Source organism: Schistocerca nitens, chromosome 8 (genome assembly GCF_023898315.1).
Source record: "Schistocerca nitens isolate TAMUIC-IGC-003100 chromosome 8, iqSchNite1.1, whole genome shotgun sequence".
Lineage (NCBI taxonomy): Eukaryota > Metazoa > Arthropoda > Insecta > Orthoptera > Acrididae > Schistocerca > Schistocerca nitens.
Window position 1 is genome coordinate 120,494,926 of NC_064621.1, and position 72,089 is coordinate 120,567,014.

The 72,089-nt window shown below is 39.4% G+C and overlaps 3 protein-coding genes across 7 annotated transcripts; 1 reads left to right on the plus strand and 2 right to left on the minus strand.

Annotated features, from left to right (window-relative positions):
- The first annotated feature begins 9,039 nt into the window (after nt 1-9,039).
- Nucleotides 9,040-50,325, plus strand: LOC126198455 (uncharacterized). 3 transcript variants are annotated; one of them, XM_049934792.1, is made up of 3 exons: nt 9,040-9,302; nt 10,461-10,502; nt 50,129-50,325. In XM_049934792.1, exons 1-3 carry the CDS (start codon nt 9,089-9,091, stop codon nt 50,209-50,211), a joined length of 339 nt encoding a protein of 112 aa, XP_049790749.1. In that variant the 5' UTR covers nt 9,040-9,088; the 3' UTR covers nt 50,212-50,325. The 3 variants fall into 3 exon arrangements, with proteins under 3 accessions (XP_049790749.1, XP_049790748.1, XP_049790746.1); XM_049934791.1 differs by lacking the exon at nt 10,461-10,502 and having other exon boundaries at nt 50,087-50,325; XM_049934789.1 differs by lacking the exons at nt 9,040-9,302; nt 10,461-10,502 and adding an exon at nt 47,445-47,689 and having other exon boundaries at nt 50,087-50,325.
- On the minus strand, nt 21,288-37,149 carry LOC126198453 (uncharacterized). Of its 3 annotated transcripts, XM_049934787.1 has the most exons (3): nt 36,909-37,149; nt 35,255-35,342; nt 21,288-21,438 (listed from the first exon to the last, which is right to left on the minus strand). In XM_049934787.1, the coding sequence occupies exons 1-3, from the start codon at nt 37,120-37,122 to the stop codon at nt 21,402-21,404; spliced, it is 339 nt and encodes a 112-aa protein (XP_049790744.1). In that variant the 5' UTR covers nt 37,123-37,149; the 3' UTR covers nt 21,288-21,401. The 3 variants fall into 3 exon arrangements, with proteins under 3 accessions (XP_049790744.1, XP_049790742.1, XP_049790743.1); XM_049934785.1 differs by lacking the exons at nt 35,255-35,342; nt 36,909-37,149 and adding an exon at nt 22,688-22,949 and having other exon boundaries at nt 21,288-21,529; XM_049934786.1 differs by lacking the exon at nt 21,288-21,438 and having other exon boundaries at nt 35,104-35,342.
- Nucleotides 50,326-66,173: 15,848 nt separating the features above from the next.
- Nucleotides 66,174-69,053, minus strand: LOC126198456 (uncharacterized). Its single transcript, XM_049934793.1, has 2 exons — nt 68,810-69,053; nt 66,174-66,412 (listed from the first exon to the last, which is right to left on the minus strand). The coding sequence occupies exons 1-2, from the start codon at nt 69,021-69,023 to the stop codon at nt 66,288-66,290; spliced, it is 339 nt and encodes a 112-aa protein (XP_049790750.1). The 5' UTR covers nt 69,024-69,053; the 3' UTR covers nt 66,174-66,287.
- Between the last annotated feature and the right edge of the window lie 3,036 nt (nt 69,054-72,089).

Genomic DNA, 72,089 nt, shown 5'->3' on the forward strand with positions numbered 1-72,089 from the left:
GGTACACATAGATGTTTTGTAAAAGTTTAGTGATATGGTAGGATTAAAAAGTGTGAGCAATTTATCATGATCTTCACTGTAGGCATTGTATACACCATTTTGTGTGGCGAACTATCTTTCTGGATGATCCTGTCAATGCTTCAATGCTGCTTGTGGAGTGAACTGAAATATTAAGTGGAAATTGGCAAGTGAATATGCTATTAAAAGCATTTTGAAAAACTTTCCGTTGAGTATAGAACTTCTGACTGCATGTCATTCTTTATTCACCAGAGTTTAAAAATGTAGAAAGTATGATGGCATCACTAATTAGGTCACAGATAGCCAGAAGGGATAGTTAAGAACAGTGACAGTAAAGAGGTCCCAAATGAGCTGAAGAGTGCAAATAACATTTTAAGTATTCTGCATATGTTCTAATGTAACCACTGACGCAAATGTAATTCTGTATAGGTTTTTGATATTGTTGTAACACAGTATTGCATGTGTTAAGGCAGTATTTTAAATGTTGCATACATTCATTAATGTGAATGTCATTATCCTGGAGTTTTGGCACTGTTGGTCTTATAATTACTATAAATGTCATGAAAAATTTAGTGTTTATCAAGGATGTGATGATCGATTGCTACCACAATTCAAAATCGAAAATTTTTGTTTGATATGTAATTACTAATTGTGTCTTTATTTAACATTGTACTAGCAGCTTTTATAAATACTTTCATGAGAGATATGAGTACGAGATCATCACTGAGAGATAGTGTGATGTCACACATGAGACTGAGCCATACTTTGAGTGAAGTTGCTATCTTTACCAGCGAAATGGAGGGCACTCACTATAGACTTATGCTTACCATATCAATCAGTCATGATCTATGGCACTCCCACTGGACTAATACTGCAGACAGTCCAGACAGGGGGAGGAGATAGCTGTCAAAATGTTGACTGAAATATCAATATTAAGTGTGACTTCCAGTGGTTAGTGCACTGCAGATGTCCTATATTGCCACGACCCAAGAAGATATCATGTAGGACTCAAATGTAAGCCATTTTTCTCTCTGAGATCTCTACAATCATGTTTTCCTTGGCAGATGCAACGTAGTGGGTTTTGTACTCCATGGTTCCATTTGTCAACAATGAATAACTAGAGTTGAGGACACAGTTCACTCTAGAAACACCCTCTTAAGCCCATTCTAAGCCCCATCCATGCATCATTTGCCACACAAACAATACTGTAAACAATGTCATTAACTTCCACTCATTCGACAGCAGACTGATATTAAAAGTTCATTATATTAGGTTGTTTGGTGCTTAAGAACACATTCAGGAGGAGAGCAATAAAAAGTTCTGCTTCCCTAAAAATTAGTTTCATTTGTAGATATTTCAGTTTTTCCATCAAACTAGACTGTTATTTTTACTGTATTCATAATGTCTGTTTCAGTCAAAAGATCTTAAGTACTTTGTTTATGTCTGCATATGAGGTCAATGAGTACTTCTGAGTAACATATATATATATATATATATATATATATATATATATATATATATATATATATATATATGTGTGTGTGTGTGTGTGTGTGTGTGTGTGTGTGTGTGTGTGTGTGTGTGTGTGTGTGTGTGTGTGTGTGTGGAACTAACATGGTTAAAACGGTAGAGATGCCATATAATTTTTTATTCTTTTTAGGAAATGTTATTAAATAAGAGAACAGTTATGTAAAATAATGATGTTCTGATGATATGGACCCATAAACGTATACATTGCTATTAGAGTACCAGTCCATTATATGTTAGTGTAGCTACTTCATAATTATCATGTTTGTTTAGGTGCATGCGGCAGGTTAAGTTACCACTTCTGGAATGCTGAGCACCTTACAAAAGAGAATTCAAGATTTGCTGTAAATCCAAGGGGTGTTTGACGGAAGCCTTTTATTTAAAATGTCAATGCTCAATTTATTCATTCTTACATGAATTCTGGCTGTTCAAAAGCTTTCCTGTAAGAGCAATCGATTGCTTAATTCATTCCAGTGATGGCATGTCCATAAATGTATACTTTGCAGATACTATGTATTGACCAGTAACATAACTGCATGTGCAGTGTCACTTGTTTAAGGGCTTTGTTTTATAGTGGACGAAGTGTTGTCCTTAGTTTTTCGATCTTCTCATATCACTACTCTGCATGTTCTGTTCTGGACGACTAGTGTTGCACCTTGCTCATGGACTCTAGTACCTGAACTGACATTACATTCTGATAGCTGTTGGTGAAGGTCCAGGAAGCCTTTTGCAGCTTCGTATAATACTCTGTATAGAATGTTCCAGGTCCTTAAGTAGGCCTTCATTTGTTTTCAGACTTAACTTGCTTTGGGCAAAGAGCTATGTTTTGAGCCATGTCTGTGGTATAGTATTTGATTCTCATTCGTTTACCAGTACTGTCAGAGGTAATGGCTACATCACATTACTGCTTATTCAATTATTAACTGCCGCTATGTTTAGAAATTTTCTTTGTACAGGTTCTTACACATTCTGGCTTTGTCTACCACATGGACTACCAGATGGCATGTGTAATCCTTCATTTGTTATTGATTTTCAATTGAGTATTAGTAATAGGTAATTTAGTTAAAAGATGAGTCATTTTCCTTCCCAAGTCACTTTTGAAATAAATGCTAAATTTCTACTGTACACACGATTTGTTATTCACTCTGGAGTCTGTATTTAATTGGTACACGAAGTTTACTGTTAACTCTGCGTTCAACAGGATTATTAACTCATGTGAAGTAAAAGTGCAATCAGCAGAAGCTGTCCCAAACAGCAGTCAGCAGAAGATCGTTGAAATCTTCGCATACATCTCAGCAAGTAAGTAGTGTTGCTGAGACTCTGAGACAACTTGTTTTCGAGATTATATCTGACATAATGATTATATTTCATGGTCTTGGGCACACATCTCTTGACTGCAAGATTGAAGCTCACATTGTCATTGGCCTTGGTCTATATACATGTCACATGTAGTATACATTTGCCGAACTAAGCTACAAAACTTTGAGAAGTAACTGTGGCCCTAAATTCGTTCCAGTATTCATTCATGCCCCCCACTTGTTCCAGTTGCTAATTTTATTATTTTATACCACATATGTTTATAACAATGTGCTCAAATATCGTTATCAGTTACTCCTTGAGTCATGATTGTCTAGGCAAAGGGCACATTTTAAGGTCACTTCATTGAAATCACATACCCTTATGTATTGAGCTGAGCTAGGAAAAAGATTAAGAGGCATACAATCATCAAAGACTAAAATCAAAATTCTCATTCCGCCTCTATATTGGATATCCAACAGCTTGCTGCAGTCATGTCTGTAGTTTTCGAAATGTTATAATTATTAAAAACCATAATATGTACAATTACTACAATGATTTCTGTAATTGTATCTTCACAACCACTGACTCAGTAAGACACTGGTGTGTATACCCTAGCGCTCTATACTGTAGATCATGATTCCATAAGAAGAAATACAAACTCCCATTCACATCAGAGTGCAACATACATAGATAATGATATAATGCTGGTAGTATAATATCGGGCCGAATATATTGTTTACACCTGAAAACTGGAACACTTATAAGATTTTGGAACTTTGGAATCTTTTTTCCATTTTTAGTTATTACTTATAGAATCGCAATAACTCAGATATCAATCTAACAGTTTTCTAATTTGGAAGACCATGTTTTCTTTTGAGCAACACACACTATACATTTCTGAGCTAATCATTTAGTTGCCTGTCATTTAACCTTTCTTTGAAATCAGAAAGAAAATTACTGCAGTTACTCTTTCTCGTAGAACAATATGTCTGTGCCAACACACAAGTTTACAAAAATAGTTGAAAGTTTACTGAAATATGGTAAACGTTAATCATATGTTTCGAAGATTCTTAGTGACCATCAGTGAGATTTCATGATGTCGTCTTGCCACATTTTTTAAGCGCTTTGACATGTTTCAGGAGTGATATTTAGAGCGAGTTACAGAAACTGAGTTTTAGCATCAAAATGCCATAAGTCTTACAGCTTAAGATGTGTGCATACTACCGACCTCTACAAGGAGGTATGTTTAGCAATGATGGAGTTGAAGTTATCACAGGTACATAGCTTATGCCTGCCTGAGTTTCATCCCCATTATAAGAATACTGCGTGATTCATATTACTGTTTAGGAAACCAAAAGTGACGTAGATGATACTGAGATAAGTAATTTGACATGAGACACATATGGTCGCAAATTTCAGGAAATCCCCCAACCAAGTGGATGACAAATGTTGCACATGTGATGGTACCAGGGGATACATACTTTATTGCAATTGCTGTGGCTAGAGCAGACAATCCTACCCACACTGTAGTGGCACTTCTACACATTGCTCCGCAAGGTTATTCTGCGTTTATTCTTGCATTATACAGTGTGATACTGTAGTGTTCATGGTAGTGGCACTACAAGACTAAGGTGAATCTATCTACCATTAGGAAAACGTAGTACGCTAGCTGAGCAGTGTTTAGTACTGACCACTACCACTGCACCTGTGGGGAGGTACATAAACTGGTCATGTAACATGTGCAAAATTCGTCAACCACATTTAGGATATTTGCTGATGTTTCTGGCTCCATGTATGTTGTATTAAATTTCTTGTCTCAGATTCTTATACTCCGTTTTGACAGATTTTAAACATTAATGAAAATCACCCTGTATATATCAGATCTCTATAGTGTAAAATATCCACTTAAAGCTACACTTTGTATAGCTGGATATGCTAAAATGAGAAGTTATTGCTTAGAGTAGAGCTCTTGATCTTTGAAGCAGCAATTAGTCCAAAGGAAATCAGTTAGAAAAACAAGTTGTGTGTGATCCAATTCTTCAGTGTGTTATATACTTACAAAATTTAAGGTTAATATCTGTGTCAACTATAGATGGAAATTTTTGATAAGGCTATTAACATTTTCTGATGAGACAGGAGAGTACGCAGGTGTCAGAGGAACATCATATTTTTTGTTTATTGTTGAGCAGGTGCTCACGCCCGGGCTGGCCACATGAAACATGCACGTGCAGGCAGCCGACACATTGCGTCCAGAGCTGGAAGCAGACACCATGTCAGGTCAGGCGCCTCCCGCAGAGAAGCACACAGCAAGTAGTCGCTATTGGGGAGGTGGTCGCAATTGCGGCAAAACATATCTAGAAATTATACAGCACTCAGGAACATTATTGTCATTGCTGGATGATTTGGAACTTCTCCAAAACCTGAGAGTGAAATTAGAACGACAGTTTTAGACACTCTCCCTCCAGCCTCCGCGAACGACGGTTTTGGTGCAGTCCTCACGCGCTGCATGTGATAAAAGGGGCCAGTACGCTACTGACCTCTGCTCACAGCCGGCTCGAACGGAATCGAGAGATAGGCGTTTATCTGCTGAGATTCGGTTAGCAATACTTTTCCGTGGAGTGGATTGGGGGGCCTAGTATATGTTAACTCTGTAGAGTTAGTCGTAACGGTAATTGACGACTGCAGTTAGTTTTTCGAATTACAGTATACATTTGGCATTTGTGAAGAATGTTTGATTTCCGAGTTCACTTTTCGTTACTACTTCCCGGTATTCTATCTTGTTGAAAGTTGTCGCACTTGTATGTTCGTTAAGGGATATAAACTGCTTCTTTTATAAGCCTGTATCTTCATTTAACAGACAGATGCAACCTTTCACTAACCTGTGCTGTTGTGAGGTGGTTGACCTGTGTATTTCATGCAGAACTATTTACTTTAAGATGGTGTTACCCCTGTTAAAAACAGAAGTTAATAAGTAGTTATCCTTTACGCATATCGCTTCATTGCCTTTTATAAGGAAACTTGCATGATTGCATAGGGAGTTTAATTTCATTTTCTGATCACAGATAATTTAAATTTGCATTCTAGGGGTTTGCAAACTACAGCCAGAATCACGCACCTCACACTTCCTAAACTTGAAGTTGATTTATACACTCCTGGAAATGGAAAAAAGAACACATTGACACCGGTGTGTCAGACCCACCATACTTGCTCCGGACACTGCGAAAGGGCTGTACAAGCAATGATCACACGCACGGCACAGCGGACACACCAGGAACCGCAGTGTTGGCCGTCGAATGGCGCTAGCTGCGCAGCATTTGTGCACCGCCGCCGTCAGTGTCAGCCAGTTTGCCGTGGCATACGGAGCTCCATCGCAGTCTTTAACACTGGTAGCATGCCGCGACAGCGTGGACGTGAACCGTATGTGCAGTTGACGGACTTTGAGCGAGGGCGTATAGTGGGCATGCGGGAGGCCGGGTGGACGTACCGCCGAATTGCTCAACACGTGGGGCGTGAGGTCTCCACAGTACATCGATGTTGTCTCCAGTGGTCGGCGGAAGGTGCACGTGCCCGTCGACCTGGGACCGGACCGCAGCGACGCACGGATGCACGCCAAGACCGTAGGATCCTACGCAGTGCCGTAGGGGACCGCACCGCCACTTCCCAGCAAATTAGGGACACTGTTGCTCCTGGGGTATCGGCGAGGACCATTCGCAACCGTCTCCATGAAGCTGGGCTACGGTCCCGCACACCGTTAGGCCGTCTTCCGCTCACGCCCCAACATCGTGCAGCCCGCCTCCAGTGGTGTCGCGACAGGCGTGAATGGAGGGACGAATGGAGACGTGTCGTCTTCAGCGATGAGAGTCGCTTCTGCCTTGGTGCCAATGATGGTCGTATGCGTGTTTGGCGCCGTGCAGGTGAGCGCCACAATCAGGACTGCATACGACCGAGGCACACAGGGCCAACACCCGGCATCATAGTGTGGGGAGCGATCTCCTACACTGGCCGTACACCACTGGTGATCGTCGAGGGGACACTGAATAGTGCACGGTACATCCAAACCGTCATCGAACCCATCGTTCTACCATTCCTAGACCGGCAAGGGAACTTGCTGTTCCAACAGGACAATGCACGTCCGCGTGTATCCCGTGCCACCCAACGTGCTCTAGAAGGTGTAAGTCAACTACCCTGGCCAGCAAGATCTCCGGATCTGTCCCCCATTGAGCATGTTTGGGACTGGATGAAGCGTCGTCTCACGCGGTCTGCACGTCCAGCACGAACGCTGGTCCAACTGAGGCGCCAGGTGGAAATGGCATGGCAAGCCGTTCCACAGGACTACATCCAGCATCTCTACGATCGTCTCCATGGGAGAATAGCAGCCTGCATTGCTGCGAAAGGTGGATATACACTGTACTAGTGCCGACATTGTGCATGCTCTGTTGCCTGTGTCTATGTGCCTGTGGTTCTGTCAGTGTGATCATGTGATGTATCTGACCCCAGGAATGTGTCAATAAAGTTTCCCCTTCCTGGGACAATGAATTCACGGTGTTCTTATTTCAATTTCCAGGAGTGTATGTAGCCAAGGAAGATTCAGGCTACATGGAATGGCATTTATAGCATATTACTCAATGACAAACCAGGACTGATTGTTAATATGAATTTGCATCACACACTGCCTGTAACTACGGAGCTATGTAATACATTCCAGTACTAAATTAGTAAACTAATAAAGTAGAAGGTTAAGACGGAAAAGATTAAAGACTTATTTTATTTTATGAGAAAAATCAGGAATTCTAGATGTACCCTCGGAATGTACGAATTGTCCTTTCAGCCAAATGTCTACGATGAGCAATCATGTATTTTTAGAATGAGCACACTAGCCTCACGTCTCAAGTTGTCAATAGGCGTCAAGACCAATATATAAAAGAGCCGAAGGAGTAGTTGGATTTGTGTAGCGAAGATTGTCACTGCCATTTGTGGCGGTTAGATTGCCAGCAACGTGCCGATAGACACTCTACTGAAAGCTCATAAGAAGCAGTTCTGCTGTTATACCCTTGATAACAAGGTCGCCAATTGCAATATGCTAATCAAACACTGCAGTTAATGGCACAGATGTCTTTAGGAACGAACAGATTTACAAATGGAATAACTGACCTTCTGATCTGTCACCCACAGAGCATGTCTGGCAAGACGAAAGCTTCGAGACCGACACAGCCAGGATTTCATTCAAGAGATTCGTGAAAAATGCGTTTGGTGTCTGGTTACTTCCGAGCCACAGCGTATAAAATAAAGTCTCAGTGTCTGTATGGATCACACGTCTTACTGATGTTGATAATGAGCATTAGTTCAGCATGGAAACAATGTTTAATAATTAATACCCAATATGTGATGAACGACGCCTCAAAGTCAGATAAACATCGGAGTGGAGACACGTGATGTATCCCATCCTATTTGGGTCAGTTCATATACCAATAGCGTGATTAATAAAGAAAGAAAAATGGAAGACTATGACGCAAGTGATAACCGGCTAATGGTTCTCACTGTTGCTATTTTTGTGTGCATGGGAGAAACGATGAAAGAAATAAAAGAAAATCACTAATGTGGAAGGTAGCTGCTTGGCACCAAACGTCGATATTGGGGTTCACAGTCTACCTACCTGTAATAATCTACAGTAAGGAGAATTTGGAGAAACTCTTAAGAAGTGGATAGGTTTCATAAGAAAATTTATGCTTCATGTTAAACAAATCCAAAGCTTATTGTTAATTATTGGTGTTAATTATTGGTAAAACGAATTAACGATTTTCAACATAAGATAACAGAGTATGATGGGAAAACGTTGTACACTTTTATCTAAATCTGGACAATTTTTACGTAAGGCAACGAGAACAATGAACAGATTAACAGTAGATGAAAGTCTTATTCGTTTTTAAATTAGTCGTTATTCTAAGTCAGTGCTGTTATATGCACCTGACCATACGAAGGAGACAATTTCATAATTCAAGTTACTTACAATTGCTTACAGTCACATTAACCATCAAGGTTGCATACCAAGTCCCCCAAGATATTTCTGGCAGTAAGTTATGACGACGATATGGCTAATCGCGCTTTTGAAGTACGCACTAAGTAGCTGTCCTTGAATGCCACAATTTGGGAGATAAGTGTCCGACACGCCGTATAAGAGGAGGTCGGTGTGCTCACTAATGGCACTTGTATTGAGGCATCCAGCGTAGTAGAAACCACTGCAGCCATGAAGGCGTCCCTTGTCCTGCTGATCGCTGGAGTGTTACTCGTGGCGTACTGCACGCCGTTCGCTGTTGCAGACGATGAAGATGAAGCGGTGGATGAAGCAGCCGAGAACAGAGACGCTGATGACGACGACGCCGACGGCTCAGCAGACGCCGACGCCGACGACAGCGGTGATGAGGAGGGTCTGAGTGGAGAGAGCAGGCGGGCAGCCAAAGGTAAACAGCAGCTGAGGCGTGCAGGCAATGCATGGGCCTAATTGCCGTACCATTCACGGCATCAGGTTATGGTGTAGACTGCGAGTCTGTGTGTACTTTCTTGTAGGTTTAAGTCCCTAGTTGATAATCTATATTATTCTGATACTTTAAACACTTGAGATATTCGTCTATAGACGAGACAGGTGGTTCGAGGATTTTTGTTTGTAGTATTATACCATTAGTGCATACATTAAATATGCATGTTTTGTTTTGAGCAGCGCACACTGTTCATTTCTGAGCTAATCATTTATTTGTCTGTCATTTAACCTTTGTTTGAAATCAGAAAGAAAATTACTGCAGTTACTCTTTCTGGTAGAACAATATGTCTATGCCAACACACAAGTTTAGAAAAATAGTTGAAAGTTGACAGAAATATGGTTAAACGTTAATCATATGTCTCGAAGATTCTTAGTGACCGTCAGTGAGATTTTATGATGTCTTCTTACCACAGTTTTTTAAGCGCTTTGACATGTTTCAGGAGTGATATTTAGAGCGAGTTACAGAAACTGAGTTTTAGCATGAAAATGCCATAAGTCTTACAGCTTAAGATGTGTGCATACTACCGACGTCTACAAGGAGGTATGTTTAGCAATGATGGAGTTGAAGTTATCACAGGTACATAGCTTACACCTGCCTTTCATCCCCAATATAAGAATACAGTGTGATTCATATTACTGTTTAGGAAACCAAAAGTGACGTAGATGGCTCCGAGATAAATAATTTGACATGAGACACATATGGTCGCAAATATTTGCTGACATTTCTGGCTCCATGTATGTTGTATTAAATATCTTGTCTCAGAGTCTTATACTCCGCTTTGAGAGTTTTTAAATATTAATGAAAATCACCCTGTTTATATATCAGATCACTATAGAGTAAAATATCCACGTAAAGCTAAACTTTGTATAGCTGGATATACTAAAACGAAAAGTTAAAGCTTAGAGCAGTGCTCTTGATCTTTGAAGCAGCAATTAGTCCAAAGAAAATCAGTTAGAAAAACAAGTTGTGTGTGATACAATTCTTCAGTGTCTTTTTGTTAAGCCTACTAACATTTTCTGATGAACAGGAGAGCACGCAGGTGTCGGAGGAACATCATATTTTTTGTTTATTGTTGATCAGGTGCTCACGCCCGGGCTGGCCACATGAAACATGCACGTGCAGGCAGCCGACGACACATTGCGTCCAGAGCTGGAAGCAGACCCCATGCCAGGTCAGGCGCTTCCCGCAGAGCTGCACACAGCAAGTAGTCGCTGCTGCTGAGGGAGCACCACACTGCAGACGCGCAGTCTTGAGCTGCTCCCACTGTCCTGTACCCTGCACTTATGTAGAGAAAATAAAGCACCACTGTACTTTGTGGCAAACATGTGTGTCTATTACTTATTGTCCTATAAATTTTAGATCATGTGCACAAATAGGTAATAACTAAATACGAAAAAATGTTGCAAAAGTTCAAAAAAATTATAAGTGTTCCAGTTTTCGGGTGTAAACAATATATTCGCCATGATATTATATTACCAACATTATATCATTATCTGTGTATGTTGCACTGTGATGTGAATAGCAGTTTGGATTTCTTCTTATGGAATAATGATCCACAGTATAGAGTGCTAGTGTATATACATATACATCAGTATCGTATAGAGTCAGTAGTTGTGAAGACACAAGAAAAGAAGTCCTTGCAGTAATTGCACATATTATGCTTTCTAATTATTATAACAGTTTCAAAACTACAGACATGACTGCAGCAAGCTGTTGGATGTCCAATATAGAGGGGGAATCAGAAATCTGATTTTATTCTTTGACGGTTGTATGCCTCTTAATGTTTTCCCTAACTCAGCTCAATACATAAGGGTATGTGACTTCAATAAATGACCTTAGAACGTGCCCTTTGCCTAGACTATCATGACTCAAGGGGTAACTGGTAACGCTATTTGAGCACATTTTTGTAAACATATGTAGTACAAAACAATTAAATTTTTCAACAGGAACAAGTGGGGGCATCAATGAATACAGGAACGAATATAGGGCCACTGTTACTTCTCAAAGTTTTGTAGCTTTGTTCAGAGCAAGTCAATAGTACTCAACACTCCATGCTTTCTAAACCCACGTTGAATGTGTGTCAATAGACCGTTTTCTTTGAGGTAATTCATTATGTTTGAACACAATGTATATTGTAGAATCCTGATGCATATCCACGTTAACGATATGGGCCTATAATTTAGTGGATTACTCCTACTGCCTTTCTTGAATATTGGTGTGACCTGTGCAATTTTCCAGTCTTTGGGTACGGATATTTCGACGAGCGAACGGTTGTATATGATTGTTAAGTATGTTGCTACTGCACAGCATACTCCGAAAGGAACCTAATTGGTATACAGTCTAGACCAGAAGACTTGCTTTTATTAAGTGATGTAAGTTGCTTCATTGCTCCGAGGATATTTACTTCTACGTTACACATTTTGTCAGCTGTCCTCGATTCTAGTTCAGGAATGTTTACTTGGTCTTCTTTTGTGAAGGCATTTCGGAAGGCTGTGTTTAGTAACTCTGATTTGGCAGCACTGTCTTCGATAGTATCTCCATTGCTATCGCGCAGAGAAGGCATTGATTGTTGCTTGCCGCTAACATACTTCACATAGACCAGAATCTCTTTGGATTTTCTGCCAGGTTTCAGACAACGTTTCGCTGTGGAAACTGTTATAGGCATCTCGCATAGAAGTCCGTGCTAAATTTTAGATTAGGTTCCTCCCCATGGGAAACAAACCGTTGGCCCGAAAAATTACCAGATCATTACACTGATGTGGGTGTGCCAACTGTAAAAATTGTTAGTCGCCTAAACAGGTCATTCCAAAGGATTTAAATATACTTAATCTCATGTTAGTAAATTGTCGAAATGTCTGTAGAAAGATCCCCGAGATAATCTCCGAAATAAACAGTAGCAATGTCAATATTGTATTAAATATTATGGATAGGACTGATGCTATAGGAGGTGGTGTGGTCATTGCAGTTAATAGTTGTTTAAACACGATATCGTTAATGGGTCGGACTGTGAAATAGTTGGGATAAATCTGTCAATTAGACAAGGATTGACCATTGTAACAGAATGTTTTTATAGACCACCAGCATCTTCAACAAACGTTGCAGAACGTTTCAGGGAAAGTCTTGAGTACATAGGAAGTAAATATCCAAATTATCCATAGGTGGATACTTTAATCTAGCATCCATTGACTGGCAAACTTACACGTTTATCACAGGGGGCAGAAGCTAAGATTCGTATGAAGTTATTCTAGGAGCGTTCTCAGCATACAACCTTGAGCAATTGGTTAGAAAACCAACTCGAGATGTGAAAATATTAGATATCTTGGCGACAAACAGACCTGATCTTTATGAGCAAGTTAATCTAGAAGAAGTTATTAGCGGTCGTAATGTCGTTGTGGCTTCTATGTCAGTGGAAGTTGCAAAAAAAACAAACCAAGGAACATTGAAGAGTTTTCTTCATTGGGAAAGCAAATGAAATTATCATTAATGAATATCTTCATCGTCAGCTCAAATCACCACGGGACACAACGATATTGAGCATCTTTTGTCGGAATTTAAAGGTATTGTTCACCACGTGCTAGAGAAGTATAAGCCCAGCAAAAATATAGGGGAGGGAAAGGATCCACCTTGGTACAACAAACATATTAGGAAGTTGCTGAGAAAGCAGAGAACTTTTCACAGTCGTTTTAAACGTAGTCACTGCCCCGCTGACAAACAGAAATTTTGCGACATAAAAGCAGCTGTCAGAAAGACAATGAGAGACTCTTTAACAAATTTGAAAGCAATATTTTATCTGCAGATTATAAAAATAACCCCAAAAAATTTTGGTCATCCGTAAAATCTATGAACGCTCAAATAATTCAATACCTTCTCTTGCTGACAGTACGGGTAATATAACTAATGATGATAAACAGAAGCCCGAAATTCTAAACCTAGCTTACAGCAACTCCTTTACGATAGAGGACTGCAGCACCATTCCCCCTTTCAATTATCTAATAAACACAAGGATGGCTGACATAGTGTTTCGTGTATGTGGGATTGTAGAACAGTTACGATCCTAGCTCATCTGCAGAAACCAGCACGGTTTTAGGAAATAGCGGTCATGCGAGACACAGCAGGCCGTCTTTGTGCATGATATACAACAGGCTCTAGATACCGGTTCCCAGGTTGATGCCATATTTCTCGACTTTCGAAAGGCTTTCGACTCAGTTCCGCACTGTCGCTTGCTACACAAACTGCGCGCCTACGCTCTTTCCAATGACATATGCGATTGGATAGAGAGTTTTCTAACAGACAGGGAGCAGTATGTCGCCCTGAATGGGGTAACCTCAACAGAAACAAGAGTAACTTCAGGTGTGCCCCAGGGCAGCGTAATAGGTCCTCTGCTTTTTACGATTTACATAAACGATGTGGTTGACTGTTTGCCTTAGACTGTTTGCCGATAATGCTGTAGTCTACAGGAAAGTAGTGTAACACGAAGGTTGTGAACAAATCAATGAGGATTTGCAGAAAATAAATGCGTGGTGTAATGACTGGCAGTTATTTCTCAATATTAGTAAGTGTAACCTTCTGCGTATAATAAGACGAAAATCCCCGTTAATTTTCGATAACAAAATAAATGTCCAGTCTTTAGAAGCGGTAACATCCGTCAAGTAAATGGGTATGACTGTTTGAAATGATCCCAAATGGAATGATCAGATTATACAAGTAACGGTTAAGGCAAACTCTAGACTGCGGTTTATTGGTAGAATCCTGAAGCGATGCAGTCCTTCAACAAAGGAAATAGATTACAATGCGTTAGTTCGTTAAGTCTTAGAGTATTGTTCCTCTGTATGGGACCCTTAGCAGTTGGGTCTAATTCAAGAAATTGAGAAGGCCCAAAGAAGAGCGGCAAGATTCGTGACTGGTACATTTAGCCATCGCGGGAGCGTTACGAATCTCATAGAAAGTTTGAAATGGGACTCACTTGCAGATAGACGGCACGCTAAACCGAAGGGGCTGCTCACTAAATTCTGAAATCCGATCTTCACCGAGGATGTAGAACATATATTATTACCACCAACTTTCAAATCCTGTAGTGATCATCATTCAAAGATATGGGAAATAAGAGCTTGTACTGATGCTTTCAGACAGTCGTTTTTCCCTCGCGCCATTTGCGAGTGGAACAGAGGGGGGGGGGGGGGGGGAATATTACTTTGGCGCAAATTGTGCCTTCTGCCACACACCGCTTATTGGCTAGCGGAGTGTATATGTAGATATAAAATGAAATGCTTGAGACGTTCATGTATATTTTATAAGAGAAACAGCACAATTATGGATCAAACATCATCAACCAGACATTCAAGGTCATTTAATTGGCTACTATTACATCACAAATGTAACTAAATAATGGTATGTTTATCTGAATAAAGGTGCTATGAATGTGAAAGAAGGATTGGTTCATCTGAATTTTCAGGCACGTATTAGGCATAAGATTCCACAATTGTTCAAAATTAGATAATTATCATAACTGGTCACCTGCATCTCGCTAAATGTTCTGATCAATTGCCTTAATTAGTTACTAATTATCCAAACGTTCATAACTTTTCATCACATGACATTATAAAGGATACAATAGTTCTTTTGCCAGTGGGTTCTTTGTACATTTTCTTGCATGGCAATAAAACAACAAAAATTTGAAACATCGACAAATCTTGTCACACTATAACAATCAGTAACCACTGGTACTACAACACAGATTCAAAAACTATACAGTAAATTCCATGAGCTAAATCCTAATATATTCATGACTATTCAAGTAAAATTATATATTTCTATCAGTTTATGATAGTTCGAGAGTGAAAATCACTTGTGTCCTTTCTGACCAGGAATACGTAGACTAACAGGAAGGAAGCTTAACATAAAATTTAAAGAACATTGTAATCCCAGTCATAAATCTGCTTTGAGTGACAACCTTACAAAACTAGAAAATACAATGGGGAACACTGAAAAAACATGGAAATATTTCATGAGGTGGAAAAAGGTATTCAGATTAATCTTCTGAAGGAGGCAGAATGTATAACAATCTTAAAACCCATCCTAAAAGATACTTAATGTACAGAGAGAGCCTAACAACACAAAGTACTTTGACAACTTTGTTGTTGTCTTTACCAGAATGCAGGTCAAATTATAACAATGTCCCTTATACCATGTTGGACGTTAAGACTACATAGTTTATGTTGAGTCCTCGTAGTCAATTTCAGCATGATTCAAGGTACGCATAGATGTTTTGCAAAAGTTTAGTACTATGGCAGGATAAAAAGTTTAAGGAATTTATCATGATCTTCGAGGTTGGCGTTGTATACACAGTTTGGTGTGGTGAACTATCTTTCTGAATGATCCTGTCAAAGCTTCATTGCAGAATTATATTTTCCGATCTTGTGGAGTGAACAGAAATATTAAGTGAAAATTGGCAAGTGAATATGCTATTAATAGCCTTTTGAAAAACTTTCTGTTGAGTATCGAACTTCTGGCTGCATGTCATTCTTTATTCACCAGAGTTTATAAACGCATGATGTGTGATGTATGATGACATCACTAATTAGGTCACAAATAGCCAGAAGGCATAATTAAGAACAGTAACAACTAAGAGGTACCAAATAAGCCGAAAAGTGCAAATAACATATTAGCTATTCTGAATTTGTAATAATGTAAAAATTGATGTAAATTAAATTGTGTGTAACACCTTCATTGCCCTGCACGCACAATAGCCGCTGGAAGAGCCTCTTCCACATCCTGGACAAGTCCCTCCGGCGAGCACACCAAGTTAACGTTGGACTTCTTCCCCTCCCACTATGTTCCTGAAGGGCTCCATGACCCACCTAACATGACTTTCTGTTATAACGTAGCTTGATAAATTAAGACAATAACTAGGCGAGAATTCCAACTGAGAACTATTAAGCAAATATCAGTATGACGTTGGCTGGTGACTTACTTTGATACTCTGTAGGTCTATTGTTAATTGTTAATTCCCCTAATCCATATGGCACTGCTGAACATTGATAGCCTGTCCTTATAACTCTAGATAAGTGATGTATTAAACAAAGAACTAGAGCAACTGTTATATCTAGCCATGTTAAGCACTTATAATGACTATTAAACCATGTATAAGGTCTCTGCCTCTATAAAAAAGATTTACTTTCAGCGTTGGTTAAACTGAGATGTGTCTATCTGTGTTTCTACTAACACTGTCTAGTAACCATAACACGTAGGCGGTAACTGAACTATTAGTGCTGTAGTATAATAGATGTATTTTGAGTAATCTGTTATTAAATGTTAATATTGTAATATAATGGATCCCCTTGAGATTGTTATTATGTATGATCTTAACATCAGTGGGTGTATTTCTAGCAGATGCACATTGGCTTTCCGTTAAATCTTTTACCTATTCTGTTGGATCCATGCGTTTTTCACACAGTTAACAGCTATAAGGATAAATGGACCAAGCTAATAGCAAAGATGGAACATTGTACATCCAGTATCTGATACTACAATCACGCAGACGCAGAGCTAAGATGCGTCTGTACGTTCTTTGTTACTTTGCTATAAGCTGTAAAGTATTTATTGGTGTCTCACGTATCAGCTGTATGCTTTCATGTTACACACTTTGTGATATGGGTTCCAGATTTTCTTTGGTACTGGAGACCTGATGATGGTCTGATCCTAGACCAAAATTGATTGTCTGTTATAAAATACATCGTTACGACTGTGTATTGCATAATGCGATTCTTAACATTCATTGCACTTTTTTAGCGCCACATGCACAAAATATTACTTGCCGTGCCCAGTAAAGCAAGTTTGGTGGTCAATATGTACCAAAGAAGCAATTTAAAGTAAATTATGTGTGTACAAGCAAAGGGATTTGTAAGGAAGTGTATTTCGTTGAAAGTGACTCCAGCTTCTTCTAAATGAATATCAAGGTTAGGAATGATATGTCTGAGAATATCAAGATATATTGTAAAAATAAATGGCTTAAGGGTGAATTAAAAGCAAAACATAGGTAAGGAAACCATCCCCTACAGACTAAAGAATATAGAGGGGTGTGTTGTACATATGTGTATTGATATTTTAGTGAAATGTATTGACAGCATTATGAAAGAGCGTGTAACACCTGGAAAAAGGCAAAGGTTTCACAAAAGTGACCTAGGTATTATTGGTACAGACAATAACGAATTAAATTTCAAGTCACACAAAGGCAGTTCGCTTGTTATCCTTACAGAAGTGCATATATAACTAAAACTCTTATTAAAAGATGATCAAATATTTAAGATTCCTAAAGCTCCCACTGGTAAATACAGAGACGAAATTAAGGCGAAGGTAATAATTCCTGTTCCATTTTTACTGACATTCAATGAAAAAGTGTATAGGTATCAACTCAAGCGCTACGAAACTCAGAGTTAATTAAAAAATACATAAAATCGCGCTTCCCTATAAGCAATTTTCAATTACATCGATTGCACTTGTCACTTTGTAAGTCAATAGCAAGTCAATAGTACTCAACACTCTACGCTTTCTAAATCCTCGTTGAATGTGTGTCAATAGACCGTTTTCTTTGAGGTAATTCATAATGTTCGAACACAATATATGTTCCAGAATCCCGATGCATATCGACGTTAACGTTTTGTGTACCAAGGAGGATCAGCTCCGTCGTTTGTTAATTTATTTGGCGTAAATCTCTCAATTGCTGCCGATACTATTTCCTTGAATCCAAGCCACATCTGGTCTACACTTATATTATTAGCTTGAAATCAGTGGAGATTGTCTCTTAGGAAGGCTTAAAGTGAATTTTTTTCCGCTTTTTGAATAGGTATCTTTCTCGCTTATTTTCGAGTATATGGGGATTGCAGTGTTCAATCTCCCTACGACAACTCTGTGTTCACTAACCCCTGAATCGGTTTTGATGCTGGTTGTTAACTCAGGGTTGTTTGTTGCTTAGAGGTCAAGTGTGTTTTCACAACCGTTTACTATTCGCGTGGGCTCATGAACTAACTGCTCGAAACAATTTTCAGAGAATGTGTTTAGCACTATTTTGGATGATATTTTATGCGTACCTCCGGAATTAAACATGTATTTAGGCCAACATATTGAGGGTAAATTAAAATCACCACCAACTGTTATCGCATGAGTCGGGTATGTGTTTAAAATCAAACTCAAGAGTTCTTTGAACCTTCTAGCAACTGTATCATCAGAATTGGGAGGTCGCTAAAAGGATCCAATTACTATTTTCTTCCATTTGGCAGCAATGACGTCTGCCTATACTAACTCACAGGAAGTTTCTACTTCAGTTTGGCGACAAGATAAACTACTTCTGACAGCAACAAACACGCCACCGCCAACTGTGTTTAGCCTATCCTATCGGAACACCGTTAGGTTCTTCGCAAAATTTTCGGCTGAGCTTATGTCCGGCTGTAGCCAGCTTTCAGTGCCTGTAACGATTTGAGCATCGGTGCTTTCTATTAGCGCTTGGAGCTCCGGTGCTTTCACAACACAGCTACGACAATTTACAAATTATATACCAACGGTTCTTGTATCTACGTTCTTCCTATGTTCAGCCTGCACCCTTTGTGACTGAAGCCATACTTGCGTTTTCCGGAGACCCTCTAACCTAAAAAAACCGACCAGTCCACGCCACACAGCCCCTGCTACCCGTGTAGCCGCCTCCTGCGTATAGTGGACACCTGACCTATTCAGCGGAACCCGAAACTCAACCACCCTTTGGCGCAAGTCGTGGAATCTGCAGCCTACACGGTCGCAGAACCGTCTGAGCCTCTGTTTCAGACCCTCCACTCGGCTCTGTAGTAGAGCTCCGCAATCGGTCCTATCGACTATATTGCAAATCCTCAGCTGTGCTTTCATCTTACCAGCAAGACTGGCAGCCTTTACCATTTCTGTTAGCCTCTCGAAACTAGAGAGAATGTCTTCTGATCCAAAGTAACTCACTTCAATGGTATCAACGTGAGCAACAATCTGCAGTTGGCTGCACCCTGTGCTCTTCATGGCATCCAGGAGACCCCTTTCCACATCTGGAATGACTCCACCCGGTATGCATACGGAGTGCACATTGGTTTTCCTGCCCATCTTGTCAGCCAAGCCCATAAGTGGCCCCATAACGCGCCTAACATTGGAGCTCCCAACTACCAATAATCCCACCCTCTGCTACTGCCCAGAACTTACAGGCTGAGTGGCTTCCTCTAAAACAGGACAGGCGACAGCATCTGGCTCACTGAAAATGTCAGCGACAGACATCACCTGGAACCTGTTTGTCAGACAAACCGGGGAGGCCTTACGTGCGGCCGCCTGGGAAGTCTTTCGCCGCCTGCTTCGCCCTGGGGCGACCTCCCACTCTACCACAGGTGAAGGGTCAGCTTCAGTGCGAACAGCAACTGGGATGACCACAGGTGAGGGCCCATTGGCATTATGGTGAAGTTCCAGGAAGCCTTTCGCAGCTTGGTATAATATTCTCTATGCAATCTTTCAGGTTCTTAAGTAGCCCTTCATTTGTTTTCAGACTTTGGTCAAATCGATATGTTTTGAATCATGTCTGTGGTATAGTACTTCATTCTCATTCGTTTACCAGTACAGTCGGAGGTGATGGCTACGTCACATTACCGCTTATTCAAAGGCGTTCTTATCTGCCGCTATGTTTAGAAATTTTCTTTGTGCAGTTTCTTACACATTGTGGCCATGTCTAGCACATGGTCTACCAGACGTGTAATTCGTAATTTGTTATTGCTTTTAAACTGAGTATTATTAGTAATAGGTAATTTAGTTAAAAGATGACTCATTATCCTTCCCGAGTCACTTTTGACATAAATGCTAAATTTCTACTGTACACACGATTAGTTATTCACTCTGGAGTCTGAATTTAATTGGTACACGAAGTTTACTGTTAACTCTGCGTTCAACAGGATTATTAACTCATGTGAAGTAAAAGTGCAATCAGCAGAAGCTGTCCCAAACAGCAGTCAGCAGAAGATCGTTGAAATCTTCGCATACATCTCAGAAAGTAAGTAGTGTTGCTGAGATTCTGAGACAACTTGTTTTCGAGATTATATCTGACATAATGCTTATATTTCATGTTCTTGGGCACACATCTCTTACCTATAAGATTGAGGCTAACATCCACATTGGCCTTGGTCTACATACATGTCATATGGAGTATACATTCTCTGAACAAAGCTACAAAACTTTGAGAAGTAACAGTGGCCCTATATACGTTCCTGTATTCATTCATGCCCCCACTTGTTCCTGTTGAAAAATTTAATTGTTTTGTACTACATATGTTTACAAAAAAGTGCTCAAATAGCGTTACCAGTTACCCCTTGAGTCATGATAGTCTAGGCAAAGGGCACGTTCTAAGGTCATTTATTGAAGTCACATACCCTTATGTATTGAGCTGAGTTAGGGAAAACATTAAGAGGCATACAACCGTCAAAGAATAAAATCAGATTTCTGATTCCCCCTCTATATTGGACATCCAACAGCTTGCTGCAGTCATGTCTGTAGTTTTGAAACTGTTATAATAATTAGAAAGCATAATATGTGCAATTACTGCAAGGACTTCTTTTCTTGTGTCTTCACAACCACTGACTCTATACGATACTGATGTATATGTATATACACTAGCACTCTATACTGTGGATCATTATTCCATAAGAAGAAATCCAAACTGCTATTCACATCACAGTGCAACATACACAGATAATGATATAATGTTGGTAATATAATATCATGGCGAATATATTGTTTACACCCGAAAACTGGAACACTTATAATTTTTTTGAACTTTTGCAACATTTTTTCGTATTTAGTTATTACCTATTTGTGCACATGATCTAAAATTTATAGGACAATAAGTAATAGACACACATGTTTGCCACAAAGTACAGTGGTGCTTTATTTTCTCTACATAAGTGCAGGGTACAGGACAGTGGGAGCAGCTCAAGACTGCGCGTCTGCAGTGTGGTGCTCCCTCAGCAGCAGCGACTACTTGCTGTGTGCAGCTCTGCGGGAAGCGCCTGACCTGGCATGGGGTCTGCTTCCAGCTCTGGACGCAATGTGTCGTCGGCTGCCTGCACGTGCATGTTTCATGTGGCCAGCCCGGGCGTGAGCACCTGATCAACAATAAACAAAAAATATGATGTTCCTCCGACACCTGCGTGCTCTCCTGTTCATCAGAAAATGTTAGTAGGCTTAACAAAAAGACACTGAAGAATTGTATCACACACAACTTGTTTTTCTAACTGATTTTCTTTGGACTAATTGCTGCTTCAAAGATCAAGAGCACTGCTCTAAGCTTTAACTTTTCGTTTTAGTATATCCAGCTATACAAAGTTTAGCTTTACGTGGATATTTTACTCTATAGTGATCTGATATATAAACAGGGTGATTTTCATTAATATTTAAAAACTCTCAAAGCGGAGTATAAGACTCTGAGACAAGATATTTAATACAACATACATGGAGCCAGAAATGTCAGCAAATATTTGCGACCATATGTGTCTCATGTCAAATTATTTATCTCAGAGCCATCTACGTCACTTTTGGTTTCCTAAACAGTAATATGAATCACACTGTATTCTTATATTGGGGATGAAAGGCAGGTGTAAGCTATGTACCTGTGATAACTTCAACTCCATCATTGCTAAACATACCTCCTTGTAGACGTCGGTAGTATGCACACATCTTAAGCTGTAAGACTTATGGCATTTTCATGCTAAAACTCAGTTTCTGTAACTCGCTCTAAATATCACTCCTGAAACATGTCAAAGCGCTTTAAAAACTGTGGCAGGACGACATCATGAAATCTCACTGACGGTCACTAAAAATCTTCGAAGCGTATGATTAACGTTTAACTATATTTCAGTCAACTTTCAACTATTTTTCTAAACTTGTGTGTTGGCATAGACATATTGTTCTACCAGAAAGAGTAACTGCAGTAATTTTCTTTCTGATTTCAAACAAAGGTTAAATGACAGGCAAATAAATGATTAGCTCAGAAATGAATAGTGTGTGCTGCTCAAAACAAAACATGCATATTTAATGTATGCACTAATGGTATAATACTACAAACAAAAATCCTCGAACCACCTGTCTCGTCTATAGACGAATATCTCAAGTGTTTAAAGTATCAGAATAATATAGATTATCAACTAGGGACTTAAACCTACAAGAAAGTACACACAGACTCGCAGTCTACACCATAACCTGATGCCGTGAATGGTACGGCAATTAGGCCCATGCATTGCCTGCACGCCTCAGCTGCTGTTTACCTTTGGCTGCCCGCCTGCTCTCTCCACTCAGACCCTCCTCATCACCGCTGTCGTCGGCGTCGGCGTCTGCTGAGCCGTCGTCGTCGTCGTCATCAGCGTCTCTGTTCTCGGCTGCTTCATCCACCGCTTCATCTTCATCGTCTGCAACAGCGAACGGCGTGCAGTACGCCACGAGTAACACTCCAGCGATCAGCAGGACAAGGGACGCCTTCATGGCTGCAGTGGTTTCTACTACGCTGGATGCCTCAATACAAGTGCCATTAGTGAGCACACCGACCTCCTCTTATACGGCGTGTCGGACACTTATCTCCCAAATTGTGGCATTCAAGGACAGCTACTTAGTGCGTACTTCAAAAGCGCGATTAGCCATATCGTCGTCATAACTTACTGCCAAAAATATCTTTGGGGGACTTGGTATGCAACCTTGATGCTTAAGGTGATTGTAAGCAATTATAAGTAACTTGAATTATGAAATTGTCTCCTTCGTATGGTCAGGTGCGTATAACAGCACTGACTTAGAATAACGACTAATTTAAAAACGAATAAGACTTTCATCTACTGTTAATCTGTTCATTGTTCTCGTTGCCTTACGTAAAAATTGTCCAGATTTAGTTAAAAGTGTACAACGTTTTCCCATCGTACTCTGTTATCTTATGTTGAAAATCGTTACTTCGTTTTACCAGTAATTAACACCAATAATTAACAATAAGCTTTGGATTTGTTTAACATGAAGCATAAATTTTCTTATGAAACCTATCCACTTCTTAAGAGTTTCTCCAAATTCTCCTTACTGTAGATTATTACAGGTAGGTAGACTGTGAACCCCAATATCGACGTTTGGTGCCAAGCAGCTACCTTCCACATTAGTGATTTTCTTTTATTTCTTTCATCGTTTCTCCCATGCACACAAAAATAGCAACAGTGAGAACCATTAGCCGGTTATCACTTGCGTCATAGTCTTCCATTTTTCTTTCTTTATTAATCACGCTATTGGTATATGAACTGACCCAAATAGGATGGGATACATCACGTGTCTCCACTCCGATGTTTATCTGGCTTTGAGGCGTCGTTCATCACATATTGGGTATTAATTATTAAACATTGTTTCCATGCTGAACTAATGCTCATTATCAACATCAGTAAGACGTGTGATCCATACAGACACTGAGACTTTATTTTATACGCTGTGGCTCGGAAGCAACCAGACACCAAACGCATTTTTCACGAATCTCTTGAATGAAATCCTGGCTGTGTCGGTCTCGAAGCTTTCGTCTTGCCAGACATGCTCTGTGGGTGACAGATCAGAAGGTCAGTTATTCCATTTGTAAATCTGTTCGTTCCTAAAGACATCTGTGCCATTAACTGCAGTCTTTGATTAGCATATTGCAATTGGCGACCTTGTTATCAAGGGTATAACAGCAGAACTGCTTCTTATGAGCTTTCAGTAGGGTGTCTATCGGCACGTTGCTGGCAATCTAACCGCCACAAATGGCAGTGACAATCTTCGCTACACAAATCCAACTACTCCTTCGGCTCTTTTATATATTGGTCTTGACGCCTATTGACAACTTGAGACGTGAGGCTAGTGTGCTCATTCTAAAAATACATGATTGCTCATCTTAGACATTTGGCTGAAAGGACAATTCGTACATTCCGAGGGTACATCTAGAATTCCTGATTTTCCTTATAAAATAAAATAAGACTTTAATCTTTTCCGTCTTAACCTTCTACTTTATTAGTTTACTAATTTAGTACTGGAATGTATTACATAGCTCCGTAGTTACAGGCAGTGTGTGATGCAAATTCATATTAACAATCAGTCCTGGTTTGTCATTGAGTAATATGCTATAAATGCCATTCCATGTAGCCTGAATCTTTCTTGGCTACATATAAATCAACTTCAAGTTTAGGAAGTGTGAGGTGGGTGATTCTAGCTGTAGTTTGCAAACCCCTAGAATGCAAATTTAAAGTATCTGTGATCAGAAAATGAAATTAAACTCCCTATGCAATCATGCAAGTTTCCTTATAAAAGGCAATGAAGCGATATGCGTAAAGGATAACTACTTATTAACTTCTGTTTTTAACAGGGGTAACCTCATCTTTAAATGTAACTAGTTCTGTATGAAATACATTGGTCAACCACTTCACAACAGCAGAGTTTAGTTAAAGGTGGCGTCTTTCTGTTAAATGAAAATACAGGCTTATAAAAGAAGCAGTTTATATCCCTTAACGAACATACAAGTGCAACAACTTTCAACAAGATAGAATACCGGGAAGTTGTAACGAAAAGTGAACTCGGAAATAAAACATTCTTCACAAATGCCAAATGTATACTGTAATTCGAAAAACTAACTGCAGTCGTCAATTACCGTTACGACTAACTCTACACAGTTAACATATACCAGGCCACCCAAACAACTCCACGGAAAAGCATTGCTAACCGAATCTCGATTCCGTTCGAGCCGGCTGTGAGCAGAGGTCAGTAGCGTACTGGCCCCTTTTATCACATGCAGCGCGTGATGACTGCACCAAAACCGTCGTTCGTGGAGGCAGGAGGGAGAGTGTCTAAAACTGTAGTTCTAACTTCACTCTCAGGTTTTGGAGAAGTTCCAAATCATCCAGCAATGACAATAATGATCCTGAGTGCTGTACAATCTCTAGATATGTTTTGCCGCAATTGCGACCACCTCCCCAACGATATTTCAAGATTTCGGCAGACCACCAGCAAGAGTGTAACTTTTTGCTTATTATGTAGGGGACTGGGGCATGAAAAGAAGATAATTGTCTAGCAGGTCAATTTCCATAACACCCACTGAGGTAAGATTCTAGCAATTCCCACAGAAAACTTCCAACCACCACCCCTTTAACTGAAGGAGACATTCCCAGTTGTAAGCATCCCACCTTGATAACCCTTTCTAACAGCCCAGTGTATTATCTCTCATCATGTAAACCTGCCATCCTCAAGTCAGAGGAACCAGCGAGCGTGGTGGATGCACTGGCCCTGAGGACTACTTAAAGTTACACATTTGTGGCCGTGCCAATGGTTAAAAGATTGGGTTCATCCGCCATTTCTCCCTATTAGGCTGCTGTACAGAATAAATGGAAAAATACAGCTTCTCACAGGCCGAAATGGACAGTTGTTTCAATTCCTAACTTGATCATAGGCAATATGTGGAATTACTTGTGCATTATGGCAAAAACATCAGAAAGGTTACCAAAGGACTTTGTGTTCTTTCACTTCTTTATAGGGGGTCTTCTGATTGATATATATATCTCTACTTCCATAACAACACCTTTTTTCAGATTATACAAGGTTTTTCATGTTTTCTTCAGTGTGCCCTATTGTGAGTTCATGTGTTTTAAAGTGGTCACTCAGATCAGCTTTATGATTGGGATTACAGCGTTCTTTGAACCTTATCGTAAGCTTCCTTCTTGTTTATCTACGTATTCTTCATCATATAGACCACAGATAAATTTAGACACCGCTGATTTATCATATACTTCTTTCTCTGTCTTGTGCCTTAACAATTTCCCTTACCTCATTATTTATTTGAAAAACCACTTTAGCAGTTCCACTTCAGAAACATGTTCTATTCCAGCAGGGATCTTTGCCTAAATATGGCATCATTACAAACCTAGGGTTTCCTTTATTTCTTATTTTCTGTAGCCTTATCACTTGTTGTCTGTACTTCTCTTTTAATCAAATGTGTGTCTTGTAAACCTTTTCTCCTGACATAAGGTCAGACCCATTGTCCACAACTACATGACGTTAAATGTTACTCTCACTGTCTATACTTTCTACAGATATGGGTAATCAACTGAACATGTCATCATGGCATGAAAAGTGCACACTTAAAAGGATATGGGATGAAATGAAGACACACGTATGATTGCATCTGTGGTTGTTAGTTTTCTAAATATGTTGTTAGTTTTCTAAATATGTTTTCTAAATATGTCATTCATTAAGTTTGGTTATTTTCAAAAAGAAGATAGCTTATAGAATTATTTTCTTCTACCTACATAACACAGTTAATATTAGGAAGTAGCTCATTTGAGTTACTGTGTAGGTTTTTCAATCTATGTTGTACTGTAACTGAAAAGTATGAGCCTGTCCTCAAGGCAACTTTTATAGTTGTTCAGTGAAGCAATTTATTTTCAGAATCATCCATGAAAATGTTTGCTAGTGTCACTGCCAAGCAATTAACCATTGGTAAATCATTTGGCTATCTGAAAAAGGTCAAAAAGAATACAAAATACTTTTGAGACAAAACTAGCCTGAATTGACCACATACCTATTCAATTTGCTAGTTATTCATTTTCTTGTATGTCGGTCGATTGGTGTGGTCATTGCAGTTAACAGTTGTTTAAACACAGTTGATGTCGTTAATGGGTCAGACTGTGAAATAGTTGGGATAAAGCTGTCAATTAGACAAGGATTGACCATTGTAACAGAATGTTTTTATAGACCACCAGCATCTTCAACAAACGTCGCAGAACGTTTCATGGAAAGTCTTGAGTACATAGGAAGTAAATATCCAAATTATCCATAGGTGGATACTTTACTCTAGCATCCATTGACTGGCAAACTTACACGTTTATCACAGGGGGCAGAAGCTAAGATTCGTATGAAGTTATTCTAGGAGCGCTCTCAACGTACAACCTTGAGCAATTGGTTAGAAAACCAACTCGAGATGTTGGCCTCTTAATCCCATTCTAAGTCCTATCCATGCATCGTTTTCTACACGGAACAATACTGTAAACAATGTCATTAACATAATTTACATCCACTCATTCGACAGCAGACTGATATTAAAAGTGTAATAGATTAGGTTGTTTGTTGCTTAAGTAACAAATTCAGGAGGAGAGCCACAAAAAGTTCTGCTTTCTTAAAAATTAGTTTCATTTGTAGGTATTTGCGTTTTTTTCCATAAAAAAAGATTATACTGTATTCATAAATGTTTCAGACAAACGATATATATATATATATATATATATATATATATATATATATATATATATATATATATATATATATATATATATATATATATGTGTGTGTGTGTGTGTGTGTGTGTGTGTGTGTGTGTGTGTGTGTGTGTGTGTTGGTGCATATGTATATATATCTGTGTGTGTGTGATTTCAGAAGCATTGCATTCTGTTATGTACTCACTTAAAATGGATGGTAACTGCTCTTGGGAGATCTGGTTTACTCACAAGATAGATGTCTGAAGTAACATTGTTGATCTGGTAATGATGCCATATAATTTTTACTCTTTTCAGGAAATGTTATTTACTAAGAGTACAGTTATTTAAAATAATGATGTTCTGTTCATATGGAAACATAAAGATAGACATTGCTATTAGAGTATCATTCCATTATATGTTATTGTAATTAGTCAATAATTATTGTGTTTGTTTTAGGTTCATGCCGGAGGTTAAGTTACCATTTCTGGAATGCTGACCACCCTGCAAAATAGCATTCGAGATTTGCTGTAAATCTAAGGGGTGTTTGATGAAAGCTTTTCCTTAAAATTTCAATGATCAGTTTATCGATTCTTACATGAATTCATGCTCGCAAGTCTGTTCAAAAGCTTTTCCTACCAGAACTATCGATTGCTTAATGCATTCCAGTCTTTGATTATTCGAGTGATAGCATGTCCACAAACATATACTTTGCAGACACTGAGTATGGACCAGTCACAGAACAGCATGTTCTGTGTCACGTGTTTATGGGCTTTGTTTTATAGTGGACAAAGTGTTTCCTTAGTTTTGCGATCTTCTCATCTCGTGAGTTCCACATGTTCTGTTCTGGACGACTAGTGTCGCAACTTGCTCATGGACTCTAGGTAACTGAATTGACATTACATTCTGATGGCTATTCTCACACTACAAACTACATCAACAGCTACACGGATCCTCTGCAAATCACATTCAAGTGCGTGGCAGGGGGTTCATCTGGCACCTTCACAATTCTCTATTACTCCAATCTCGTATAGCGCGTGGAAAGAATGAACACATATATCTTTCTGTACGAGCTCTGATTTCCCTTATTTTATTGTGGTGATCGTTCCTCCCTATGAACGTCGGTGTCAACAAAATATTTTCGCATTCGGAGAAGAAGGTTGGTGATTGGTGTTTCGTGATAATATTCCGTCACAACGAAAGACGTCTTTCTTTTAATGATTTGCAGCCCAAATTCTGTATCGTTTCTGTGATACTCTCTCCCATACTTCGCGATAATATAAAACGTGCGGCCTTTCTTTCAACTTTTACGATGTACTCCGTCAGTCCTACCTGGGAAGGATCCCACACCACGCAGCAGTATTCTAAAAGAGAACGGACAAGCGTATTGTAGGCTCCTTAGTAGGTCTGTGACATTTTGTAAGTGTCCTGCCGATAAAACGCAGTCTTTGGTTAACCTTCCCCACAACATTTTTTATGTGTTCCTTCCAATTTAAGTTGTTCGTAATTGTAATACCTAGGTATTTAGTTGAATTTACGGCTTCTAGATTAGACTGATTGATCGAGTAACCGAAGTTTAACGAACTCCTTTTAGCACTCATGTGGATGACCTCACACTTTTCGTTACTTAGTGTCAATTGCCACTTTTCGCAACATTCGGATATTATTTCTAAATCGTTTTGCAGTTTATTTTGATCTTCTGATGATATTATTAGTCGATAAACGACAGCGTCATCTGCAAACAACCGAAGACGGCTGCTCGGATTGTCTCAAAAATCGTTTATATACACTCCTGGAAATTGAAATAAGAACACCGTGAATTCATTGTCCCAGGAAGGGGAAACTGTATTGACACATTTCTGGGGTCAGATACATCACATGATCACACTGACAGAACCACAGGCACATAGACACAGGCAACAGAGCATGCACAATGTCGGCACTAGTACAGTGTATATCCACCTTTCGCAGCAATGCAGGCTGCTATTCTCCCATGGAGACGATCGTAGAGATGCTAGATGTAGTCCTGTGGAACGGCTTGCCATGCCATTTCCACCTGGCGTCTCAGTTGGACCAGCGTTCGTGCTGGACGTGCAGACCGCGTGAGACGACGCTTCATCCAGTCCCAAACATGCTCAATGGGGGACAGATCCGGAGATATTGCTGGCCAGGGTAGTTGACTTACACCTTCTAGAGCACATTGGGTGGCACGGGATACATGCGGAGGTGCATTGTCCTGTTGGAACAGCAAGTTCCCTTGCCGGTCTAGGAATGGTAGAACGATGGGTTCGATGACGGTTTGGATGTACCGTGCACTATTCAGTGTCCCCTCGACGATCACCAGTGGTGTACGGCCAGTGTAGGAGATCGCTCCCCACACCATGATGCCGGGTGTTGGCCCTGTGTGCCTCGGTCGTATGCAGTCCTGATTGTGGCGCTCACCTGCACGGCGCCAAACACGCATACGACCATCATTGGCACCAAGGCAGAAGCGACTCTCATCGCTGAAGACGACACGTCTCCATTCGTCCCTCCATTCACGCCTGTCGCGACACCACTGGAGGCGGGCTGCACGATGTTGGGGCGTGAGCGGAAGACGGCCAAAGGGTGTGCGGGACCGTAGCCCAGCTTCATGGAGACGGTTGCGAATGGTCCTCGCCGATACCCCAGGAGCAACAGTGTCCCTAATTTGCTGGGAAGTGGCGGTGCGGTCCCCTACGGCACTGCGTAGGATCCTACGGTCTTGGCGTGCATCCGTGCGTCGCTGCGGTCCGGTCCCAGGTCGACGGGCACGTGCACCTTCCGCCGACCACTGGCGACAACATCGATGTACTGTGGAGACCTCACGCCCCACGTGTTGAGCAATTCGGCGGTACGTCCACCCGGCCTCCCGCATGCCCACTATACGCCCTCGCTCAAAGTCCGTCAACTGCACATACGGTTCACGTCCACGCTGTCGCGGCATGCTACCAGTGTTAATGACTGCGATGGAGCTCCGTATGCCACGGCAAACTGGCTGACACTGACGGCGGCGGTGCACAAATGCTGCGCAGCTAGCGCCATTCGACGGCCAACACCGCGGTTCCTGGTGTGTCCGCTGTGCCGTGCGTGTGATCATTGCTTGTACAGCCCTCTCGCAGTGTCCGGAGTAAGTATGGTGGGTCTGACACACCGGTGTCAATGTGTTCTTTTTTCCATTTCCAGGAGTGTAGATAACTACCTTGGGGAACGCCAGAAATCACTTCTGTTTTATTCGATGACTTTCCGTCAATTACTACGAACTGTGACCTCTCTGACAGGAAATCACAAATCCAGTCACATAACTGAGACGATATTCCATATGCACGCAATTTCACTACGAGTCGCTTGTGTGGTACAGTGTCAAAACCCTTCCGGAAATCCAGAAATACGGAATCGATCTGAAATCCCTTGTCAATAGAACTAAACACTTCATGTGAATAAAGAGCTAGTTGTGTTTCACGGGAACGATGCCTTCTAAACCCATGTTGAATGTGTGTCAGTTGACCGTTTTCTCCGAGGTAATTCATAATGTTCGAACACAATATATGTTCCAGAATCCCGATGCATATCGACGTTAACGATATGGACCTGTAATTTAGTGGGTTACTTCCTTTCTCGAATAATAGTGTGACCTGTGCAACTTTCCAGTCTTTGGGTACGGATATTTCGGCGAGCAAACGGTTGTATATGATTGTTAAGTATGGGGCTACAGCATCAGCATACTCCGAAAGGAAAGTAATTGGTATACAGTCTGGACCAGAAGACTTGCTTTTATTAACTGATTTAAGTTGCTTCACTACTCCGAAGATATTTACTTCTACATTACTCAATTAGACAGCTGTTCTCGATTCGAGTTCTGGAATATTTACTTTGTCTTCTTTTGTGAAGGCATTTCGGAAGGCAGTGCTTAGTAACTCTGCTTTGGCAGCACTGTCTTCTGTAGTATCTCCATTGCTATTGGGCAGAGAAGGCATTGAGTGTTTCTTGACGATAACATACTTCACATAGACCAGAATCTCTTTGGATTTTCTGCCAGGTTTCGAGACAAAGTTTCGTTGTGGAAACTGTTATAGGCATCTCGCATTGAAGTTCATGCTAAATTTCGTGCTTCCGTAAAAGATCACCAATCTTGGGGATTTTGGGTCTGTTTCAATTTGGCATGTTTGTTTCTTAGTTTCTGCAACGGTGTTCTAACCCGTTTTGTGTACCAAGGGGGATCAGCTCCGTCGTTTGTTAATTTATTTGGCATAAATCTCTCAATTCCTGCCGATACTGTTTCTTTGAATCTAAGCCACATCTGGTCTACACTTATTTTATTAATTTGAAATGAGTGGAGATTGTCTCTTAGGAAGGCTTCAAGTGAATATATATTTTTAGCTTATTTTTCGAGGATTCGGGGATTGCAGTGTTCAATCTCTCTACGACACCTGTGTTCACTAATCCCTGAATCGGGTTTGATGCTCGTTGTTAACTCAGGATTCTTTGTTGCTAAGAGGTCAAGTGTGTTTCCGCGACCGATTACTCTTCGCGTGAGCTCATGACCTAACTGCTCGAAACAATTTTCAGAGAATCCGTTAGGCATAATTTCGGATGATATTTTATGCGTACCTCCGGAATTAAACATGTATTTAGGCCAAAATATTGAGGGTAAATTAAAGTCACCACCAACTATTATCGTATAGGTCGGGTATGTGTTTAATATCAAACTCAAGTTTTCTTTGAACCATCCAGCAACTGTATCATCTGAATTGGGAGGTCGGTAAAACGATCAAATTATTATTTTATTCTGGTTGCCACCAGTGACCTCTGCACATACCAAATCACAGGAAGTTTCTACTTCAGTTTGGCGACAAGATAAACTTCTTCTGACAGCAACAAACACGTCACCGCCAACCGCGTTTAGCCTACCCTTTCGGAACACCGTTAGGTTCTTCGCAAAAATTTCGGCTGAGCTTATATCCGGCTTTAGCCAGCTTTCAGTGCCTGTAACAATTTGAGCATCAGTGCTTTCTATTAGTGCTTAGAGCTCTGGTACTCTCAAAAACACAGCTACGACAATTAACAAGCGATATACCAATGGTTCCTGTGTCTACGTTCTTCCTGTGTTCAGCCTTCACCCTTTGTGCCTGAAGCCCTACTTGTGTTTTCCCGAGACCATCTAACCTAAAAACCGACCAGTCCACGCCACACAGCCCCCGCTACCCGTGTAGCCGCCTCCTGCGTATAGTGGACACCTGACCTATTCAGCGGAACACGAAACCCAACCACCCTTTGGCGCACGTTGATGAATCTGCAGCCCACACGGTCGCAGAACCGTCTGAGCTTCTGATTCAGACCCTCCACTCGGCTCTGTACCACAGGTCCGCAATCGGTCCTATCGACTATACGGCAAATGTTCCGCTGTACTTTCATCTTGTCAGCAAGACTGGCAGCCTTTGCCATTTCTGTTAGCCGCTCGAAACCAGAGAGAATCTCATCTGATCCAAAGTGACACACATCATTGTTACCGACGTGAGCAACAACCTGCAGTTGGCTGCACCCTGTGCTCTTCATAGCATCCGGGAGAACCCTTTCCACATCTGGAATGACTTCACCCGGAATGCACACGGAGTGCACATTCGTTTTTTTACCCTTCTTGTCAGCCAAGACCCTAAGGGCCCCCATTATGCGCCTAACATTGAAGCTCCCAACTACCAATAATCCCACCCTCTGCGATTGCCCGGATCTTGCAGGCTGAGTGGCTTCCTCTGAAACAGGACAGGCGACAGCATCTGGCTCACTGAAAATGTCAGCCGCAGAGATCACCTGGAACCTGTTTGTCAGACAAACCGGGGAGGCCTTACGTGCTGCCGCCTGGGAAGTCTTTCGCCGCCTGCTTCACCCGGGGCGACCTTCCACTCTACCACAGGTGAAGGGTCAACTTCAGTGCGAGCAGTAACTGGGATGATCACCGGTGAGGACCGATCTGCATTATGGAGAAGTTCCAGGAAGCCTTTCGCAGCTTGGTACAATACTCTGTATGCAATCTTTCAGGGTGTTAAGTAGGCCTTCATTTGTATTCATACTTAACTTGCTTTGTTCAAACACACATGTTATGAGCCATGTCTGAGGTATAGTATTTAATTCTCCTCCGTTTACCAGCACAGTCGGAGGTGATGGCTACATCACACGACCGCTTCTTCAAAGGCGTTCTTATCTGCCGCTATGTTAAGAATTTTTCTTTGTACAGTTTCTCACATATTGTGGCATTTTCTACCACATGGTCACCAGGCGGATTGTGTAATCCTTCATTTGTTATTCCTATTGGATTGAGTATTAGTGATAGGTATTTAGTTAAAAGGTGTATCATTTATCTTCCTTCCCAAGTCACTTTTAAAATTAATGCTAAATTTCTACTGTACACATGATTTGTTATTAAGTCTAGAGTCGGCGTTTAATTCGTACACGTAGTTCACTGTTAACTCTCACTTCAACAGGACTATTAGTTCATGTGTAGCAAAAGTGCAATCAGCAGACGCTGTCCGAAATAGCAGTCAGCAGATGATCGTTGAAATCTTTGCATACATCTCAGAAAGTAAGTAGTGTTGCTGAGATTATGAGACAACTTGTTTTCGAGATTATATCTGACATAATGATTATATTTTATGTTCTTTGGCACACATCTCTTGACTATCAGATTGAGGCTCACATCCTCATTGGTCTTGGTCTACATCCATGTCATATGTAGTATACTTTCGTTGAACAACGCTATAAAACTTTGAGAAGTAGCTCTGGCCTTAAATTCTTTCCATTATTCCTTCATGTCTCCCCTCGTTCCAATTGCAAAATTAGATTATTTTGTACTGGATATTTTTTAAAAACGTTCTCAAATAGCTTTATCAGTTACTCCTTGAATAATGATTGTCTAGACAAAGGCCACATTTTCAGGTCATTTTTTTGAAGTCACATATCCTTATGTATTGAGCTAAGTTAGGAAAAAGATTAAGAGTCATACAACCGTCAAATGAGAAAATCAAATTCTCATTCCGCCTCTATATTGGACAAGCAACAGCTTGCTGGAGTCATGTCTGTAGTTGTGGAAATGTTATAACAATTAAAAATCATAATATGTGCAATTACTACAAGGACTTCTTTTCTTGTGTCTTCACAACCACTAACTCAATATGATTCTGGGATATGCACCCTAGTGCTCTATACTGTAGATTATGACTCCATAAGAAGAAATCCATACTGCCATTCACATCACTGTGCAACATACACAGATAATAATATGATACTGGTAGTATAGTATCGGGCTGCATATCTCGTTTACACCCGAAAACTGGAACACTTATAAGATTTTGGAACTTTTGCAACTTTTTTCCATATTTAGTTATTACCTGTGCGTGCACTTAATCTTAAATTTATAGGACATCGAGTAATATACACATATGTTTGCCACAAAGTACAGTGGTGCTTTATTTTCTCCACATTAGTGCAGGGTACAGGACAGTGGGAGCAGCTCCAAGCTGCGCCTCTGCAGTGTGGTGCTCCCTCAGCAACAGCGACTACTTGCTGTGTGCAGCTCTGCGAGTGGCGCCTGACCTGGCATGGGGTCTGCTTCCAGCTCTCGACGCAATGTGTCGGCTGCCTGCACGTGCATGTTTCATGTGGCCAGCCCTGGCGTGAACACCTGCTCAACAATAAACAAAACATATGATGTTCCTCTGACACCTGCATACTCTCCTGTCTCATCAGAAAATATTAGTAGGCTTAACAAAAACTTCCATCTACAGTTGACACAGATACTAACCTTAAATTTTGTAAGTATATAACACACTGAAGAATTGGATCACACACAACTTGTTTTTATGACTGATTTCCTTTGGTGTAATTGCTGCTTCAAATATCAAGAGCACTGCTCAATGCTATAACTTTTGTTTGTAGCATATCCAGCTATACACAGTGTAGCTTTACGTGGATATTTTATACTATAGTGATCTGATATATACAGGGCGAGTTTCATTAATGTTTAAAACTCTCAAAGCGGATTATAAGACTCTGAGACAATAAATTTAATACAACATATATGGAACCAAAAACGTCATCAAATATCCTAAATGTGGTTGACGAATTTTGCACATGTTACATGACCAGTTTATGTACCTCCCCACAGGTGCAGTGGTAGTGGTCAGTACTAAACACTGCTCTGCTAGCGTACTACTTTTTCCTAATGGTAGATAGATTCACCATAGTCTTGTAGTGCCACTACCATGAACACTACAGTATCACACTGTATAATGCAAGAATAAACGCAGAATAACCTTGTGGAGCAATGTGTAGAAGTGCCACTACAGTGTGGATAGGATATACTGATCTAGCTACTGCTCTTGCATTAAAGATTGTATCCCCTGGTACCATCACGTGTGCTACATTTGTCATCCACTTGGTTTGGTTATTTCCTGAAATTTGCGACCATATGTGTCTGATGTCAAATTACTTATCTCAGAGTCATCTACGTCACTTTTGGTTTTCTAAACGGTAATATGAATCACCCTGTATCTTTATAATCGCGATGAAACTCAGACAGGTATAAGCTATGTACCTGTGATAACTTCAATTCCATCATTGCTAAACATACCTCCTTGTAGAGGTCGGTAGTATGCACACATCTTAAGCTGTAAGACTTATGGCATTTTCATGCTAAAACTCAGTTTCTGTAGCTCGCTCTAAATGTCACTCCTGAAACATGTCAAAGCGCTTAAAAAACTGTGGTAAGAAGACATCATAAAATCTCACTGACGGTCACTACGAATCTTCGAGACATATGATTAACGTTTAACCATATTTCTGTCAACTTTCAACTATTTTTCTAAACTTGTGTGTTGGCATAGACATATTGTTCTACCAGAAAGAGTAACTGCAGTAATTTTCTTTCTGATTTCAAACAAAGGTTAAATGACAGGCAAATAAATGATTAGCTCAGAAATGAACAGTGTGCGCTGCTCAAAACAAAACATGCATATTTAATGTATGCACTAATGGTATAATACTACAAACAAAGATCCTCGAACCACCTGTCTCGTCTATAGACGAATATCTCAAGTGTTTAAAGTATCAGAATAATATAGATTATCAACTAGGGACTTAAACCTACAAGAAAGTACACACAGACTCGCAGTCTACACCATAACCTGATGCCGTGAATGGTACGGCAATTAGGCCCATGCATTGCCTGCACGCCTCAGCTGTTGTTTACCTTTGGCTGCCCGCCTGCTCTCTCCACTCAGACCCTCCTCATCACCGCTGTCGTCGGCGTCGGCGTCTGCTGAGCCGTCGGCGTCGTCGTCATCAGCGTCTCTGTTCTCGGCTGCTTCATCCACCGCTTCATCTTCATCGTCTGCAACAGCGAACGGCGTGCAGTACGCCACGAGTAACACTCCAGCGATCAGCAGGACAAGGGACGCCTTCATGGCTGCAGTGTCTTCTACAACGTTGGATGCTTCAATACAAGTGCCATTAGTGAGCACACCGACCTCTTCTTATACGGCGTGTCGGACTCTTATCTCCCTAATTGTGGCATTCAAGGACAGCTACTTAGTGTGTACTTCAAAAGCGCGATTGGCCATATCGTCGTCATAACTTACTGCCAGAAATGTCTTGGGGGACTTGGTATGCAACCTTGATGGTTAAGGTGATTGTAAGCAATTGTAAGTAACTTGAATTATGAAATTGTCTCCTTCGTATGGTCAGGTGCATATAACAGCACTGACTTAGAATAACGACTAATTTAAAAACGAATAAGACTTTCATCTACTGTTAATCTGTTCATTGTTCTCGTTGCCTTACGTAAAAATTGTCCAGATTTAGTTAAAAGTGTACAACGGTTTCCCGTCATATTCTGTTATCTTATGTTGAAAATCGTTACTTCTTTTTACCAATAATTAACAATAAACTTTGGATTTGTTTAACATGAAGCATAAATTTTCTTATGAAACCTATCCACTTCTTAAGAGTTTCTCCAAATTCTCCTTACTGTAGATTATTACAGGTAGGTAGACTGTGAACCCCAATATCGACGTTTGGTGCCAAGCAGCTACCTTCCACATTAGTGATTTTCTTTTATTTCTTTCATCGTTTCTCCCATGCACACAAAAATAGCAACAGTGAGAACCATTAGCCGGTTATCACTTGCGTCATAGTCTTCCATTTTTCTTTCTTTATTAATCACGCTATTGGTATATGAACTGACCCAAATAGGATGGGATACATCACGTGTCTCCACTCCGATGTTTATCTGACTTTGAGGCGTCGTTCATCACATATTGGGTATTCATTATTAAACTTTGTTTCCATGCTGAACTAATGCTCATTATCAACATCAGTAAGACGTGTGATCCATACAGACACTGAGACTTTATTTTATACGCTGTGGCTCGGAAGCAACCAGACACCAAACGCATTTTTCACGAATCTCTTGAATGAAATCCTGGCTGTGTCGGTCTCGAAGCTTTCGTCTTGCCAGACATGCTCTGTGTGTGACAGATCAGAAGGTCATTCGTAAATCTGTTCGTTCCTAAAGACATCTGTGCCATTAACTGCAGTGTTTGATTAGCATATTGCAATTGGCAACCCAGTTATCAAGGGTATAACAGCAGAACTGCTTCTTATGAGCTTTCAGTAGGGTGTCTATGGACACGTTGCTGGCAATCTAACCGCCACAAATGGCAGTGAGACTTCTCGCTACGTATATTCGACTAGTCTTTCGTCTCTTTTATATACTCGTCTTGACGCCTTTTTAAAAGTGAGACATAAGGCTCGTATGCTCATTCTAAAAATAACTGATTGCTCATCTTAGACATTTAGCTGAAAGAACAATTCGTATATTCCGACTGTACGTCTAGAATTCCTCATTTTCCTCATAAAATAAAGTAAGATTTTAATCTTTTCCGTCTTAACCTTCTACTTTGTTAGTTTACTAATTTAGTACTGGAATGTATTACATAGCTCGGCAGTTACAGGCAGTGTGTGATGCAAATCGATATTAACAATCAGACCTAGTTTGTCATTGAGTAATATGCTATAAATGCCATTCCATGTAGCCTGAATCTTTCTTGGCTGCTTATAAATCAACTTCACGTTTAGGAAGTGTGAGGTGGGGTGGTTCTGGCCTTAGTGTGCATATGCTGAGAATGTAAAATTAAAGTATCTGTGATCAGAAAATGAAATGAAGCTCCCTATGCAATCATGCAAGTTTCCTTATAAAAGACAGTAAACAAGTTGCGTAAAGGATAACTACTTATTAACTTCTGAATTGAACAGGGGTAACCTCATCTTTAAATGTAAATAGTTATGTATGAAATACATTGGTCAACCACTTCACAACAGCACAGGTGAGTTAAAGGTGGCGTCTTTCTGTTAAATGAAAATACAGCCTTATAAAATAAGCTGTTTATATCCATTAACGAGCATTCAAGTGAGAAAACTTTCAACAAGATAGAATACCGGAAAGTTGTAACGAAAAGTGATCTCGGAAATCAAACATTCTTCACAGATGCAAAAGGTATCCTGCAATTCGAAAAACTAACTGCAGTAGTCAATTACCGTTACGACTAACTCTACAAAGTTAACATATACCACGCCCCGCAAACTACTCCACGAGAAAGCATTGCTACCCGAATCTCAGCAGATAAACGCCCATCACTCAATTCCGTGCGCGCTGGCTGTGGCCGGAGATCCGTAGTGTACTGGTCCCTTTTATCATGTGCAGCCCGTGCGGATGACAGCAAGACCGTCGTTCATGGAGGCATGAGGCAGAGTGTCTAAAACTGCAGCTCTAACTTCTCTCTCAGGTTTTGGAGAAGTTCCAAGACATCCAGCATCGACAGTAATGATTGCGAGCGCTGTACAATCTCTAGATACTTTTTGCCGCTATAGCGACCACCTCTCCAATGAAATTTCAAGATTTCTGCAGAGCACAAGCAAGAGTGAAACTTTTTGCTTATTTTGTAGGGGAATGGGGCATGAAAAGAAGGTAATTGTCTAGCAGGTCAATTTCCATAACACCCACTGAGACCAGATTCTAGCGATTCCCACAGAAAACTTCCAACCACCACCCTTTTAACTGAAGGAGACATTCCCTCAAGTAATCATCGCACCTTGGTAAGAGCGCATTCTAACAGCCCAGTGTATTATCTCCCATCATATGCCAGCCTCGAGTCGGAGGAACCAGCGAGCGTGGTGGATGCACTGACCCTGAAGACCACTTAAAGTTACACATTTATGGCGGTGGCAATGGTTAAACGATTGGGTCCATCTGCCATTTCTCTTTATTAGGCTGCCGTGCAGAATACATGGAAACATACAGCTTCTCACAGGCCGAAATGAACAGTTGTTTCAATTCCTAACTTGACCACAGACAATATGCGGAATTACTTGTGCATAATGTCAAAAACATTGGAAAGGTTACCAAAGGACTTTGTGTTCTTAAGGTCTTTCACTTCTTTGTAGGGGGTCTTCTGATTAATATATATCTCTACTTCTATAACAACACCTTTTTTCAGTTTTTACAAGGTTTTTCATGTTTTCTTCAGTGTGCCCTATTGTAAGTTCATGTGTTTTAAAGTAGTCACTCAAAGCAGCTTTATGACTGGGATTACAGCGTTCTTTGAATCATATCGTAAGCTTCCTTCTTGTTTGTCTACATATTCTTCATCATATAGACCACAGATCAATTTTGACACCTCTAATTTATCATATACATCTTCGTACCTCATTATTTATTTGAAAAACCACTTTAGCAGTTCCACTTCAGAAACCTGTTTTATTCTATCAGGGATCTTTGCCTAAATATGGCATCATTACAAACCTAGGGTTACCTTTATTTCTTATTTTCTGTAGCCTTATCACTTGTTGTCTGTACTTCTCCTTTAATCAAATCTGTGTCTCGTAAACCTTTTCTCCTGACATAGTCAGACCCATTGTCAACAACTACATAATGTAAAATATTATTCTCACTGTCTATACTTTCTAAAGATACGGGTAATCAACTGAACATGTCATCATGGCATGAAAAGTGCACACTTAAAAACATATGGGATGAAATGAAGACACGTGTATATGGCATCTGTGGTTGTTAGTTTTCTAAATATGTTGTAAGTATGCCATTCATTAAGTTTGGATATCTTCAAAAAGAAGATAGCTTATAGAATTATTTTCTTCTAACTTCATAACACAGTTAATATTAGGAAGTAGCTCATTTACGTTACTGTGTAGGTGTTCAATCTATGTTGTACTGCAACTGAAAGGTATGAGCATGTCATCAAGGCAGCTTTTATAGTTGTTAACTGTAAAAATTAATTTTCTAAAACATCCATGAAAATGTTTGCTAGTGTCCCTGCTGGGCGATTACTAATGCCTAACCCATTTCGCTATCTGCCGAAGGTCAAACTGAATACAAAATACTTTTGAGACAAAACTAGCCTGAATTGATCACATGCCAATACAATTTGCTAGTTACTCATTTTCTTGTATGTCAGTCGATTATTTTTGATGACGTAAATTATTTCTTCAACTGGTCCATTTGCATATGGATTGCTAAGCTCTAACGGTATGAATTTAGCTGCTGTGGTTGTAACCTCTAAGCTGAACTGCATCAGTTCTGTTGTATTTTTTAACATGTGACTATTTTGGAATCTGTAGTTTTCAGTAGTAAACTCTAAGTTTATTAGCACTTGAGTTCATAGGTATACACATTTTCTTTTGAATGCCAGTAAAAATGGAATAGGAGTTATTACCTTCCCCTTAATTTCGTCTCTGTATTTACCAGTGGGAGCTTTAGTAATCTTAAATATCTGATCATCTTCTAGAAAGTATTTTAGTTATATATGCACTTTAGTAATGATAACAAGTGAACTGCCTCTGTGTGCTTTGAAATTTAATGTCTGTACTACATTTAATTGGTTATTGTCTGTACCAATAATTCCTAGGTCACTTTTGGAAAACCTTTGCCTTTCCTTGGTCTTTCATGATCTAGCTATTTTACATACTATCCTATTTTTAGCTCAATTCTTGAATCTGTCATTCAGCCAATTGTCAGATTAGAATGAACTACCATTTCTTATGTATTTTTCTCATTAAGTCCAGGTGCAACATTAAATTTTAAGCATTTGCTAAGCATATTCATACTCGACAAGTACACAATGCAGTCATAAAACGTAGGACTAGGGTCAATAAATGTGTCCAGAGTATTATGTAAGTCAACCAGTATGTTAATTTTCTTACCATGCCTGTCTTTGATTACTTGCTATTCATTGTCAATAAATTTATGTACAACATCAATACATATTTATGTACCAACACATCCTTCTAAATTCTCCATTCTATAGAGGATGGTTTCCATATCTATGTATTGCTTTTAATTCAACCTTAAGCCATTTCTCTTTACAATATATCTTGATGGGCTCACACACATCACTCCTAACCTTGATATTCATGTAGAAAAAGCTGGAATCGCTTTCAACGAAACACACTTCCTTACAAATCCCTTTGGTTTTACACACGTAAATAACTTTAATTTGGTTCTTTGGTACATCTTGACCACAAATTTTCCTTTACTCGGCAACACAGGAAACGTTTTATGGATGTGGAGCTATACAAGTGTAATGAATGTTAAGAACTGCATTATGCAATACCCAGTCTTAACGATATATTTTATAACAGACAATCGATTTTGGTCTAGGATCAGACCATCATCAGGTCTACAGCACCAAAGAAAAACAGAATCACATATAACAAAGTGTGTAACATGAAAGCACACAGCTGTTATGTGAGACAACAGTAAATACATTACAGATTATAGCACTGTAACAAAGAACATAAAGACGCATCTTTGATCCACATCTGCGTAATTGTAATATCAGATACTGGATGTACACTGTTCCAACTGTGCTATTAGTCCATCTATCCTTATAGCCGTTAACTGTGTGAGAGACGCATGGATCCAACAGAATAGGTCAAAATCAAAGATATATCTGGAAGAAATACACCCCACTGACGTTAAGATCATACATAACAACAAACTCAAGGGGGATCCATCATATTACAACATCAACATTTTAATAACAGATCACTCAAAATATATCCATTATATTACAACACTAATAGTTCACTTGCCATCTGCATTTTATGGTTACTATACAATGTTAGTAGAAACACAGGCTGACACACCTCAGTTTAGCCAACACTGAAAGTAAATCCTTTTTATATATGCAAAGACCTGATACATGGTTTAATAGTCATTATAAGTGCTTAACATCAGTAAATGTAACCATTACTCTAGTACTATGTTTAATACGTCACTTATCTAGAGTTATAATGAAAGCCCTTCAATGTTCAGCAGTGCCATGTGTATACAGGGTAGTTACAGATCATCACATTGTTTAACAATTGACCTATGGAGTATCAAAGTATGTCACCAGCCCAAGTCATAGTAATATTCGCTTAATAGTTCTCAGCTGGAATTCTTGCCTAGTTATTGTCTTAATTTATCAAGCTATGTGATAGCACAATGTATGACATGTTCACATATACTTTAACAGAGAAACAGCATGGTTATGGATCCAACATCATTAACTATACTTTTAAGGTCATTTATTTGGTTACTATTGCATCACAGATGTTACTAAATAATGGTATGTTAATCTGAATAAAGGTGCTATGAATGTGAAAAAAGGACTGGTATGTTAATCTGATTTGTCAGGCACCTATTAGGAATAAGATTCTACTATTCTTGAAAATTAGGTAATTATCAGAACTGGTCACCAATTTCCACTAAATATTTGAGTTTACTCCACAAGATCACAAAATATAATGCAGCATTGAAGCATTGACAGGATCGTCCAGAAAGATAGTTCGTTACACAAAATTGTGTATACAACGCCATAATACACATGTAATTCCACATATTGGCTATGGTCACTTTAGGAATTGAAAAACCTGTTCATTTCAGAAAGTGAGAAGTTGTATTTTTCCGTTTATTCGGCACAGCGCTCTAATAGCTCTCTAAATCACGCATTGGGCGCAATTATTTCACCATGGCCACGGCCATAAATGTGTAACTTTAAGTGGTCTTCGGGGCCAATGCATCCACCAAGCACCTTGGTTCGTCCGACTAAAGGCCGGCACGTTTACATAATGGGAGAAAGCCCTCTTGCTAAGGTGCGATGCCTACATAGGGGAATGTCTCCTTCACTAATAGCAAATGGTGGTTGGAAGTTTTCTGTGGGAATCGTAAGACTGTCTCAGTGGGTGTTATGGAACGTGAATTGCATGGCAGTTGACTTTTGCTCATGCTCAACTTCCCTACAAAATTGGCAAAAAGATTTACTCTTGCTGATGATCTGCCGAAATCTTGTAATTTCATTGGAGAGGTGGTCGCGATAGCGGCAAAACTTGTCTAGAGATTATACAGCGCTCGGGATCATTACCGCCATTGCTGGATGACGTGGAACTTCTCCACAACCTCAGAGGGAAATTAGAACTACAGTTTTAGACACTCTCCCTCCTGCCTCCATGAACGATGGTCATGCTGGCATGCTCGCGGTCTGCACGTGACAAAAGGGGCGAGTACGCTACTGACCTCCGCTCACAGACGGTGAGCACGCAGTCGAGAAATGGGCGTTTATCTGGTGAGATCCGGTTAGCAATACTTTTCCGTTGGTAGTTTGGGGGCGTGGTATATGTTAACTTTGTATAGTTAGTCGTAACGCTAACTGATGACTACAGTTACTTTTTCGAATTGCAGGATACAGTTTGTATCTGTGAAGAACGTTTGATTTCCGAGTTCACTTTTCGTTACAATTTTCCGGTATTCTATCCTGTTGAAAGTTTTCCCACTTGAATGATCGTTAAGGGATGTAAACAGCTTGTTTTATAAGGCTCTATTTCAATTTAGCAGCTATATGCCTCCTTTAACTAAACTGTGCTGTTGTGTGTTGGTTGACCTGTGTATTTCATACAGAACTATTTACTTTTAAAAAAGAGGTTACCCCTGTTAAATTCAGAAGATAATAAGAAGTTATCTTTTACGCAACTTGCTTCATTGCTGTCATTCGTTCGTGAAGAATGCCTTTGGAGTCAGTTTGCTTCCGAGCCACAACGTATATAAGAATGTAGCAGTGTCTGTAGGGATCACGGCTGGCTCTGAGCACTATGGGACTTAACATCTATGGTCATCAGTCCCCGTGTAGGGATCACGCGTCATAACGATGTTGAAGATGGGTATCAGTTCAGGATGGAAAGAAAGTTTAATTATTAATACTCACTATGTGATGAACAACGGCTCAAAGTTTGATAAACATCGGACTGGAGAGACGTGGTGTACCCCATCGAATTTGGGTCAGTCCATACACAAAAAGCGTGACTAAGGAAAAATGGAAGATTACGAAATTTTGGTCTTATGTCAAAACGGTAGGTGGATCAAAACAAAATGTCCAGACACTCTGTGACCAAAATGGTACTGAAACAGAGGATGACAGACTAAAGACCGAAATAGTAAATGTCTTTTTCCAAAGCTGTTTCACAAAGGAAGACTGCACTGTAGTTCCCTCTGTAGATTGTAGCACAGATGACAAAATGGTAGATATCGAAATAGATGACAGAGGGATAGAAAAACAAATAAAATCACTCAAAAGAGGAAAGGCTTCTGAACCTGATGGGATACCAGTTCGATTTTACATAGAGTACGCGAAGGAACTTGCCCCTTCTTGCAGCGGTGTACCGTAGGTCTCTGGAAGAGCGTAGCGTTCCGTTTTCAAGAAGGGACGTCGAACAGATGTACACTACTATAGACCTATATCTCTAACGTCGATCAGTTGTAGAGTTTTGGAACACGTATTATCTTCGAGTATGACTTTTCTGGACACTATCTACTCTGTAGGAATCAGCATGGATTTCGGAAAACACGATCGTGTGAAATTCAAGCCCCCGCGCTATTCGCCCACGAGACTCAGAGGGCCATAGACACAGGTTCCGAGGTAGATGCCGTGTTTCTTGACTTCCGCAAGGCGTTTGATACAGTTCCTCACAGTCGTTTAATGAACAAAGTAAGAGAATATGGACTATCAGACCAGTTGTGTGATTGAATTGAAGAGTTCCTAGATAACAGAACACCGCATGTCATTCTCAATGGAGAGGAGTCTTCAGAAGTAAGAGTGATTCAGGTGTGTCGAAGGGGAGTGTCGTAGGACCGTTGCTATTCAGAATATATATAAATGACCTTGTGGACAACATTGTAATTTCACTGAGGCTTTTTGCGGATGATGCTGTAGTATATCGAGAGGTTGTAACAATGGAAAATTGTACTGAAATCCAGGAGGATCTGCAACGAATTGACGCATGGTGCAGGGAATGGCAACTGAATCTAAATGTAGACAAGTGCAATGTGCTGCAAATACACAGAAAGAAGGATCCTTTATCATTTAGCTACAACTGGAAGCAGTTACTTCCATAAATTATCTAGGTGTAGGCATTAAGAGTGATTTAAACTGGAGTGACCATGTAAAGTTAATAGTCGGTAAAGCATATGCCAGACTGAGATTCATTGGAAGAATCCTTAGGAAATGCAGTCCGAAAACAAAGGAAGCAGGTTACAGAAACTTGTTCTCCCACTGCTTGAATACTGCTCACCAGTGTGGGATCCATACCAGATAGGGTTGATAGAAGAGACAGAGAAGATCCAACGGAGAGCAGCGGACTTCGTCAAAGGAAAGCGTTACTGGATAAACTCCAGTGGAAGACTCTGCAAGAGAGACGCTCAGTAGCTCGGTACGGGCTTTTGTTGAAGTTTCGACGACATACCTTCACTGAGGAGTCAGGCAGTATATTGCTCCCTCCTACGTATATTTCGTGAAGAGACCATGAGGATAAAATCACAGAGATTAGAGCACACACGGAGGCATACCGACAATCTTTTCTTCCACGAACAATACGAGACTGGAATAGAAGGAGAAACCAATAGAGGTACTCAACGAACCCTCCGCCACACACCGTCAGGTGGCTTGCGGAGTATGGATGTAGATGCAGATGTGGAAGTGATAACTGCCTAATGGTTCTCACTGTTGCTATTTTTGTCTGAATGGGAGAAACGATGAAAGAACTGAAAGAAAATCACTAATGTGGAATGTAGTTGCATGGCACCAAACGTCGATGTTGGGGTTCACAGTCTACCTACCTGTAATGATCTACGGTAAAGAGAATTTAGGGAAACTCTTAACAACTGCATAGGTTGCATAAGACAAACTTATGCTTCATGATTAACAAATTCAAAGATTACTGTTAGTTATTGGTACAAAGAGTTGCCGATTTTCAACATAAGATATCGGAGGATGATGGGAAAACATTCTACAGTTTTAGCTAAGTAAGGACAATTGTTGCGTAAGGCAACGAGAACAATGAACAGATTAACAGTAGATGAAAGTCCTACGCATTTTTAAATTAGTCGTTATTCTAAGTCAGTGCTGTTGTATGCACTTCCCATACGAAGGAGAGAAATCCATCGTTCAAGTTGCTTACAATTGCTTACAATTTTCCTCCGTCTCGTATAACCTTCAGCATCAAGGTTTCATACCAAGTCCCCCAAGATATTTGTGGCAGTAAGTTATGACGACGATATGGCCAATCGCGCTTTTGAAGTACACACTAAGTAGCTGTCCTTGCGTGCCACAATTTGGGAGATAAGAGTCCGACACGCCGTATAAGAAGAGGTCGGTGTGCTCACTAATGGCACTTGTATTGAGGCATCCAACGTAGTAGAAGACACTGCAGCCATGAAGGCGTCCCTTGTCCTGCTGATCGCTGGAGTGTTACTCGTGGCGTACTGCACGCCGTTCGCTGTTGCAGACGATGAAGATGAAGCGGTGGATGAAGCAGCCGAGAACAGAGACGCTGATGACGACGACGCCGACGGCTCAGCAGACGCCGACGCCGACGACAGCGGTGATGAGGAGGGTCTGAGTGGAGAGAGCAGGCGGGCAGCCAAAGGTAAACAGCAGCTGAGGCGGGCAGAATGCACGGCGTAGCATTCGCTGCATCAGGTTATGGTGTCGACTGCGAGTCTATGTGTACTTTCTTGTAGGTTTAAGTCCCTAGTTGATAATGTACATTATTCTGACACTTTAAAAGCTGAAGGTATTCGTCTCTAGACGAGACAGGTGGTTCAAGGACCTTTGTTTTTATTTTTATACCATTACTGAATACATTAAATATACTGCTACATTCAACCTCAGTGTTCTTTCACTGTGGTTGTGTGGCTCGTTAAAACAGTTATATTTGCTAAATACGGATCCTGCTTAAGGCCCAATTGATTTACATCGACCCCAAAAGGAGAATTACTTATTGTATGTTGAAGATAGCTAATACTCAAATGGCTTAAGAAAATAATGTTCAAATAACACATTTCAATAAATCTTGTATGAGGGGTTTTACAAAGTTTTTGTTATAAAATTATACACAAATGACACTTGCTGAACAGGATACGATATTAACAGTAAGATGTAAAACCAACTCCTAAAGTCTCTTACTTCTCTCATGAGAACCAGTGATAGTATGTTGGCATCCAGTAAGTGCAACATTATGAAAGAACTAACAAAGACGCTACCATTACTCGCTGCACTTTATGTGTTTTTTTCTGTTGGTATTTGTGTTACGTTATGAACCTACAAGAATAGTTTGCACAAGATACAATCAGCAGACCAGTTACTTGATTACAAGGGTAATGATTACTAGAGAACCACTAATGTACTGTCGCTGTTATAGACAAACGTATAAGACAAAAACTGCTTCTTCGACATTTTGTAATGTCATTCTTTTAAGGAAGAGTATAAGGAATGTGTTTCTGATCCTGCTGATTAACTACAATCTTTAAGCCGGATTGTAATTTTTGTTGTGATATGTAAGTATTTTTAATACATACAACATTAAAAAATTATCACAGTGTACCTGAATGCAACACCTTAATGAAACAAGCCTCATAAAGCAGAAAGTAGTTTTAGAATTAGGATGTAGAATTGCAAGTAATCAGAAATCAATCTAAGAGTTTTCTAATTTGGAAGAACATGATGTCTTTTGAGCAACACATACTATACTTTCTGAGCTAACCATTTAGTTACTGGTCATTTAATCCTTCTTTTAGATCAGAAAGAAAATTACTGTAAATACTCTTTCTAGTAGGACAATACGTATGTGCCAACACACAAATTTAGGAAAATAGTTGAAAATTCACTGAAATATGGTTAAACGTTAATCATATGTTTCGAAAATTCATAGTGCCCATCAGGGAGATTGCAAGCTGTCTTCTTGCCTGATTTTTTTGAGCGCTTTAACATGTCTCAGGAGTCATCTCAAGAGCAAGTCACAGAAATTAGATTTTATCATAAAAATGCCACAAGTCTTACAGCTTAAGATGTGTGCATACTTCCGACCTCTACAAGGAGGTATGTTTAGCAGTGATGGAGTTGAAGTTATCACAGGTACATAGCTTATACCTGCTTGTGATTCATCCAAATTATAAAGATACAGGGCGATTCATATTACTGTTTATGAAACCAAAAGTGACGTAGATGACTCTGAGATAAGTAATTTGACATGAGACACATATGGTAGCAAATTTCAGGAAATCCACCAACCAAGTGGATGACAAATGTTGAACATGTGATGGTACCAAGGGATACATACCTTAGTGCAAGTGCAGCGGCTAGATCAGTCTATCCCACCCACACTGTAGTGGCACTTCTACACATTGCTCCACATGGTTATTCCGCGTTTATTCTTGCATTATCCAATGTGATACGGTAGAGCTCATGGTAGTGGCACTACAAGACTTAATGAATCTATTTACCATTAGGAAAAAGTACTACGCTAGCACAGCAGTGTTTAGTACTGACCACTACCACTGAACGTGTGGGGAGATACATGAACTGGTCATGTAACATGTTCATCATTCGTCAACCACATTGTGGATATTTGCTGACGTTTGGGGCTCCATGAATCTTGTATTAAATTTCTTGTCTCATAGTCATATACACCACTGAGAGTTTTTAAACATTAATGAAAATCACCCTGTATATATCAGATCACTATAGTGTAAAATATCCACTTAAAGCTACACTGTGTACAGCTGGATATGCTACAACGGAAAGTTATAGCTTAGAGCAGTGCTCTTGATATTTGAAGCAGCAATTACTCCAAAGGAAATCAGTTAGAAAAACAAGTTGTGTGTGATCCAATTCTTCTATGTGTTACATACTTATCAAATTTAAGGTTTTTATCTGTGTCAACTGAAGACAGAAGTTGCTGTTCAGCCGACTAACATTTTCTGATGAGACAGGAGGGTACGCAGGTGCCACAAGAACATCATCTTCTTCGTTTATTGTTGAGCAGGTGCTCACGCCAGGGCCGGCCACATGAAACATGCACGTGCAGGCAGCCGACACATTGCGTCCAGAGCTGGAAGCAGACTCCATGCCAGGTCAGGCGCCGCCCGCAGAGCTGCACACAGCAAGTAGTCGCTGTTGCTTAGGGAGCGCCACACTGCAGAGGCGCAGTCTGGAGCTGCTCCCACTGTACTGTACCGTGCACTCATCTGGAGAAAATAAAGCACCACTGTACTTTGTGGCAAACATATGTGTCTATTACTCATTGTCCTATAAATGTAAGATCAAGTGCACACACAGGTAATAACCAAACATGGGAAAAAGTTGCAAAAGTTCCAAAATCTTATAAGTGTTCCAGTTTTCGGGTGTAAACGATATGTTCGGTCCGATATTATACTACAAGCTTTATATCATTATCTGTGTACTTTGCACTGTGAGGTGAAGGCAGATTGTATTTGTTCTTAAGGAATGATGATCTACAGTATAGAGCGCTAGGGTACTTACACCTGTGTCTTATTGGGTCAGTGGTTGTGAAGACACAAGAAACGACATCTTTGTAGTAACTATAGACATGACTGCAACAAGCTGTTGCATGTCCAATATAGAGGCAGAATGAGAATTTTGATTTTAGTGTTTGACGGGTATATGCCTCTTAATCTTTGTCCTAACTCAGCTCAATACATAAAGGTATGTGACTTCAATAACATGACCTTAAAATGTGCTCTTTGCCTAGACAATCATGACTCAAGGAGTAACTGATAACGCTATTTGAGCAAATTTTTATAAACATATGTAGTACAAAATAATTAAATTTTGCAACTGAAACAAGTGTGGGCATGAATGAATACTGGAACGAATTAAGGGACACAGTTGCTTCTCAAAGTTTTGTAGCTTTGTTCAGCGAATGTATACTACATACGACATGTATGTAGACCAAGGCCAGTGAGGATGTGAGCCTCAATCTGATAGTCAAGAGATGTGTGCCCAAGAAATGAAATATAATCATTATGTCAGATATAATCTCGAAAACAAGTTGTCTCAGAGTCTCGGCAACACTACTTACTTTCTGAGATGTATGCAAAGATTTCAACGATCTTTTGCTGACTGCTGTTTGGGACCCCTTCTGCTGATTGCACTTTTACTTCACATAAACTAATAGTTCTGTTGAAGGTAGAGTTAACAGTAAAATTCGTGTACGAATTAAATACAGACTCCAGAGTGAATAATAAATCATGTGTACAGTAGAAATTTAGCATTTATATCAAAAGTGACTGGGGAAGGAACATAAATGATACACATATTAACTAAATTACCTATCACCAATACTCAATGCTAAAGCAATAACAAATGGAGGATTACACAACCCGTCTAGTAGATCATGTGGTAGACAAAGCCACAATATGTGAGAAACTGTACAAAGAGAAATTTTAAACACATCGGCAGTGAAGAACGCCCTTGAATTAGCTGTAATGTGATGTAGTCATCACCTCCGACTGTACTGGTAAACGCATGAGAATCAAATACTGTACCACAGACATGGCTCAAAATATATCTCTTTGACCAAAGCAAGTTAAGTCTGAAAACAAAATAAGGTCTACTTAAGGACCTGGAACATTGCATACAGAGTAGTATACCAAACTGCGAAAAGCTTCCTGGAACTTCACCATAATGCCGATCGGTCCTCAACGGCGGCCTACCCAGTTACTGCTCGCATTGAAGCCATCAGAATGTAATGTCAATTCAGGTAACTAGAGTTCATGAGCAAGTTGCAACACTAGTCGTTCAGAACAGAACATGCGGAATTGTGATATGAGAAGATCGAAACACTAAGGCAACACTTTGTTCACTATAAAATAAAGCCCACAAACACATGACACTGCACATGCAGTTCTGTGACTGGTCCATACACAGTATCTGCAAGATATAGATTGTTGACATGCCAGCACTGGAATGAATTAAGGAATCGATTGTTCTGACAGGAAAAGCTTCTAAACGGGCTTGTGAGCCAGAATTCATGTAAGAATGAATAAATTGAACATTGACATTTTAACGAATGGCTTTCATCAAACTCCCCTTGCATTTACAGCAAATCTCGAATGCTCTTTTGCAGGGTGGTGAGCATTCCAGAAGTGATAACTTAACCTACTGGATGCACCTAAAACAAACACAGTAATTATTGAGTAACTACACTAACATATAATGGACTGGTACTGTAATAGCAATATATATGTTAATGGGTCCATATCAAGAGAACATCATTATTTTAAATAACTGTTCTCTCACTTAATAACATTTCCTAAAAAGAGTATAAATTGTATGGCATCATTACCATATCAACAATGTTACTTCCAACATCTCTCTTGTGGAGAAACCAGATCTCTCAATGGCACTCATCATCCATTTTAAGTGAATACTTAACAGAATGCTATGCTCCTGAAATCACACACACACACACACACACACACACACACACACACACACACATATATATATATATATATATATATATATATATATATATATATATATATATATATATATAATTTGTGTGTGTGGGTGGGTGGGTGTGTATGTAGGTGTGTGTCTATAATCGATATTGAGAAAATATTAGTATAAATTTATAGGCAGACATAAACAAAGTACTTGAATACACTGTAAATTACGATCATTTGAATGTAACAGACATTATGAATACAGTATAAATAACAATGTAGGATGATGGTAAAGAACACAAATATCAACAAATGAAACTATTTTCTTGGAAAGCAGAACTTTCTGTAGCTCTCCTCCTGAATTTGTTCTTAAGCACCAAACAACATAATATAATAAACTTTTAATATCAGTCTGCTGTCGAATGAGTGGAAGTTGACATTGTTTACAGTATTGTTTGTGTAGAAAATGATGCAGCGATGGGGCTTAGAATGCTCTTAAGAAGCTCTTTCTAGAATGAACTGTGTCTTCAACTCTAGTTAATCATTGTTCTCAAATGGAATCATGGAGTACAGAACCAAATATGTCGTGCCTGCGAAGGAAAACATGAATGTGGAGATCTCAGACAGAAGAATGGCTTAGATTTCAGTCCTACATGATATCTTCTCCAGCCATGGCAATGTAGGACGTCTGCAGTGCACTAACCACTGGCAGTCACCCTTAGTATTAACATTTCAATCAACATTTTGGCAGCTAGCACCTCAACCTGTCTGGAGTGTCTGCAGTATTAGTCCTGTGGGAGTGCCATAGATCATGACTGATTGATATGGTGAGCGTAACTCTATAGTGAGTGCCCACCATTTTACTGGTAAAGATAGCAACTTCATTCAAAGTATGGCCCATTCCCATGTGTGACAATACACTATTTCTCAGTGATCATCTAGTATGATCATCTAGTATTTATATCTCAATATGAAAATTTTTGTAAAGGCTGCTAGTACACGTTAAATAAAGACACAATTACTAATTACATATAACATAAAAAAACTTTCGATTTTGAATTGTGGTATCAATCGATCATCACATCCTTAATAAACACCAAATTTTTCATGACATTTGTGGTAATTATAAGACCAACAGTGCCAAAACTCCAGGATAATGACAATTATAGTAATTATAAGACCAACAGTGCCAAAACTCCAGGATAATGACATCCACACTAATGAATACATGCAATATATAAAATACTGCCTCAACACAAGCAATGAACGTGTTCTACATTATCAAAAACTTACACACAAATAAATTTATGTTAATGGTTGCATTAGTACATTTGCAGAATACCTAAACTGTTATTTGCACATTTCAGCTCAGTTGGTACCTCTTTATTGTCACTGTTCTTAATGATCCCTTCTGGCTATCTGTGACCTAATTAGTGATGCCATCATACTTTCTACATTTTTTAACTCTGGTGAATAAGGAATGACATGCAGTCAGAAGTCCGATACTCAACATAAAGTTTTTCAAATGGCTTTTAATAGCACATTCATCTGCTAATTTCCACTTAGTATTTCAGTTCACTCCACAACATTCTGTTACTTCAATAGTGAAGATTATATTTTTATATAGCTCATGGAATTTATTGTGTAGTTTCTGAATCTCATATTTATGGCTGTGGCTGTGGTCAAACAATTGCACTCATCGCCATTTCTCTCTATTAGAGTGCTGTGCCGAATAAAAGGAGAAATACAGCTTCTGACTGGCCGAAACTAACAGCTGCTTCAATTCCTAAATTGACCATAGCCAATATGTGGAATTATATGGATATTTTGGCAAAAACATCAGAAAAGTTACTAAAGGACTTTGTATTCTTAAGATCTTTCATGTTTTCCTGTAGGCCTTTTCATTAGCATATATCTCTACCTCCAAAACAATATGTCTTTTAGTTTATACAAGGTTTTCATGTTTTCTTCAGTGTGCCCTATTGTAAGTTCATGTGTATTAAGGTGGTCCCTCAAAGCAGCTTTATGACTGGGATTACAGATTCTTTGAATCTTATCGCAAGCTTCCTTCTTGTTTGTCTATGTATACATCGTCATGTAGACCACAGGTGAATTTATACACCTGTGATCTATCATATACATCTTCTTTCTCTATTTTGTGAGTCACCATTTTCCTTACCTCATTATTTATTTGGAAAACCACCTTACCAATACTACTTCAGAAAACCTGTGCCATTTTATATGGGATTTTTTACTAAATATTTCGTGATTACAAACCTAGGGTTTCCTTTATTTTTTATTTTCTGTAGCCTTATCACTTGTTGTCTGCTCTTCTCTTTTAAAAAAATCTCTTTCTTGTACACCTTGTCTACTAACATAAAGTCAGACCCATTGTCCACAGCTATGTGTCGTAAAACATTGTGTTCATTGTCTATACTCTCTCTACATGAGGGTAATCAAACGGTCCTGTCATCATGGCATGAAATGTGCACACTTCAAACCATATGGGATGACATGAAGACACATGTATGATTGCATTTGTGATTGTGAGTATTCTAAATTTGTTGTAGGTATGCTTTCTATTACGTTTGGATGTCTTCAAATGAAGATACTCTTCTTCCTAGATAACACAGTTACTATTAGCAAGTAGCTCATTTAAGTTACCGCTTACGTTTTCAATGTATGTTGTACTCGAGCTAAGAAGTATGAGCATGTCATCAATGCAGCTTTTGTAATAGATAGTCCCATTTTTCATCATTTCTTGTTCAGTGAAATAAATTATTTCGAAAATCATCCATGAAAATGTTTGCTAGTGTCCCTGCTGGGCAATTACTAATTACTAAACCATCTGGCTATCTGCAGAAGGTCAAACTGAATACAAATTAATTTTGAGTCAAAACAATCCTGAGTAGTTTATACAACTCTACAATTAGGTGGTTATTCACCATTTTGTATGTTAGTCGATTATTTTTGATGATGTTAATTGTTTCTTCAACTGGTACATTTGCATCTGGATTGCTTAGCTCTAATGTTAAGAATTTACCAACTGTTGGGATTGTAACCTCTAAGGTGAACTCCTAGAGTTCTGCTGCATTTTTTAACATGTGACTATTTGTGAATCTGTAGTTTTTAGTAGTTATCTTATTCAATTCTCGACTTACATGGTAACCTGTGCAATCGATGTACTTGAAAATTGGTTTAATGGGAACCGCAATATTATGTATTTCTGGGTTAATTCTAAGTTTATGAGCACTTGAGTTGATACCTACAAACATTTTCATTCCACAATTCTTGAAATTTAGATAATTATCAGGTCTGGTCATCTGCATCTGGCTTATTATTCTGATCAATTGCCTTAATTATTTACCAAATATCTATACATACATACTTTTCATCACATGAAGAGTAAACAATTAAAAGGATGCTGACAGCGAAAGTACAATAATTCCTTTTGCGAGTAGGTTATATCTACATTTTCTTCTATGGTTTTAAAATGACAAAAATTTGAAACATTAACAGTTCTTGTTACATTATGACAGTCAGTAACCACTGGTAGTGGAACAGAGATTCAAAAGCTACATAGTAAATTCCATGAGCTAAATCCTAATATTAACTTCACTATTGAAGAATACATTTCTACCATTCTATGATAGCTCAAGAGTGTAAAAAATCACTTGTTGCCTGTGTGACCAGGTATACATAGACTAACAGGAAGGAAGCTTAACATAAAATTTAAAGGACATTGTAATCCCAGTCATAAGTCTGTTTTCAGTGATCACCTTAAAATAGAAGAAAATACAATAGGGAACACTGAAAAAACATCAAAATATTTTATGAAGTGGAAAAGGGTATTCAGATTAATCTTCTTAAAGAGGCAGAGATGTATAACAATCTGAAAACCCATCGTAAAATATACTTAACGTACAGAGAGACCTTAATAACACAAAGTACTTTGACAATGTTACTGTCGTCTTTGACACAATGCAGGGCTAATTATACTAATGTCCCTTGTGCCATGTTACTAACACTTAAGGACTTCGATATCAGGGCATAGATAATTTTAAGTAAAACGATGACTGTTATATATGTATTGCAAGTGAATAAAAGATACTTTGGTATCACTATCATTCGGTAGGCACTTAGTACAATTTAGAACAGTTATCCTGTTCAGGATGACTGAGGTAAGATGGACCAGTTCTGAATTGATGTTCGATTGTATTTGGTTTCATCGGCTGATACACAGTCCACTTATGTACTTTATGCTATCAATTAATTATGTTATATCGGTCTTATATCTTAGTCCTAACAATTATGGTCTACTGCAGCTAACCAGATAATGACGTAGATAAGATTAATTAATGTAATGACTCCCATATTTGATTTGAAGAAGCTAAAGGAGTTTTGATTTCATGAATATTGAGTATGTACTGATATGTAGGTGTTCCGCTGATTCAAGTTACGCCTACTGATATATCACTAGCCAATCCTAATAGGCACAAGTTTGAGGGTGACCATTCAGCTGTTGTCAGCTGGTATATAATCAAGTTATATATTTTATGTTATTAATTAACTACTGTATAGAGTAGGTGAACTGCTGTGATTGCTGCCATAATTTATCCCCGCAAGTATGAAAGGAGGAGAAAAACGGTTTTATACCCTGCTCAGCAAGATATTCCTGCTATTAAGATAGGATAACGGTAGGGCTAACAGCACATTGTGAAATACTTACTAGTGGCTGTCCTTGCCTGCCACGCTGTGGGCGATAAGCTTCCGACGCTGGCGTGTTGTACGTGGCGCACTGCGCGCCGCTCGCTGCTGCAGAAGAAGTTGCAAATGAAACAGCCGATACCAGGGGCGCTGATGATGACAGCACCGAGGGTCCAGAAGTCGGTGATGCTCGCGGAAACGGTGATGCGGTGGGTGGGAGTGCAGAGAGCAGGCTGGCAGTGAAACTACAAACAGCGAATGAGTTGGGGGGGCTGCGCTCGACCGCAGCCCCCTTTGTGCCGCCATGGCTGCCCCAGGCTGCCGCCCCCACACGGCGTCTGACTCCAGGCAACGCGAGGGCAGTACTCACGTCGTTCAAAAATGGCTCTGAGCACTATGGGACTCAACTGCTGAGGTCATTAGTCCCCTAGAACTTAGAACTAGTTAAACCTAACTAACCTAAGGACATCACACACATCCATTCCCGAGGCAGGATTCGAACCTGCGACCGTAGCGGTCTCGCGGTTCCAGACTGCAGCGCCAGAACCGCGCGGCCACTTCGGCCGGCCTACTCACGTCGTCAGGTTCAGCTGTAGTATCCGGGCCCGGCAAACCCTTCTTCATCGTGACAACTGTCCTGACACTTTAGCTGTTTAAGAACGTACACCTACCAACGACATCGACTCCAGAAGAGGCGAGAAGGTCAAGGAACTCTGTTGTTGTTATTAAACCATTAGCAGAATGTTTAATTGGCTAAATATGCAGTGTCCTCTAATACACAAATTATGGCTCGTTAATATAGTTACACTTGCTAAATATGGAACTCTGATTAAGAACCATCAGGTTTACATATTTGCCACGCTGAGAGGTTATCTATGACAATGATATCGTAGGAAGGAAGAAGGAAGATTGCGTTTAACGTTCCGTCGGGGTGAGAGGTTATCTGTGACAATGATATCGTAGGAAGGAGGAAGTAAGATAGCGTTTAACGTTCCGTCGGCATCGAGGTGCCACTCTAAGACAGAGCACAATGCTGGTCTTTTTCAAGGATGGGGAAGGAAATAGGCCGTTCACATTCAAAGGAGACATCTCAGTATTTTCGTGGACGGATAAATCACGGAAAACCTAAATCTGGATTGTCGGACGCGGGTTGGAACTGTCGCCCTCTCGAATGCGAGTCCAGCTTACTAAGCACTGCACCACCTCGCTCGGTAATGGTATATTATTTCTACGTAGGTATGATAATTAGAGTCCAAGTAACATATTACTATCAGTCATCTATACAGCGTGGTACTAAATTTGATCTACAAATTTCTGTTCCGGTTAGAGTTCCTGAATAGCTAATGATGTAAACAAAAATCCACACTCTGGAAATGAGAGTTTCCATGCTATATAAACCAATACATAAAAATCAAATGTGACTGTCTTTTCCATCTTCAAAGCGAAAGAACGATGTTATTTTGACCCCTGTAGGTATTATTAAAAAGAAACTAACTAGCGTGCTATCACTGCTGTGTGCTGAGACATACACTGAACATGGTATTCATGTATCTCATTAAAATACTTGACGTCTCTTTTCCATTGGTATTGTGTTCCATACCCATAATTTTGTTTAGTGCATGGCACAGTTACTGCGTGAGTTACTTCTGATCTATACGTACTTACATACTCCACAGGCCACAGTACAGTGCGTGGCGGAGTGTACGCTGTACCTCTACTAGTCCTTACCTCTCCTCTTCCACTCGCAGACAGAGCAAGTGCAAAACGACTGTCTATATGTATCCGCACGAATTCTAATTTCTCTCGCCTTATGTTTGTGATCCTTAGGGAAATTACGTTTACAGCAGAAGAATCGCCATGCGGTCAGATTCAAATGCGGTTCTCTTGATTTACTCAATAGTGTTCCTCGAAAAGAACGTGGCCTGTCCTCTACAGAGTCCTATGGGAGCTCCCAAAGCTTCTCCATAATACTTTGGTGTTGATCGAACCTACCGGTAACAAATATAGGCGATTGTCTCTGAATGCTTCGATATCTTCCTTTAATCTGACGTGATGCGGATTCCAAACACTCGAACAGTTCATAAGAATGGGTCACAGACAACCACATTTTTCCGAATTTTATCCTAATAAACCGAAGTAGACCATTCGTCTTCTCCACTACGATCGTTACACGTTAGTTCCATGTCATATCGCTTTGGAACGTGTAGTGTAACGACGTAAGTTTCGTTTAAATGATTTTCATTTGACATATGACCATGTGCAGACTTCATCACCTACGTCAGTTACAACACACTTCAAAATTATTTAAACTCTTTTTAAAATTTGTCTCTGAATGGTTCTTGAACGAAACTGTAATTAAAACATCATCATGTGAGTCGTATGAGCAGAATTACGTCACTCAGTCCAATTGGTTTGCGTAAACTTTTTTCATTTTAGATGTCGATTGTTTCTTCTCAGAAATTATATTATTGCAAGTGATCTGCTTTAATAAATATTAGAACCACATTGAATAAACTTTCGAGATTCAAACTCGCGATGAACGTTGTCAAAAATTAATAATCTTGTCACATAAATTACGTAACATAATTCTTCATAAATAAATTCTCGGAACACGTATTTAAACTTTAGTAGCATCCACTAGTTTATTATCTTCCTACATATAGACGTGAACCTGAGCCTTGACAAGACAGAACTGAACATTTACAACATAATTAACTTTCTATGACGTCATTGTTATAGAAACATTACAAATTCTCATTTTTTTAAATTTTTAGAAGCACGACGCAACAACTCGGTTTCAGGATCTTCTGTCAACAATTGTGTATCTAAGAACCTCAAGAAATATTGTAAAAAGAAATGGCTTAAGCACGAATTAAAAGCAAAACATCGATAAGGAAACGATCCTCTGTAGACTGAAGAATCAAGAAGAGTGTGTTGTAGATATGGCTACTGATATTGTAGATAAATTTTTTGACTTTGAACAGTAAGTAATCAGACAGGCATGATAAGAAAATTAATAAACGGGCAGAGTTACGTAATACCCTGGACACATTTATTAACCCTGGTACTAATTTTTATGATAGCATTGTGGACTTGTCAAATAAGAATGTACTTAGCAAAGGCTTTAAGTTTAATGTTTCGACCAGGTGTAAAAAGAAAAATGTATAATAAATGATAGTTCACTCTAATCTGACAGTTGATTGAATCACAGGTTCAAGAACTGATGTAAAATATGATAGTGTGTAAAGTAGCTAACGTCATGAAAGAGATGGTAACAGCTGGCAAAAGGCAAAGGTTTGACAAAACTGACCTACGTATTATCGGTACAGTAAGTAACGAATTAAATATGGTACAGTCTTAAATTTCAATGTAGACTAAGGCAGTTCCCTTGTTATCCTTACTAAAGCCCATATATAAGTAAAATAATTTTTTTAGAAAATAATCAAATATTTTAGATTCCTAAAGCTCCCACTGGTAAATACAGTGACTGACATTCAAATGAAAATGTTTGTAGGTATCAACTCAAGTGCTCATAAACTTAGAATTAACCCAGAAATACATAATATTGCGGTTCCCATTAAACCAATTTTCAATTACATCGATTGCACAGGTTACCATGTAAGTCGAGAATTGAATAAGATAACTACTAAAAACTACAGATTCACAAATAGTCACATGTTAAAAAATGCAGCAGAACTCTAGGAGTTCACCTTAGAGGTTACAATCCCAACAGTTGGTAAATTCTTAACATTAGAGCTAAGCAATCCAGATGCAAATGTACCAGTTGAAGAAACAATTAACATCATCAAAAATAATCGACTAACATACAAAATGGTGAATAACCACCTAATTGTAGAGTTGTATAAACTACTCAGGATTGTTTTGACTCAAAATTAATTTGTATTCAGTTTGACCTTCTGCAGATAGCCAGATGGTTTAGTAATTAGTAATTGCCCAGCAGGGACACTAGCAAACATTTTCATGGATGATTTTCGAAATAATTTATTTCACTGATCAAGAAATGATGAAAAATGGGACTATCTATTACAAAAGCTGCATTGATAACATGCTCATACTTCTTAGCTCGAGTACAACATACATTGAAAACGTAAGCAGTAACTTAAATGAGCTACTTGCTAATAGTAACTGTGTTATCTAGGAAGAAGAGTATCTTCATTTGAAGACATCCAAACGTAATAGAAAGCATACCTACAACAAATTTAGAATACTCACAATCACAAATGCAATCATACATGTGTCTTCATGTCATCCCATATGGTTTGACGTGTGCACATTTCATGCCATGATGACAGGACCGTTTGATTACCCTCATGTAGAGAGAGTATAGACAATGAACACAATGTTTTACGACACATAGCTGTGGACAATGGGTCTGACTTTATGTTAGTAGACAAGGTGTACAAGAAAGAGATTTTTTTAAAAGAGAAGAGCAGACAACAAGTGATAAGGCTACAGAAAATAAAAAATAAAGGAAACCCTAGGTTTGTAATCACGAAATATTTAGTAAAAAATCCCATATAAAATGGCACAGGTTTTCTGAAGTAGTATTGGTAAGGTGGTTTTCCAAATAAATAATGAGGTAAGGAAAATGGTGACTCACAAAATAGAGAAAGAAGATGTATATGATAGATCACAGGTGTATAAATTCACCTGTGGTCTACATGACGATGTATACATAGACAAACAAGAAGGAAGCTGGCGATAAGATTCAAAGAATCTGTAATCCCAGTCACAAAGCTGCTTTGAGGGACCACCTTAATACACATGAACTTACAATAGGGCACACTGAAGAAAACATGAAAACCTTGTATAAACTAAAAGACATATTGTTTTGGAGGTAGAGATATATGCTAATGAAAAGGCCTACAGGAAAACATGAAAGATCTTAAGAATACAAAGTCCTTTAGTAACTTTTCTGATGTTTTTGCCAAAATATCCATATAATTCCACATATTGGCTATGGTCAATTTAGGAATTGAAGCAGCTGTTAGTTTCGGCCAGTCAGAAGCTGTATTTCTCCTTTTATTCGGCACAGCACTCTAATAGAGAGAAATGGCGATGAGTGCAATTGTTTGACCACAGCCACAGCCATAAATATGAGATTCAGAAACTACACAATAAATTCCATGAGCTATATAAAAATATAATCTTCACTATTGAAGTAACAGAATGTTGTGGAGTGAACTGAAATACTAAGTGGAAATTAGCAGATGAATGTGCTATTAAAAGCCATTTGAAAAACTTTATGTTGAGTATCGGACTTCTGACTGCATGTCATTCCTTATTCACCAGAGTTAAAAAATGTAGAAAGTATGATGGCATCACTAATTAGGTCACAGATAGCCAGAAGGGATCATTAAGAACAGTGACAATAAAGAGGTACCAACTGAGCTGAAATGTGCAAATAACAGTTTAGGTATTCTGCAAATGTACTAATGCAACCATTAACATAAATTTATTTGTGTGTAAGTTTTTGATAATGTAGAACACGTTCATTGCTTGTGTTGAGGCAGTATTTTATATATTGCATGTATTCATTAGTGTGGATGTCATTATCCTGGAGTTTTGGCACTGTTGGTCTTATAATTACTATAATTGTCATTATCCTGGAGTTTTGGCACTGTTGGTCTTATAATTACCACAAATGTCATGAAAAATTTGGTGTTTATTAAGGATGTGATGATCGATTGATACCACAATTCAAAATCGAAAGTTTTTTTATGTTATATGTAATTAGTAATTGTGTCTTTATTTAACGCTGTACTAGCAGCCTTTACAAAAATTTTCATATTGAGATATAAATACTAGATGATCATACTAGATGATCACTGAGAAATAGTGTATTGTCACACATGGGAATGGGCCATACTTTGAATGAAGTTGCTATCTTTACCAGTAAAATGGTGGACACTCACTATAGAGTTACGCTCACCATATCAATCAGTCATGATCTATGGCACTCCCACAGGACTAATACTGCAGACACTCCAGACAGGTTGAGGTGCTAGCTGCCAAAATGTTGATTGAAATGTTAATACTAAGGGTGACTGCCAGTGGTTAGTGCACTGCAGACGTCCTACATTGCCATGGCTGGAGAAGATATCATGTAGGACTGAAATCTAAGCCATTCTTCTGTCTGAGATCTCCACATTCATGTTTTCCTTCGCAGGCACGACATATTTGGTTCTGTACTCCATGATTCCATTTGAGAACAATGATTAACTAGAGTTGAAGACACAGTTCATTCTAGAAAGAGCTTCTTAAGAGCATTCTAAGCCCCATCGCTGCATCATTTTCTACACAAACAATACTGTAAACAATGTCATTAACTTCCACTCATTCGACAGCAGACTGATATTAAAAGTTTATTATATTATGTTGTTTGGTGCTTAAGAACAAATTCAGGAGGAGAGCTACAGAAAGTTCTGCTTTCCAAGAAAATAGTTTCATTTGTTGATATTTGTGTTCTTTACCATCATCCTACATTGTTATTTATACTGTATTCATAATGTCTGTTACATTCAAATGATCGTAATTTACAGTGTATTCAAGTACTTTGTTTATGTCTGCCTATAAATTTATACTAATATTTTCTCAATATCGATTATAGACACACACCTACATACACACCCACCCACCCACACACACAAATTATATATATATATATATATATATATATATATATATATATATATATATGTGTGTGTGTGTGTGTGTGTGTGTGTGTGTGTGTGTGTGTGATTTCAGGAGCATAGCATTCTGTTAAGTATTCACTTAAAATGGATGATGAGTGCCATTGAGAGATCTGGTTTCTCCACAAGAGAGATGTTGGAAGTAACATTGTTGATATGGTAATGATGCCATACAATTTATACTCTCTTTAGGAAATGTTATTAAGTGAGAGAACAGTTATTTAAAATAATGATGTTCTCTTGATATGGACCCATTAACATATATATTGCTATTACAGTACCAGTCCATTATATGTTAGTGTAGTTACTCAATAATTACTGTGTTTGTTTTAGGTGCATCCAGTAGGTTAAGTTATCACTTCTGGAATGCTCACCACCCTGCAAAAGAGCATTCGAGATTTGCTGTAAATGCAAGGGGAGTTTGATGAAAGCCATTCGTTAAAATGTCAATGTTCAATTTATTCATTCTTACATGAATTCTGGCTCACAAGCCCGTTTAGAAGCTTTTCCTGTCAGAACAATCGATTCCTTAATTCATTCCAGTGCTGGCATGTCAACAATCTATATCTTGCAGATACTGTGTATGGACCAGTCACAGAACTGCATGTGCAGTGTCATGTGTTTGTGGGCTTTATTTTATAGTGAACAAAGTGTTGCCTTAGTGTTTCGATCTTCTCATATCACAATTCCGCATGTTCTGTTCTGAACGACTAGTGTTGCAACTTGCTCATGAACTCTAGTTACCTGAATTGACATTACATTCTGATGGCTTCAGTGCGAGCAGTAACTGGGTAGGCCGCCGTTGAGGACCGATCGGCATTATGGTGAAGTTCCAGGAAGCTTTTCGCAGTTTGGTATACTACTCTGTATGCAATGTTCCAGGTCCTTAAGTAGACCTTATTTTGTTTTCAGACTTAACTTGCTTTGGTCAAAGAGATATATTTTGAGCCATGTCTGTGGTACAGTATTTGATTCTCATGCGTTTACCAGTACAGTCGGAGGTGATGACTACATCACATTACAGCTAATTCAAGGGCGTTCTTCACTGCCGATGTGTTTAAAATTTCTCTTTGTACAGTTTCTCACATATTGTGGCTTTGTCTACCACATGATCTACTAGACGGGTTGTGTAATCCTCCATTTGTTATTGCTTTAGCATTGAGTATTGGTGATAGGTAATTTAGTTAATATGTGTATCATTTATGTTCCTTCCCCAGTCACTTTTGATATAAATGCTAAATTTCTACTGTACACATGATTTATTATTCACTCTGGAGTCTGTATTTAATTCGTACACGAATTTTACTGTTAACTCTGCCTTCAACAGAACTATTAGTTTATGTGAAGTAAAAGTGCAATCAGCAGAAGGGGTCCCAAACAGCAGTCAGCAAAAGATCGTTGAAATCTTTGCATACATCTCAGAAAGTAAGTAGTGTTGCCGAGACTCTGAGACAACTTGTTTTCGAGATTATATCTGACATAATGATTATATTTCATTTCTTGGGCACACATCTCTTGACTATCAGATTGAGGCTCACATCCTCACTGGCCTTGGTCTACATACATGTCGTATGTAGTATACATTCGCTGAACAAAGCTACAAAACTTTGAGAAGCAACTGTGTCCCTTAATTCGTTCCAGTATTCATTCATGCCCACACTTGTTTCAGTTGCAAAATTTAATTATTTTGTACTACATATGTTTATAAAAATTTGCTCAAATAGCGTTATCAGTTACTCCTTGAGTCATGATTGTCTAGGCAAAGAGCACATTTTAAGGTCATGTTATTGAAGTCACATACCTTTATGTATTGAGCTGAGTTAGGACAAAGATTAAGAGGCATATACCCGTCAAACACTAAAATCAAAATTCTCATTCTGCCTCTATATTGGACATGCAACAGCTTGTTGCAGTCATGTCTATAGTTACTACAAAGATGTCGTTTCTTGTGTCTTCACAACCACTGACCCAATAAGACACAGGTGTAAGTACCCTAGCGCTCTATACTGTAGATCATCATTCCTTAAGAACAAATACAATCTGCCTTCACCTCACAGTGCAAAGTACACAGATAATGATATAAAGCTTGTAGTATAATATCGGACCGAACATATCGTTTACACCCGAAAACTGGAACACTTATAAGATTTTGGAACTTTTGCAACTTTTTCCCATGTTTGGTTATTACCTGTGTGTGCACTTGATCTTACATTTATAGGACAATGAGTAATAGACACATATGTTTGCCACAAAGTACAGTGGTGCTTTATTTTCTCCAGATGAGTGCACGGTACAGTACAGTGGGAGCAGCTCCAGACTGCGCCTCTGCAGTGTGGCGCTCCCTAAGCAACAGCGACTACTTGCTGTGTGCAGCTCTGCGGGCGGCGCCTGACCTGGCATGGAGTCTGCTTCCAGCTCTGGACGCAATGTGTCGGCTGCCTGCACGTGCATGTTTCATGTGACCGGCCCTGGCGTGAGCACCTGCTCAACAATAAACGAAGAAGATGATGTTCTTGTGGCACCTGCGTACCCTCCTGTCTCATCAGAAAATGTTAGTCGGCTGAACAGCAACTTCTGTCTTCAGTTGACACAGATAAAAACCTTAAATTTGATAAGTATGTAACACATAGAAGAATTGGATCACACACAACTTGTTTTTCTAACTGATTTCCTTTGGAGTAATTGCTGCTTCAAATATCAAGAGCACTGCTCTAAGCTATAACTTTCCGTTGTAGCATATCCAGCTGTACACAGTGTAGCTTTAAGTGGATATTTTACACTATAGTGATCTGATATATACAGGGTGATTTTCATTAATGTTTAAAAACTCTCAGTGGTGTATATGACTATGAGACAAGAAATTTAATACAAGATTCATGGAGCCCCAAACGTCAGCAAATATCCACAATGTGGTTGACGAATGATGAACATGTTACATGACCAGTTCATGTATCTCCCCACACGTTCAGTGGTAGTGGTCAGTACTAAACACTGCTGTGCTAGCGTAGTACTTTTTCCTAATGGTAAACAGATTCATTAAGTCTTGTAGTGCCACTACCATGAGCACTACCGTATCACATTGGATAATGCAAGAATAAACGCGGAATAACCATGTGGAGCAATGTGTAGAAGTGCCACTACAGTGTGGGTGGGATAGACTGATCTAGCCGCTGCACTTGCACTAAGGTATGTATCCCTTGGTACCATCACATGTTCAACATTTGTCATCCACTTGGTTGGTGGATTTCCTGAAATTTGCTACCATATGTGTCTCATGTCAAATTACTTATCTCAGAGTCATCTACGTCACTTTTGGTTTCATAAACAGTAATATGAATCGCCCTGTATCTTTATAATTTGGATGAATCACAAGCAGGTATAAGCTATGTACCTGTGATAACTTCAACTCCATCACTGCTAAACATACCTCCTTGTAGAGGTCGGAAGTATGCACACATCTTAAGCTGTAAGACTTGTGGCATTTTTATGATAAAATCTAATTTCTGTGACTTGCTCTTGAGATGACTCCTGAGACATGTTAAAGCGCTTAAAAAAATCAGGCAAGAAGACAGCTTGCAATCTCCCTGATGGGCACTATGAATATTCGAAACATATGATTAACGTTTAACCATATTTCAGTGAATTTTCAACTATTTTTCTAAATTTGTGTGTTGGCACATACGTATTGTCCTACTAGAAAGAGTATTTACAGTAATTTTCTTTCTGATCTAAAAGAAGGATTAAATGACCACTAACTAAATGGTTAGCTCAGAAAGTATAGTATGTGTTGCTCAAAAGACATCATGTTCTTCCAAATTAGAAAACTCTTAGATTGATTACTGAGTACTTGCAATTCTACATCCTAATTCTAAAACTACTTTCTGCTTTATGAGGCTTGTTTCATTAAGGTGTTGCATTCAGGTACACTGTGATAATTTTTTAATGTTGTATGTATTAAAAATACTTACATATCACAACAAAAATTACAATCCGGCTTAAAGATTGTAGTTAATCAGCAGGATCAGAAACACATTCCTTATACTCTTCCTTAAAAGAATGACATTACAAAATGTTGAAGAAGCAGTTTTTGTCTTATACGTTTGTCTATAACAGCGACAGTACATTAGTGGTTCTCTAGTAATCATTACCCTTGTAATCAAGTAACTGGTCTGCTGATTGTATCTTGTGCAAACTATTCTTGTAGGTTCATAACGTAACACAAATACCAACAGAAAAAAACACATAAAGTGCAGCGAGTAATGGTAGCGTCTTTGTTAGTTCTTTCATAATGTTGCACTTACTGGATGCCAACATACTATCACTGGTTCTCATGAGAGAAGTAAGAGACTTTAGGAGTTGGTTTTACATCTTACTGTTAATATCGTATCCTGTTCAGCAAGTGTCATTTGTGTATAATTTTATAACAAAAACTTTGTAAAACCCCTCATACAAGATTTATTGAAATGTGTTATTTGAACATTATTTTCTTAAGCCATTTGAGTATTAGCTATCTTCAACATACAATAAGTAATTCTCCTTTTGGGGTCGATGTAAACCAATTGGGCCTTAAGCAGGATCCGTATTTAGCAAATATAACTGTTTTAACGAGCCACACAACCACAGTGAAAGAACACTGAGGTTGAATGTAGCAGTATATTTAATGTATTCAGTAATGGTATAAAAATAAAAACAAAGGTCCTTGAACCACCTGTCTCGTCTAGAGACGAATACCTTCAGCTTTTAAAGTGTCAGAATAATGTACATTATCAACTAGGGACTTAAACCTACAAGAAAGTACACATAGACTCGCAGTCGACACCATAACCTGATGCAGCGAATGCTACGCCGTGCATTCTGCCCGCCTCAGCTGCTGTTTACCTTTGGCTGCCCGCCTGCTCTCTCCACTCAGACCCTCCTCATCACCGCTGTCGTCGGCGTCGGCGTCTGCTGAGCCGTCGGCGTCGTCGTCATCAGCGTCTCTGTTCTCGGCTGCTTCATCCACCGCTTCATCTTCATCGTCTGCAACAGCGAACGGCGTGCAGTACGCCACGAGTAACACTCCAGCGATCAGCAGGACAAGGGACGCCTTCATGGCTGCAGTGTCTTCTACTACGTTGGATGCCTCAATACAAGTGCCATTAGTGAGCACACCGACCTCTTCTTATACGGCGTGTCGGACTCTTATCTCCCAAATTGTGGCACGCAAGGACAGCTACTTAGTGTGTACTTCAAAAGCGCGATTGGCCACATCGTCGTCATAACTTACTGCCACAAGTATCTTGGGGGACTTGGTATGAAACCTTGATGCTGAAGGTTATACGAGACGGAGGAAAACTGTAAGCAATTGTAAGCAACTTGAACGATGGATTTCTCTCCTTCGTATGGGAAGTGCATACAACAGCACTGACTTAGAATAACGACTAATTTAAAAATGCGTAGGACTTTCATCTACTGTTAATCTGTTCATTGTTCTCGTTGCCTTACGCAACAATTGTCCTTACTTAGCTAAAACTGTAGAATGTTTTCCCATCATCCTCCGATATCTTATGTTGAAAATCGGCATCTCTTTGTACCAATAACTAACAGTAATCTTTGAATTTGTTTATCATGAAGCATAAGTTTGTCTTATGCAACCTATGCAGTTGTTAAGAGTTTCCCTAAATTCTCTTTACCGTAGATCATTACAGGTAGGTAGACTGTGAACCCCAACATCGACGCTTGGTGCCATGCAACTACATTCCACATTGGTGATTTTCTTTCAGTTCTTTCATCGTTTCTCCCATTCAGACAAAAATAGCAACAGTGAGAACCATTAGGCAGTTATCACTTCCACATCTGCATCTACATCCATACTCCGCAAGCCACCTGACGGTGTGTGGCGGAGGGTTCGTTGAGTACCTCTATTGGTTTCTCCTTCTATTCCAGTCTCGTATTGTTCGTGGAAGAAAAGATTGTCGGTATGCCTCCGTGTGTGCTCTAATCTCTGTGATTTTATCCTCATGGTCTCTTCACGAAATATACGTAGGAGGGAGCAATATACTGCCTGACTCCTCAGTGAAGGTATGTCGTCGAAACTTCAACAAAAGCCCGTACCGAGCTACTGAGCGTCTCTCTTGCAGAGTCTTCCACTGGAGTTTATCCAGTAACGCTTTCCTTTGACGAAGTCCGCTGCTCTCCGTTGGATCTTCTCTGTCTCTTCTATCAACCCTATCTGGTATGGATCCCACACTGGTGAGCAGTATTCAAGCAGTGGGAGAACAAGTTTCTGTAACCTGCTTCCTTTGTTTTCGGACTGCATTTCCTAAGGATTCTTCCAATGAATCTCAGTCTGGCATATGCTTTACCGACTATTAACTTTACATGGTCACTCCAGTTTAAATCACTCTTAATGCCTACACCTAGATAATTTATGGAAGTAACTGCTTCCAGTTGTAGCTAAATGATAAAGGATCCTTCTTTCTGTGTATTTGCAGCACATTGCACTTGTCTACATTTAGATTCAGTTGCCATTCCCTGCACCATGCGTCAATTCGTTGCAGATCCTCCTGGATTTCAGTACAATTTTCCATTGTTACAACCTCTCGATATACTACAGCATCATCCGCAAAAAGCCTCAGTGAAATTACAATGTTGTCCACAAGGTCATTTATATATATTCTGAATAGCAACGGTCCTACGACACTCCCCTTCGACACACCTGAATCACTCTTACTTCGGAAGACTCCTCTCCATTGAGAATGGCATGCGGTGTTCTGTTATCTAGGAACTCTTCAATTCAATCACACAACTGGTCTGATAGTCCATATTCTCTTACTTTGTTCATTAAACGACTGTGAGGAACTGTATCAAACGCCTTGCGGAAGTCAAGAAACACGGCATCTACCTCGGAACCTGTGTCTATGGCCCTCTGTCTCGTGGGCGAATAGCGCGGGGGCTTGAATTTCACACGATCGTGTTTTTCGAAATCCATGCTGTTTCCTACAGAGTAGATAGTGTCCAGAAAAGTCATACTCGAAGATAATACGTGTTCCAAAACTCTACAACTGATCGACGTTAGAGATATAGGTCTATAGTAGTGTACATCTGTTCGACGTCCCTTCTTGAAAACGGAACGCTACGCTCTTCCAGAGACCTACGGTACACCGCTGCAAGAAGGGGCAAGTTCCTTCGCGTACTCTATGTAAAATCGAACTGGTATCCCATCAGGTTCAGAAGCCTTTCCTCTTTTGAGTGATTTTATTTGTTTTTCTATCCCTCTGTCATCTATTTCGATATCTACCATTTTGTCATCTGTGCTACAATCTACAGAAGGAACTACAGTGCAGTCTTCCTTTGTGAAACAGCTTTGGAAAAAGACATTTACTATTTCGGTCTTTAGTCTGTCATCCTCTGTTTCAGTACCATTTTGGTCACAGAGTGTCTGGACATTTTGTTTTGATCCACCTACCGTTTTGACATAAGACCAAAATTTCGTAATCTTCCATTTTTCCTTAGTCACGCTTTTTGTGTATGGACTGACCCAAATTCGATGGGGTACACCACGTCTCTCCAGTCCGATGTTTATCAAACTTTGAGCCGTTGTTCATCACATAGTGAGTATTAATAATTAAACTTTCTTTCCATCCTGAACTGATACCCATCTTCAACATCATTATGACGCGTGATCCCTACACGGGGACTGATGACCATAGATGTTAAGTCCCATAGTGCTCAGAGCCAGCCGTGATCCCTACAGACACTGCTACATTCTTATATACGTTGTGGCTCGGAAGCAAACTGACTCCAAAGGCATTCTTCACGAACGAATGACAGCAATGAAGCAAGTTGCGTAAAAGATAACTTCTTAGTATCTTCTGAATTTAACAGGGGTAACCTCTTTTTTAAAAGTAAATAGTTCTGTATGAAATACACAGGTCAACCAACACACAACAGCACAGTTTAGTTAAAGGAGGCATATAGCTGCTAAATTGAAATAGATCCTTATAAAACAAGCTGTTTACATCCCTTAACGATCATTCAAGTGGGAAAACTTTCAACAGGATAGAATACCGGAAAATTGTAACGAAAAGTGAACTCGGAAATCAAACGTTCTTCACAGATACAAACTGTATCCTGCAATTCGAAAAAGTAACTGCAGTCATCAGTTAGCGTTACGACT

Bases quoted from the DNA above. Each gene is read 5' to 3' on its own strand.
- LOC126198455 (XM_049934792.1), top strand. From the start codon at position 9,089: ATGAAGGCGTCCCTTGTCCTGCTGATCGCTGGAGTGTTACTCGTGGCG. The intron at 9,303-10,460 runs GTAAACAGCAGC...ATTGTTGATCAG, and splicing joins GAGCAGGCGGGCAGCCAAAG to GTGCTCACGCCCGGGCTGGC. The intron at 10,503-50,128 runs GCAGCCGACGAC...ATGCACGTGCAG, and splicing joins CATGAAACATGCACGTGCAG to GCAGCCGACACATTGCGTCC.
- LOC126198453 (XM_049934785.1), bottom strand. From the start codon at position 22,901: ATGAAGGCGTCCCTTGTCCTGCTGATCGCTGGAGTGTTACTCGTGGCG. The intron at 21,530-22,687 runs GTAAACAGCAGC...ATTGTTGATCAG, and splicing joins GAGCAGGCGGGCAGCCAAAG to GTGCTCACGCCCGGGCTGGC.
- LOC126198456 (XM_049934793.1), bottom strand. From the start codon at position 69,023: ATGAAGGCGTCCCTTGTCCTGCTGATCGCTGGAGTGTTACTCGTGGCG. The intron at 66,413-68,809 runs GTAAACAGCAGC...ATTGTTGAGCAG, and splicing joins GAGCAGGCGGGCAGCCAAAG to GTGCTCACGCCAGGGCCGGT.